General features: G+C 44.7%; 5 protein-coding genes and 1 long non-coding RNA gene across 10 annotated transcripts; 3 read left to right on the top strand and 3 right to left on the bottom strand.

Annotated features, from left to right (window-relative positions):
- Positions 1-17,416: 17,416 nt before the first annotated feature.
- Positions 17,417-26,518, bottom strand: LOC120664771. Its single transcript, XM_039944107.1, has 4 exons — positions 25,457-26,518; positions 24,972-25,027; positions 24,839-24,870; positions 17,417-17,748 (listed from the first exon to the last, which is right to left on the bottom strand). The coding sequence occupies exons 1-4, from the start codon at positions 26,516-26,518 to the stop codon at positions 17,579-17,581; spliced, it is 1,320 nt and encodes a 439-aa protein (XP_039800041.1). The 3' UTR covers positions 17,417-17,578.
- Positions 26,519-30,181: 3,663 nt separating this feature from the next.
- On the top strand, positions 30,182-32,834 carry LOC120666578 (pentatricopeptide repeat-containing protein At3g29230-like). The gene has a single exon (XM_039946453.1). It carries the CDS (start codon positions 30,299-30,301, stop codon positions 32,159-32,161), a length of 1,863 nt encoding a protein of 620 aa, XP_039802387.1. The 5' UTR covers positions 30,182-30,298; the 3' UTR covers positions 32,162-32,834.
- A 6,114-nt stretch (positions 32,835-38,948) lies between these two features.
- Positions 38,949-47,486, bottom strand: LOC120666577. Its single transcript, XR_005671789.1, has 3 exons — positions 46,842-47,486; positions 46,587-46,659; positions 38,949-39,253 (listed from the first exon to the last, which is right to left on the bottom strand). It is a non-coding gene; the product is annotated as an uncharacterized LOC120666577 (long non-coding RNA).
- LOC120666576 lies at positions 39,620-45,265 on the top strand. Of its 4 annotated transcripts, XM_039946451.1 has the most exons (7): positions 39,620-40,233; positions 40,691-40,836; positions 41,258-41,375; positions 42,231-42,529; positions 42,665-42,823; positions 42,962-43,373; positions 43,457-45,265. In XM_039946451.1, the coding sequence occupies exons 4-7, from the start codon at positions 42,305-42,307 to the stop codon at positions 44,890-44,892; spliced, it is 2,232 nt and encodes a 743-aa protein (XP_039802385.1). In that variant the 5' UTR covers positions 39,620-40,233; positions 40,691-40,836; positions 41,258-41,375; positions 42,231-42,304; the 3' UTR covers positions 44,893-45,265. The 4 variants fall into 4 exon arrangements, with proteins under 4 accessions (XP_039802385.1, XP_039802383.1, XP_039802382.1 ...); XM_039946449.1 differs by having other exon boundaries at positions 42,303-42,529; positions 42,665-43,373; XM_039946448.1 differs by having other exon boundaries at positions 42,665-43,373.
- A 1,978-nt stretch (positions 47,487-49,464) lies between the features above and the next one.
- LOC120666574 (protein IMPAIRED IN BABA-INDUCED STERILITY 1-like) lies at positions 49,465-53,106 on the top strand. The gene is made up of 5 exons (XM_039946444.1): positions 49,465-50,848; positions 51,029-51,784; positions 51,855-52,379; positions 52,504-52,636; positions 52,723-53,106. The coding sequence occupies exons 1-5, from the start codon at positions 50,183-50,185 to the stop codon at positions 52,743-52,745; spliced, it is 2,103 nt and encodes a 700-aa protein (XP_039802378.1). The 5' UTR covers positions 49,465-50,182; the 3' UTR covers positions 52,746-53,106.
- A 452-nt stretch (positions 53,107-53,558) lies between these two features.
- LOC120666575 lies at positions 53,559-58,171 on the bottom strand. 2 transcript variants are annotated; one of them, XM_039946445.1, is made up of 11 exons: positions 57,984-58,167; positions 56,819-56,909; positions 56,140-56,477; positions 55,968-56,051; positions 55,364-55,852; positions 55,137-55,269; positions 54,896-55,058; positions 54,690-54,818; positions 54,386-54,580; positions 54,183-54,305; positions 53,559-54,027 (listed from the first exon to the last, which is right to left on the bottom strand). In XM_039946445.1, the coding sequence occupies exons 3-11, from the start codon at positions 56,396-56,398 to the stop codon at positions 53,914-53,916; spliced, it is 1,689 nt and encodes a 562-aa protein (XP_039802379.1). In that variant the 5' UTR covers positions 56,399-56,477; positions 56,819-56,909; positions 57,984-58,167; the 3' UTR covers positions 53,559-53,913. The 2 variants fall into 2 exon arrangements, with proteins under 2 accessions (XP_039802379.1, XP_039802381.1); XM_039946447.1 differs by having other exon boundaries at positions 53,639-54,027; positions 54,210-54,305; positions 57,984-58,171.
- Between the last annotated feature and the right edge of the window lie 11,925 nt (positions 58,172-70,096).

Below are 70,096 nucleotides of genomic sequence, written 5' to 3'. Positions count from 1 at the left end.
TTTAATGCTTCATGCATATGTCGAAAGATTCGATGTGACGGGTAATCATGAACTAATTAGGTTTAAAAAATTAATCTCATATTAATCAGTAAGACTGCGTAATTAGTTATTTTTTGCAACTACATTTAATGCATCATGCATGTAGGGAAAATTTTGGGAACTAAACGGGGCCTATCTTTACCGTCCGATAAACATGGAATGGGCAGTAAAATTGACGCGGGTTCACAGGAGCTGCTAGGAAGAGGAGCTCGCTGCAGGGTCTGGTGATTTGAAAGTTCAGTGGAGTGAAGCTCGAGGCGGGCTGTTCACTTTACGACTCCACACCACCACTTCAAGCATGGTGTGAACGTGGAGAAAAATTGGTGCGCAGTTATTACCTCGGTGTGACTATTAGACGCGGTAAGCGGCGCTACAGTTTCAACCGTGGAGAACAATCTTTACCGTCCGATATACATCGAATGGGCAATAAAATTTTTGCTGACGTGGACACGCTGAGCGTCCACGGAGCCGCGGGGGTCTCATATATAGAAATTACATCACCCTGCCGGGCTCGCATCGCATGACAATAGCCTGAGTGCAACCACTACTACAGAACAGTACTTTATTCCAGGCTATTTGTCCCGGCAGTCTTTGGGTCCGAGACAATAGATGTCTTTTGTCCCGAGTCCAATGGCTAGCCGGGCCAGCGGGGGGAGGGGGGCAGGGGCCTTTTGTCCCGGTTGGAGGCACCAACCAGGATAAAAGACCTTTTATCCCGGTTGGTGTCTCCAACCGGGACAAAACTTCTTGGCCCCCTTATCCCCTTCCCTCTCCCCCCGCTCGAGCCATTCAGCTCACTTGTTTTTACTGTTCTTGGCTCGGGAGAGAGGAGTTCTTGCTCATTTCTTCACCACATTTGTGAAGATCTTTGATTCCCCGTCCATCCATCGGCGCTAAAGGTTTGGGGCTTGTTTTTCTCTTCTTCCTTGGCTTGTATAACTCATTTCATGCTTTAGAAATAGAGAAAATGTGTAGCTAGCTCATTTCTTGGACATTTAGATTGCATATGTAGGTGTGATTTTCTTTTAGATTTAGATGAGTATGTGGATAGTAGAAATTTTTAGAATGAGTGTAGACATTTCATGTGATGTACTCGTATATATGACCATATTGTGGATAGTTGATTTTTGTATTCATGAATGAATTAATGAAATGAGTATATATATATTAGAATTTTTTTATTATGAATGGATTATTTTGACACTCTAGTGATGTATTTATTTAGGCTCATATTGAAACCATCTAGAAGCTAAAAAAATCTTTATTTCGAAAAAAGTATACGTTGTTAATCTCCATCCAACGGTGATGGCACTACCTTTCGGGGATACACGATGCACTACAAGGACGTCGCGAATCGGTTGGTCACATCACCAGCACTTCCAATTGATAAGAAGACAGCATTTGACGCAGTTAGCATGGCCGTTGTTGTACTGAGAGCATATCAACGAGCACGCTGTCTGTGCCAAGTGCTGTGCCTATTAATCGTAAATGTTGGTGCTGCGACTGGCCGATTGGTGACATCCTTGTACCGCACCGTGTCCCCCCGAAAGGCAGTGTCATCACCGCAGGGTTGAGGTTACTGACATATACATTTTCAGAAATAAAGGTTTTTTTTTCTTCTAGAGGGTTTCTGGATATTGAAAAGAGTACTCCTGGAACTGAAGGGTGTCAAAGTAATTAGAAGTTATAGAGATTTCTTTCAATTAATTAGAGATTTCTTTCAATTAATGATACATTTCGTATTTTTATATGATTTCATTGTTATTTGCAAGAGTTATTAATCTGATCATTGTATTATAATAGTAAATAATATTTGCATTGTAATGGTAAGAATTTATAATTTTGTGGAAAATAAAGATATTTTTCAGTAAAATATGGCTTCAGCAGCTGGAGGGAGTGGCACCGGTGGGGGTGATCGTTGCCCTTCTGGAGAGAAGGGCACAAGTCGAGTAGGTCGTCGGTCCAAAAAACCTAGTGCTTTTCATAGGGCAGCGCTCCGTTATTTAGAAAAAAAATATAGAGAATGCATGGCAAGGGGCGAGGAACCTCCGTTTGATCTTGAGGATTTATTGCGGCGTTATAGTTCGTCACCACCAAACTCGGAGGTTTCAGCTCCGCAATCTTCTTCTGCGCCAGTAAGAAATCCGTTAGAGCATTCTGCGTTCCAACGCAAGGACGGTTGAAAACCTATGTGTTGTTGTCCGAATTTTTAAGTTTCATGTATAGTACTCATTTGTTAAGTTGTGTAATGGATTAAGTACTCCTTTTAATTAATCAAGATGTATGATGGATATTTCAGATCTTTTAATTATTCATGTTATGTTACATTTAGTTTAATTTAGGTTTGATATATTTTATTTATTCGATACGTGTAAAGAATTCAAATCGATTTATTTAAAATGCAGATGGACTGGCAATGGATGTACAATGCTGACCGACGTTCGAAAGAATTCATTGATGGCCTGCATTATTTTTTGTCTGTGGCTGAGGCAAACAAGCAGAATGGTTTTATGTGCTGCCCGTGTGTGCATTGCAACAATAATAAGGATTACTCATCTTCAAGAATCCTACACAACCACATTTTCGCAAATGGTTTTATGGAGAAGTATGTTTGTTGGACGAAGCGCGGAGAACAGAGGGTTACCATGGAAGACAATGAAGAAGAAGATTTTGATGACCATTTTCCCGGGAATGCTGGAATCGGTGCATTCGATAACGATATTCCCATGGAAGAGCCCGAAGTAGATGTAGCAGAAAATGATCCCAGCGACGATCTGGGGAAGGCATTGCACAATGTGCAGGCAGACTGTGAGAGTGAAACGGAGAGGTTGAAGTTCCAGAAGTTGTTAGAGGACCACCATAAGTTGTTGTACCCAGATTGTCAAAATGGATTGAAGAAACTTGGCACCACCTTGGAGTTGCTGCAATCGAAGGCGACAAATGGTGTATCCGACAAGGGATTTGGTGAATTACTCAAACTTGTTAAAAAAATGCTTCCTAAGGACAACGAATTGCCTACCACAACGTATGAAGCCAAACAACTTATTTGCCCTTTAGAATTGGAAGTGCAAAAGATACATGCATGCCCCAATAACTGCATCCTCTACCGAGGCGAGTACGCGAATTTGGATGCATGTCCCGTATGCAGTGCATTGCGTTACAAGATTAGAAGAGATGATCCTGGAGATGTCGAGGGGGAGCCTCCCCGGAAGAGAGTTCCTACGAAGGTCATGTGGTATTCTCCTATAATACCACGTTTGAAGCGTCTGTTTAGAAATAAAGATAATGCTAAGTTGATGCGATGGCACTAAGAGGAACGCAAGAAAGACTCGATGTTGAGACACCCCGCTGATGGGTCGCAGTGGAGAATAATAGATAGAACGTACCCTGAATTTGATTTGGATGCGAGAAACATAAGGTTCGGTTTGAGTACGGATGGCATGAATCCTTTTGGTGAGATGAGCAGTGGTCATAGCACTTGGCCTGTGACTCTTTGTATGTACAATCTTCCACCATGACTCTGCATGAAACGAAAGTTCATCATGATGCCAGTGCTTATCCCGGGTTCAAAGCAGCCCGAAAATGACATTGATATGTACCTAAGACCATTTGTCGAAGAACTCTTATTGCTCTGGGGCGATGAAGGTGTACGGATGTGGGATGAATACAAACAGGAAAACTTCAACCTACAAGCATTGCTGTTCGTAACGATCAATGACTGGCCTGCTCTTAGTAACTTGTCAGGACATTCGAACAAGAGATACAAAGCATGCACACACTGTTTAGATGATACCGATAATATATGGTTGACTCACTGTAAGAAGGTTGTATACATGGGTCATCGTCGGTTTCTTCCCATCAGGCATGCGGTACGAAAGAAGGGCAAGCATTTCAAAGGCCAAGCGGACCACCGAACAAAACCGATGCACCATAGTGGTAAAGACGTCTTCAACATGGTAAAAGATCTAGAAGTTATTTTTGGAAAGGGATCTGGTAGCCAACCTGTTCCGAACGAAAACGGAATGGCGCCCATGTGGAAGAAGAAATCTATATTTTGGGAGCTACTATATTGGGAAGTCTTAGATGTTCGTCATGCAATTGATGTGATGCACCTCACGAAGAATTTTTGCGTCAACCTGATAGCATTCTTGGGAGTGTACGGGAAGACAAAAGATACAGTAGAAGCACGTCAAGAATTGCAACGTATGGAAGAACGAGATGCCTTACATCCACAACAGTGAGATAATGGACGAAAATACTTAAGTCCTGCCAGCTATACTCTTAGTAAGGAAGAGAAAGAAACCATGTTTGACTGCTTGAGCAGTATAAAGGTTCCATCTGGATACTCATCCAATATAAAAGGAATCTTAAATTTGGCAGAGAAGAAATTTACAAATCTCAAGTTCCATGACTGCCATGTGCTTATGACCGAACTTCTTCCGGTTGTGCTGCGGGGTATTCTGCCTGATAACGTCCGGTTAACCATCGTGAAGCTATGTGCCTTCCTCAACGCAGTTTCTCAGAAGATAATTGACCCGGAGAATTTGATAAAGCTGCAAAACGATGTGGTGCAATGTCTTGTTGGCTTTGAGCTGATATTTCCACCATCTTTCTTCAACATCATGACACATTTTCTAGTGCACCTTGTGAAAGAGATTGATATCCTCGGACCAGTATTTCTACACAACATGTTCCCATTCGAAAGGTTCATGGGGGTACTCAAGAAATAAGTTCGTAATTGAGCTCGTCCAGAAGGAAGCATCGCCAGTGCCTACGGAACTGAGGAGGTCATTGACTTTTGTGTTGACTTTATTGATGACCTTAAACCGATTGGAGTCCCTGAATCGCGATATGAGGGGAGACTAACTGGAAAGGGTACATTAGGAAAGAAATCTTATGTCTGCACAGATGATTTCTCATTCAAAAAAGCGCATTATACGGTTATTCAACAATCATCCTTGGTTGACTCATATATCGAGGAACACAAGAAAATTCTGCTCTCCAATTTCCCGGAAAAGTCTGAGGCATGGATTACACGTGAGCACATGAACACTTTCTGCAGCTGGTTGCGGAAGCATCTAATGCATAACATGGATATAAGTGAACAATTGTTCTTATTGGCTAGGGGACCATCTTGGAATATCTTAACATACCAAGGGTACGAGATAAATGGAAACACATTTTATACGAAACCCCAAGATAAAAAGAGTACCAACAAAAACAGCGGTGTTCATATGAATGCCACGGACAATAATGTAAAAAAGGACACATATTACGACTACATTGAAGAGATATGAGAGCTGGATTACGGTCCCAATTTCAAGGTGCCTCTATTTCGTTGCCAATGGGTTAAGCTATCTAGAGGAGGGATAACAAAAGATGAGTATGGGATGACAATAGTTGATCTCAACAATCTTGGGTATAGAGACGAACCATTTGTCCTAGCCTAGGATGTCGCTCAGGTTTTCTACATTAAGGACATGTCCAGCAAGCCAAAAAAAGGGATAAACAAGCAAAAAGATGAGCCTAAGCGACACATAGTTCTATCAGGAAAGAGAAACATCGTTGGAGTGGAGGACAAGACAGACTTGTCAGAAGAATATAATAATTTTGTTGTCATTCCACCTTTCGAAGTAAATGTTGATCCATGCATCCTGCTAGCCAATGATGATGCTACATAATTGCGCCGTGATCATAATCAAGGGACATTTGTGAAGAGAAAGTCTGTTACTGCTAATCCTTCATGTACTTGAATCATTTTATATTATTATATAAAAACGTAATCGCAATTCGAATACTTTTATTATATATGTACTGTACAATTATACTTTATGTGTTATATATATCGTTTTTTATATTTTTCACTTAATTACTAGACTCAATTATAATTTTCATTCAATAATGGATTACTGAACTAATTTTATTTATTTCATGAAATTACATTCACATTAACACACAATACTCTCTCACTAACACACACTATCTCTCAAACTCACACACTACTCATTAATATCATGAAATTACTTAATTTTATGTAAAATTCACTTTTTAAACGTTAATATCGTGATAGAATCCATTTTCTATCGAAAAGCAACAGTTTGAAAAAATTTGTTCACCTAATATATTTTTGCATGGTCAAAATAACAAATATGATTTCAAAAAAAAATTAGATATTTAGTTGGCCCAATCACTTGAATGAAAATTAATTATTTTTGTTGTGTGTATCAAGTTTATATAGAGATAAGCAATTTTGTTCCATAATTTTTGGAATCAAAATTTATTAACTGAATTAACAAATGAAAATCTATTTTAAAAGAGAAGTAAAAAGAAGCAAAAACAAACATAAGATTTGGCAGGAATGAGGGAAAACGGGCCCCTTTTGTCCCGGGTGGTAGATCCACCCGGGACTAAAGGTGGGCCGCGGGCTGGGAATTTTCCCGGCCCGCCCAAAAATACATTTTGTCCCGGGTGGAGCCACGACCCGGGACAAAAGGCCCTTTTGTCCCGGGTGGTGGATTCACCCGGGACAAAAGGGGGGGCCTTTTGTCCCGGATGAAGCCACCACCCAGGACAAAAGGGCCTTTTGTCCCGGGTCCTGGTTCTACCCGGGACAAAAGCCCCCCACCCCTATATCTCCCTTCTTCCTCCCCCTTCCCCAACACTTGGTGGTTTTCTTGATCTGCGTCGCGCCGCCGTCGTCCCCTGCTCCCACCACGCCTCCTGCTCGCCGCCTCCGCCGTCCCCGAGCGCCGCAGACCTCCGCCGCCCGAGCTCCGCCGCCCCATCGCGCCGTCGGTGCCGAGCTCCGCCATCCCCGAGCGCCGTCTACGTCCCCCATCGTCCCCCACGAGCGCCGCGCGCCCGAGCTCGATCCGCCGCCCGAGTGCCGTCGGGCCGCCTCCACGCCGCCGTTCCGCCCCTTTGGAGTCGCCAGTGAGGTTCGCCGCCGTCTCCTCCACCCTGTGCGTGCCTCCCCTGGCCCGCTCCGGCCCCGCCTCCGTCGCGCCAGCCGTCGTATGCCTCGATGCCGCCGCCCCCGCCCCTGCGCGCCGCCGGCTACGCCTCGACGTCGCCGCGCCGCCGCCTCGCCGCTACTCCACCCGCCGGCACACCTCGACGCCGACGCAGCGCTGTCGTCCTTGTCCCCGATGTGGTATGGGCCGGCCGCCGGCCATTTCTTTTTTTTTCTTTTACTATAGAATTATATATATATATATTATTTGTTTCTATTAGTAAATATTAACTACAATTTAATTATAGAGATATTTTTGTTGAATTTAATTAAGGTATATGGTTTCCATTATTTGATATTATCTAGAATTTAGTTATTAGATATAGTGAGAATTATGGAGAATTTAGAGAGAAATAGAAAAGGAAATGCTTTTAATTATTTAAATAGAGTGTATAATGTATTAGAGAATTAGAGAGTGTATAATGTATTTATTATTTAATTATGTCATTCAAAGACTTTAATTATCTTGTATTCATTATTTACATATGTCATTCATAGACTTTAATTTATCATGCATTTATTATTTAATTATGTCATTCAAAGACTTTAATTACATGTATTCTTTATTCTTAATTGTAAGGTGTCATTTATATTACTTCTTTATATTCACCGACGCTCTCTCCTTCTCACCGACGCTCGCTCACTCACTCACTCACATACACACACTCACTCACTCGGTCGCTCACTCACTCGTTCAATACTCAAACCGTTACCGAACGTAGTCCCCTTCTCGTTACCGCTTGGAAATGGTTAGAGTATTTGCCATCTAAACGTCCATGTAAACGTAGTCCGATCCAAACGTAGTCCCCTTCTCGACCTCGTCCATGTAAACGAATTTTGATCCAATCCTCGCAAATATGTGCATTTTTTAGAGGATTTTTTAAGGGTTTTATTTGTATTCATATTTTAGTGACGATGGACCCGCGACACACAGACGCGGAAGACGAACAGTTCTTGTTGAATATGATTGGCGAAGGTCAAGGAGATGTCCCTGAACAAGCTGATGATGGCAGCAATACCGACATATATTTGAATATGTCCGGTGATGGAATTGAGCCACCATCTATTTAGGATGACGATGTTGGTGAACAATGTGCTAATGTACATATCACAACTATACTTATTTGTAGTGAAAATCATATTTTCATCTGAATCTATATGAATACTATGAATGTTTTTTATAGCCGTCTGGATCATCGTCGCAGCAGAAAAAGACGAAGCGAGGCCCGACAAAAAAACTGGAAGGGCGGTTCATTATAACGGAAGTGGGTCCAGATGGCGATGATTCTTCATTGGTGAGGGCGATGATGACGATATCTTCTTCCTCATCACTTGACTCTTCGCTTGATGAGACATCGGTCACCCACTCTTGTTTTTCTACCAAGAAGCTTCTCTTGGTGTTGCCCTTTTTCTTCTGGAAGAGCTTGGTCTTCTTGTCATGGCTCTTCTTCTTTCCAAATTTCTTGTTTTTGTTCTTCTTCTCATCTTCATCATCATCGCTTGAATCATGGCGATGCTTGCTCTTGTTGTCCTTCTTTCTTTTGTCCGGCTTGGGGCAATTTGGAGCATTGTGACCTTTTTCTCCACAATTGTAGCAATTTTTGTTCTTGACATCTCCCCATGGCCGGAACAATCTTCTTTTAGGGTCAAAGTTGAAACCCTTCTTGTTGATCTTGTCATTCAAGCGTGTGAACTTTCTCATCTTGAGAGCAAGTTCTCCATCATCTTTTTCATCGAATGAGCTCTCATGATGATCTTCTTCTTCATTACTTGAGCTTGATTCTTGCTTGACCATCTTGAGCTTGCGGTGCTTGTTGGCCTTGGTTTTGAGAGCAATTGATTTGCTCGTAGTTGGCTCTTCGGACATACCAAGGATCCCCATTTCATGAGTGCGAATTTCGCCCACAAGCTCTCCCACTTCCATTGTATCAAGATTCTCCTTTTGAAGCATAGCATTGATGATGTTATACTGGGGCTTCGGAAGGAGTATGAGAATCTTGCGGTTGATGGAGCAACTGTCAATTTTAGAAATTTCAAGAGCATTAATGTCCTTGACAATGACATTCAAGCGAGAATACACATCATTGCAATTTTCATGAGCTAGCATCTTAAATGAATCATACTTAGCTCTAAACAAGTGATATTTTTGTTCACGAACTTTTGTAGAGCCTTCATGAATTTCAATTAGCTCTTTCCATATATCACTTGCTAAGTCCATGTCATTTACTCTAGCAAAGACCTCCTCACTAATGGCTTCGAAAATTGCATTTCTAGCCTTAGCATTCCATTTTAATTGCTCCGAGGTGGGAGTTCCGGTGAACCCGGTCTTTGTTGCCAACCACACTTCGGGGGCAATCGCATCAAGGTATGCGGCCATACGAACTTTCCAATAGGCAAAGTTCTTACCCCTCGAAGTGAGGCGACGAACCTCCCATCTTGGCCATAGCTCTAGGCGGTGAAGTCTAATGATCCAAATGAGCAACGAGGCTCTAATACCAATTGTAAGGATCGATGGACCAAGAGGGGGTGAATTGGACCTTTTTCAAATTTCTAAAACAAGGTAAAGCAACCTTAACCTATGCAATACTAGTAAGGCTCAATTCACCAACCGGCTAGCTAAGCAAACTACACAAGCTTAAAAAGATACAACTAGATATGAAACTAAGTAAGGTAGAGCTAAGCTATGATCTCTAAGGTCAAGCACATGATTAATTGCATGAAAGTAAGTGCTTGAAAGTAAAGAGTGGGCAAGAGACAACCGGATTTTTTCCCGTGGTGTCGATGTGTTGGCACACACCCCTAATCCACGTTGTGACACTCACTAAGAGTCTTGTCACCTCCCAAGTCACCGAGACGAGAGCACTCACTAAGAGTCTCCGTTCACCATCCCGGCGTGGTGGAGCTCAAGCCACGTACAACCTTCTTCGGGCTCCCACAATCCTTGGCAAGCTCCGGAAGAAACACCTTCAATCACCAAGATCGCCTAGGTGCTGCCAATCACCAAGAGTAACAAGCTAGGGCCTTCACTTGAGCAAGAACCGATCACCAAGAACGGATGCACACAAGCTTCTCTCTACTCAAGTCCTTAGTCTTGCTTCTTGATTGATTGAATGAACAAATATGTGGAAGATGAAGCTCAAGATGGCTCTCAACAATGTATGAGTGTATGAATGTTGCCTGGTGTTAAGAGAGTGCAAAATGACCCATTGGAGGGGTATATATAGGCAGCTCACACGAATAGAGCCGTTGGAGAAAAGCTGCCAGAAAACTGCGTAGCGCCGGTTAATCCGATGTACCTCCAATAGTCAGCGTCGGTTTAACCAATGAATGTAAACTGCCCATTCTGAAAACTAGCCGTTACAACTTGGGCAGATTAACCGATGTATCATCGGTTTAACCGGTGAGTGTAGTTGTCCACTGATCAACTGAAAAACCAAGTCTCTAGACAACTGCACCGACGTTAACTCAAACAACATCGGTTTAACCGGTGTATAGAACCTGTCCAGACTCTGCTGACTGTGTTTAACCGACGTATAGAAAAATGGAAGCGTCGGTTAAATCGGTGTATAGACTTTTTTCTGATTTTGACTTTTTTGATTTGAATCTTGAGTGAAATCCAAATATTCTTGAGATATAAGTTGAAAACCACTTATTTGAACTTCTAGGAACCTGAGTGACCATAGTGTGAATCCATTTTCAAATGACCATGTCCATGTTCAAGTTACTTGGCCTTAACCCCTCTTAATAGTGCGATCACTACAAAACTATAAAACCTATACTAACCTAAGTGTCCTTCTCAACCTTACGACACTTAGGACTAGAAAGATCCTTAGTCTTGTTATATATTTGAGTTGAATACCGAGATCGCCTTTTTGGATAACGAAATTGAGGGGCCTCTTTTGACATATGACCAAATGAGCGATAATGATCTATTAAGCTGCACAAACTCATTAGTCACAATAATGGTTGTCATTAATCACCGAAACATACCTTGAGGGCCTAGATGCTTACAGATGTTCCACAGCTCGGAGCCCAAAAGAAACAATCAATAGAGCCTCTCGTAGTGGGACAGATGACGCAACAACAAGACTTTGTTACATTTTTGAAAGAATCAAACCTGACGGCGGCTCAGATTGCAGGGGGAGAAGATATTCCAAAGGCCGATGTGGTCGTCAAATGGACATATGAGCAGGGCAAAACTCTTGTACCCCCCGAAGTAGTGTCTGTGCTTCCAACGCAAATGTATAAGCTGCACCAGCACTACATGCGTGCGATGGCCGATTGCATCTTCATGCGAGCGCAAAGATTAAAGATGACGGTTTCTTACGGGGGAAACCATTATATGGATAAACCGGGAAGAAATTTACCAACTATTCCATCAGGAGGACCTCGACATCTCTATGGTCGGCTTGTGTGTTCTGTAAGTATTTTACTCTCCTTACGTATTGTTTTGGATGATCTCAACATACTGATCCCTTGATTTATTCGGTATCATGTAGAATGGTGATACAAACTTGCAGGAGAATGAGATACTCTCACATCGGCTTCATCGACCCGATTACTTGTAATTGGAGGATTCTACACGACACTTCCGATGAGCTATACCAAAATTTGTTCAAGTACATAAGCGTTCATCACAACAAGCAAATGATATTGTTTCCTTACAACTTTGCGTGAGTGATTCCTTCCGTCTAACTCTTTCTATTCTGTAATCGAATTATTTAAACCTTAACTACCAAGAACTGTCTCCGTATAATCTTGCAGTGAACACTGGGTCCTAATTGTCATCATTCCCGAGAAGAGCCTACTCGTGGTTATGGACTCATTGAGGAGAAATCCGGAACAATACGAAAATCTTCTTAACATGACGAAAAAGTAATTCTACCACTACTCCGTCGATGACCGATAATTTGAATCACTTTGTTACTTGACTATAATTGTTCTAATCATGCACATGATTTAGAAACAATTCGCTAAAAATCATTCAGGCAAATTTGACAAGGAATTGAAGATCAAGACAGATTTTGCGGTACGCACTTGGATGATTCGTTGCACGATTCATTAGTTTTATTATATATTCATGTAAATACCTGATAATTTTTTTCTCTCTTAAAGTGTATGATGAAGAAACAAGGCACTAATTTATGCGCATACTATGTATGCGAGAACATCCATGGTCTGGTAGGTCCTCCAAGGGCCTGGACAGATTGGGAGGAGGAAGTAAGTAAAAAACTTGTTAATATTTGAACTCGTATTTTAATTAGTCGAAATTAATTATCCCCTTTTTCCATAGGTCGAGGAGATGCGCGATAAACTCATACCGGAGAAAAAGATTATGGCGATTCAAGAACAATTATCCAGATTTATTGTTGAGCAAGTCCTTGATCTAAAAGTCAAATTCTACTATGATGGACTATCTAATATTGACAATCGCAGCAAATATGATAATATACGCGTATATACGTAATTAAGAACGAATATACCTATGTAAATATATATGTGTGTGTATGTATTAAATTTCTATTTATGAGTATGTATGTATTATATATATAAGCACTCCAATAATATATATGTGTGTATATATATATAATATTGGTCCTAGACATTTTCATATGTAAAGGAATTCACATGTATAGATATGTGTATACATATATAAGTGGATTAATTTATATATGAAAACTATTTAGAACAAATATTATATAAGTAACTATATATATGTATATATTAGTGGAGATCATACACACTGAATTCCAATACATAAGTTTAATTGAAATGCAAAAGTATAATTGAAATAGAAAAAGAATTGAGAAAAGGAAAACAGGAGAAAAAAAAAACCTTTTGTCCCGGCCTGGCGTTTCCGGTTGGGAAACCGGGACAATAAGAATTTCCAACTGGAATAAATTAGCATTTATTTCTATAATAGTGAACACCACCACCAAGCGCCGACGACGCACAAACAAGTCGATCGATCGATCTCCTCTGCTAGTAGAAGCTCGGCGATTCTCAAATCAGACTCCGCGGCAGCAAAGTCGATTTGCTCCATGTCAGCATTTCCGCAACAAATAAGTTACAAAACCACCCTGTACGTTAGTATGTTACTTGGGTTTTGAATCCCTCTTCGTAAGCCATTTTCCAAAATGCATACCCCCTACTCAACTATGTTGCAAAAAAAAAACACCATAGACTGCGCATTCTTAATTGACTCGGTCTGTTTTCATCAACTAGTGGAGATGTACGTGCTACGTGCACATATTTAATTTTTCTTCCATCAAGCAACGATGTTATTTATTTTTCTCCAAAAAATAATACATATGTTTCTTTTCCTTCCATAAAAAATAATGTCAATTATTATCCTTCCAAAACAAATAATAACGCAAATTATGGGTGAGTGCATGTGCAAAGTAAAGTAAAGTGTGTGCCAAAGAAAAGTAGTACGCGGATACAAGAAAGTGGGTATAGAAAATTGCTGGTGTAAAAAATATTAGGATTTTGGTGGAAAACATTGACAAGACCAATCTCCCCTCCTTTTCGTCAAACTTTATGGGGCCTCTGTTAGGGGTACGGTAAGTCTAAGCTTGATGAAAAAGAGTTTCAATTATTTCAATTTTTTATAGATGGAAGAAGTCTACATAACCCCCTCAATTATTGGGCCTAGACTACTTAATCCCTCGAACTACAAAACTAGTTATTCTACCCCCCGAATTTTCCAAAACCGGCCAAATAACCCCCAAGGCGGTTTTGGAGGGTGGTTTTATCTTTTTATTTACTATTTATTTCATATGAATCTTTGAAAAATCATAACAAATCATAGAAAAATATAAAAATTGAAAATCAAATTTTGTTGGACTCTTTATGCGTAGATCTACATAGTGAACATATAATATGGTATGATTTAGTACAAATTTTTGTTGTAGATTTAGATCTATACTTTTTTGCAATTAATGGAAATAATTCATATCTGCAACTTTAATTGTCCAATTATAGTGAAATTTTTATGGTTGGCTAATTATTATATGCTTGAACTTTAGTAAAAATTTCATACTCATTGGATCATGTATAATTTAGTTATAGATTTATTTTAATTTAACCAGTATGAACATAAATAAATTTATAACAAAGGTATATATGATCTAATGAGTATGAAGTTTTTACTAGAGTTCAAGCATACAATAGTTAGCCCACCATAAAAATTTCACCATGATTGGACAATGGAAATTGCAGATATGAATTATTTCCATTAATTGCAAAAAAGTATAGATCCAAATCTAAAATAAAAAATTTGTACTAAATCATACCATATTATATGTTCAACATATAGATCTACTCAGATCTTAAATTTTGGATTTTTATATGAATTATTATGATTGTTTAAAGATCTAGCTGAAATAAATAGTAAAGAAAAAGACAAAACCACCCTCCAAAACCGCCTTGGGGATTATTTGGCCGGTTTTGGAAAGTTCAGGGGTAGAATAACCGGTTTTGTAGTTTGGGGGGTTATGTAGTCTATGTTCAATAGTTGAGGGGGTTATGTAGACTTCTTCCTTTATAGACTGATGATTGATTTGGAGCAGCAGATGTAGCCTCTACTATGAGAGCTAGCTTAAATATTGTCGCAATAAATTTCTTTTCTGTAAAAAAACATTACGACACAGTGAATAAGTTCAATCTAAGCACTTGAAGAAGCTTGACTTGGTTAGTTGGCTACCTTGGCCAGTTGGCCTATCATGACACTACATCAGCAAAAAAAAATTGGTGGAATCAACTGTTGTTTGTGTAATGGGGGTGATTTTTGCAACCCGAGTTGACAGGGGTGGGCATCTGCATCAAAAAGGTCTTATTTTTGAAAGAAGGGGGTGGGTGGAAAATCTCATACTCCAAATTCTATATGGACGGTTTTTGAATTTTATTTTCACAAAACAAATTCGTGTGCCTGGGTTACTGGTACTTGCCGGCAACGTGTGGTGTGGCCCGCATGCCAGTACGGTAGTACACAGCCCGCTGTGACGATGTCCTATCTAGAAGGGAAGGCCCTCGCTATGTGAGTTTGTTGCTTTGTTTTCTGTGTGACACATGCACATTAAAACTAGTGATGTACGCCGGCTTCGTGAAATCGATCTCTTCTTCTTGGAAGACCTTGTACGCAGGATTCTCCTTCAACCCTTGCTTCTGCGCGATTTGGTCCATCTTGACTCAAAGTTCCTCGATGGAACCCCTCAGTTCATCGACTCTGGAGTCCACCCTCGACTTCCATCCCACCAACTCCTTCATCGCCTCCTGTTCGCATCCAGCGATAACTTGAGGGCCTTGAGGGCTTCGCGATCTGCAGCACGATCCGCCACTCTATCGGTCTACATCTCCTTCACCAGATCCGCCACTGTATCGGTCTACATCTCCTTCACCAGATCCGCCAAATCCTTGACCGATTGCTCCACTCCGATCCGCAACACGCTTCTATTCCCTCGTCTGGTACTGAGGACACAGAAGATAATCAAGAATTGTTGTCAGGATCTCAGCTCTGATTACCAAATGTCATGATGCCAATTCTCTCTCACGAATTCACGAGGTCTACTTCAAGATCTGGTACAATCGAGCCGCAGCTCGCCGCCGCCGGACGCAGCCGGGTCCGATTCTGATGTCTAGTTTCTACACGCCATCCTCAGAGATCAAAAAAGTATATATACATAAACATTACACGAATCATGGGCCTCATCAACGCCTCACCCATAGTGGGCCTTCATACTTGGAACCGGGCTTCTTGAGACGAATTGGCCGGCCAAGTGCTTCTTGCTCCTTGCCTTTACCCTGGACGTCCTCAGCTCTTGATGCTGGCACTGATGACTTTGTTGTTTGCATGACACTAGTATACAAAAAATTACTACATTATCATGTTTCCCGAGTATAAGAATACTAGATGGTTTGGATTGGGGAATTGACAAAGCTAGTTCAAATACATGATTAACTTCCATGGAGTCTATTCGTAGTATTGGTCATACGAGCCCATACTTTTTATTTCTGTGAGTGTAGCTGATACTTTCTCCTACTTAGACGATTCTACATTTCTTATGTATAACCAAACAGTGTTTTTTTTTTAGAAAAAAGGAAAAGTTTCCGGCCTAACCAAACACTATAGATGGTTCTATTTTCTAACTTCCTCGCTCGCACTATTTTTCCTCAACAAAATTATGTGTCCTGCCAACATATATGTCTCAAGCAAGTACTGTTAGTTTCTGTGTCACTCTGGTCTTAAATTTAGGCAAGGTTTCCCCATAGTTAGAGATGTCCCTGATCATTGTACACAAAATAAACATACTTTATTTATAAATACCTCATTGTTTTGCCTTTTTTTTTAACTTTCCGTCCACTCTGTTTCTGTACTTACAGTATCATCAAATATCAGGATGTGTTTCTTGGGGCAATTCAAGAACAAGGTCGGCAGCTTGTCCTGCCTTTGGTAGCTTTTGGCAGACCTAATTATATTTTTCCCATCAAAACGTGAACCTAATTGGCCTGATGTTCTGTAAGTTAGGGGAAATTGATGTTATTTCGCATAGAAGCAACACGGCAATGGTAATGTGCTCAGATGACTAAGATGCTGAAATTCTATACAATGACCTCCGGCTGCTCAATCTTGGAGATTCTCCGGGAGCTGCAAGATACTGCAGCCAACAAACACCCTACGATATGAAGTAGCTGGTCACCATGTTTCGTTCTCGATAGGACTCCCACTTCATCTCTGGGCTAAAGAAGTAGCTGCAGGCCTGTAGCTACTACACCGTATTGCGCACCAAGAATTACATGTGACGAGACAAAAGCACACCTGCCTATCTTTCATCCTGCATGTGCAAAGGATTTGTAGTCCCATAGCACAAAGTTCTAAGAATGGATTGTAACTGTCTCATAGGGTGTAGCTTTTAGCAGTGTCTACATGCTTGTTATCTACTCAGAAGGCACCTTCATGTGTGGCCCAGGAAGGAGCAATAATAGTGCAGCAGGTGCCAAAGAATCCTTATACGTCCGACTGGTTGAGTGCATATTTTCCGAATCTTTTGGTGATCAAACTTCAATTCAAGACATAAGAAGCTTATCAAATTCGTTGCCTTCAGTACAATGTTTCATTCCACCAGTCCAGTGCAGAGCAGTTTTCAATAGGTATTGCCTTCTGACATTATCAATGCTTCAGCTACGAGACTAGCTGAAAGAAAACCAACGATCTTGACAACTGCTGAAATGAAGCCAATTACTGTGAAGGAACATTATAGGAGCCAAGGAGCACTTGTGCATAAACCCTCGGATCCCCATATGGAATTTCCACCTATCATTGATACTCGACGTGTAGCAGCCAGAATAAAGGATAGTTTTTAAAACACAAACCCAACTAAGAAAATGTGCAGAATAAGATCCACAAGTACAGTGCTTCGGTGCTGTATCTCGGATAGTTTTTAAAACTCCTGGTTAATGAGGCAGGTTAAACATGCACAAAATACACTACTCTACCCTTTCATTCATACTTGAATGAGGAAGGCTGATTCAGCTTTCTCCCGAGATAACACATCTCCTTTTAAAAGCATGGCAAAAAGCTTGCTGCCGCCACTTCTGATCCTCCTTCCACAATTTCTGCGCCTTCTCCCGCCGCTGCTGCTGCTCCTCCTGCTGCTGCCTGGTTACTGAATCCCAAACTCGCTTAGCTGAAAGCACAGAAGAAAATATCAGCTCCTGGGTACAAAAACGCTGGACCCAAGAAAGAAAAAATAAACACGATGCCACAATTACAGTATCATAGTACACACAAAAAAGGATGTATTAATTTTTATTTTGACAAAACACTGGATCCAGAACCATATGTAAACATCAGAAACCAGGTTTTGTTTTCTTTTTCTTCACATAACACCAGAAATATCATAAAAAACACATAAAACACCAGTTTTAAAGATCCACACCAACATTCAGACAGATTAGGTGGCCAGCTCAGTCAGCCATTCACTTTCCAATGAAACAAGCTACTTCATCTCTTTGACAGAGTGGCTGTGCTTGTGGTATTATGTTGCTGCACCAAATCTACACGAATGGCTATAGCTCCCCTTTTTACAATCTATCTTGACATCATCCAAAAAGATGAAAGACCAACACTAGCGACGCCATGGTGACTTGGAGAGCTTGGACCCTCTTAAAGACTATTGGTGGGGACGTGGGGTTTGGTCTGGATTACAGGTGGGTTCAACTGGTGCGGCTACCACCTCATCTGCACTTGTGAAATGGGAAGGCTTAAAACTTGGGTTTTGTGTTATGTGTCACCTAGCTACTTTTATGTTAGGCAAAAATCGAAAACATGAGTTTTGTGTACATGTGGCTCTAGACCTTGTGTCGAAATTTGTTCATCTTTATACAGCCTAGATGAAAAGACATCCCATACAATAATTGTAATTGAAGAATTCCATAGATCATATTGTAACAAATATGGCACCATTTATGCCATTTCGAGTGATTTTGGTGATCGTATGACAACGCAATCAATGAGACTAATATTTTTGTTAAGTAAACATTTCTAGATCCTAGGGATAAAGTAAACAGGCCATACAAAGCAAAACACGAAGAAACAACTCAAAGGAACGCTGAATTGGACGAGTTCTACTGAAATCAGTAGCACCGGTTTAACCGATGCCTAAGCATCGATGCATCCGATGGTTGTCGGAAGATCCGACGCCCTGGATCAATGCAAGTCTGAGCGCTCTCTGGAGATCAAGTGAAGAAAGAAGTGAAGCACCGGTTGAACCGACGAGGCCAAGTCAAGCATCATCCGTGTAATCAACATACTATTGTCCAGAGACGATGTCAAGCAAGCAGGAGCCAAGCCTTCAGCACCGGATGAACCGATGACACATCGGAGCAAGCGTCGGTGCAATGACGTCAGCAAGTGCAACGGCTATCTGCGGATCAAGTGTCACCGGAAGTTCCGACACCATAGCATCGGTTCATCCGATGGTCCCTAAAGTGACTGCTACTGTGTCAGAGTGTCCAACGGCTAGTTCTGTTGCTGTGAGAGACCGGAAGAACCGATGCCCATGCACCGGAAGTTCCGATGCATACGCAGAAAGCTGCTAACGGCTACAAACGGCTAGTTCGACTTGGAGGCCTATATATATGTGCTCCCCCAGCCATTTGAAGATTGCTGGAGTTGCTGGACATCCCACACACACCCAAAAACACCTCCAAGCCATACAAGAGCTTATTGATCATATCCTTAGGTTTTAGCACTAGCTTTGTAAAGTGTGAGTGCTAGATTAGCTTTTGAGTGAGTGAACAAGCAAGGTTGAGATCCTTGTGGCTAGTTCTAGAGTGAACCACACTTGTATCTTGGTGCGCCGGCCATCCTTAAGCTTTGGTGGCTCGCCGGCAAGTCAACGACCCTCCGGCTTGGTGTGGAGTGGCGTCGACAACATTGTGCGGGGGACGGAGACCCCTCCTTTCGTGGGCAATCTCTCTTAGTGAAGATCGGGATCAAGGTGACCGTAATTGTGTTCACGGAAGAGACTTGATTGCCGGGAAGCGATACTCTTCGTGAGTGCTTCAACAACGTGGACGTAGGGGCGCCTTTGTGGCAATCCGAACCACGGGATAAATCCTCGTGTCGAGAGTTCGCTTCCTCTCATCCCTCTCTTTAAGCTTATGCATTTCATATTGCAATTTGTGTGCCTTTACCTTCATAGAGTAGTTTCATGATAGGATTGACTATAGGTTGCTAAACTCTTTTGGGATGAGGATTTTACACTAAGGTGAATCATAGTTGCACATCTAGATAGCTTGATCTAGTTTAAGTTTTGTGCAAACTAGTTGGAGCCATAGGTTAAGGTTTTAAGAGTGCCTAATTCACCTCCTCCCTCTTAGGCTAGAGCACCCGATCACTTTCAATTGGTATCAGAGCCGGGACTCACTTCTCTCACAAAGAAAGCCAATTACATTGGCAAATTTGTGTTTACTGGCTCATTATATCGGTAGGCTTCACCGCCTAGTGAGTTAGCTCTTAGGGGGAAAGGATGGATCCTTTTAGACCCGCTCCACGGTTCGACGGCACGAGCTTCCAACGATGGAAGATTTTAATGCAAGCCCATCTCCAAGCAACGGGGTTGAATGTTTGGAGAGTTGTGAGTGAAGGTGTAAAAAATAATGGTCAACAAGAGAAGCAATATGATGTCATCGCTAAATGCATAATCTTGTCTTCTCTTAGTGATAATGTGTTCAATCGTATTTATTCTTGTGAAAATGCTAAAGAGTTATGGAAGACTATCATTGAGAACCATGTGGGCACGGAGGATGTTGCCAATGAAAAATATCATGTTCTCATTGAAAAGCTTAATAGCTTTAGGCAACTTGATGATGAAAATGCTGAATCTATGTACTCACGATTGAATACTTTTGTGAATGAGATTAATTCCTTAGGTGTGAAGCAAATTGAAGATGTGGAACTCATTCGCAAGATCCTTCACTCACTCCGAAGGTCGGACTATGATTTGGTAACCACAATTCAATGTGAGAAAGAGTTCAACACGTTGACACCAAATCAAGTCCTCAACAAGGTGATCGCCCATAAGCTACGCAATGACATCAAGACAAAGGCGTCATTCTCTTCACCAACGCATAGCACACTTGCATGCAAACAACTCAAGAAGTTGAAGAAGATGGCCAACAAAGGTAGCTCAAGTGATGAGGAAGAAGAGGATGAAAGAAGCTCCTCAAATGATGAAAAAGAGCCAATGAACCCCAACCTCTACAAGCAAGTGAAGAAGATGAACAAATGCTTGAAGGAAATTAATTCAATGGGGTATATGGTCTTCCTCAAAGATGGGCCTCACCATCAACTCATAAAGGTTGAGAAGAAGTTCAAAAAGAACAAGCAAAAGAAGGAGAAGAAGCTCAAGCATGAATCATATGCCATATTTGGTGAATTGGTAAGTGGTGGTGAAGAATCAAGTACAAGTCCAAGTGATGAATCAAACAAGAAATTCACCATCCGCATGGGATCATCATCCAACACTTGTTTTATGGCAAAAGGTATGGATAGCGATGTAAGTGATGATGACTCCGACTCTCTTTCAATTGATGAACTTCTTGACTTAGTTCATGAGCACCAAAAAGTCATTAAGAAACAATCAAAGGAAATCAAAAACATGAATGCTCTCAATGATCTAAATGCTTCTCTTGCTACAAATTATGAAAATTTATTGTACAAATTCAAATTGCTTAGCAAGGAGCATGAAGAGCTCAAATTAAAATTTGAGAGCATTAATGATACTAATGACTCTTTGGAAATGAAGCAAACTATCCCTTGTGTAATTCCAATTTCTAGGGTAGATGCTTCAACTTCTTGCATTGACTTAATTGATGAATCTTGCTCTAACCCTTGCAATAAAAAATGCTATGAGAGTGTTGCTATAGAATCATGTGATGATCTCATTGCCAAGGAAAATGATGAGCTCAAGCAAGAAGTGGAAAAGCTCATGAAGGACTTGTATAGATTGAAGGGCAAAAGAATAGAGAGCAATGTCCAACTTTCTCAAGATAACCGTGAAGACATGGTGAAGAAGCTTGAGAAGGGGTCCACCGTGACTTGGTCAAAGTGCCACAAAGAAGACCACAAGTCCAACAAGTGTCCTCAACCAAGGAAGAAGCTTCCGGATGAGAAGAACAAAAAGAAGCTCATAATTAAGAGTTCTCTCATCTACACCAAACCCAACCGGATGAACAAAAGCCATAGCACCTCCTATGTGATCAAAAGAAGACCAATGGCAAGGTGGTTGCTCATAAGGTTGGGAAAAAGGAAAGGAATTGGAACCACTCCATTTGGGTGCCCGAAGACATCATCACCAACTTGATGGGGCCTCAAATGGTGTGGGTTTCAGAGGAGACTTAAAGCCAAGAACAGCTGCGGGGGATTTGGAGACTTAGCTTACAAGTTGAAATGAAGGTTCAAGACAAAACAAGCTAAGCTCAATTCTTGGACATTTGTTGCCCAAGTCCCCCGTAAGGTAATGGTAGCTAGATCTCAATTCAAGCATCATGTAGATCCATTGCTCTTGCTATGTTGTTTGCATACATTGCATTGCCTAGTGTTATATATGGTAGGTTGCTTGTGTCATGATTCTAACCCATAAGCAACCTATATGGTTTGATAAGTGTGTAGAAAACTACACAAGGCTACCCTTCATGGTACATGGACTTCATGAGGTATGTATTTTATATGTATACCATGAACACAAGCTCTAGGGTAAACTTCCCAATTATGTCAAAATCAATGTGCATACATTTGCTCGGTGATTCAAACACTAAATGCACACAGTTAGGGGGAGCTCATCTTATGGTTTGTGATTTTGAGACTAACATGCTTGCAAGTTTTATCTTTTGTAGTCTCACAACGGAGTTAACACTCTAAGAGAATGTTATTCACAATTAATGTAAACAGACAACTCTATAAGAGTGATTAGATAAATTGTGATTTCATGCATATTGAGCCATGCTCTATTGAACTTAAATACTCATATCTAAGTTTATAGGCTATGTGCTCATACATTTGCTTAACCTTGGTGTACCAAGTGCTCATCTTTTAAAGACTTCAATTGTTGCATGTCACTTTCAAATTGGTACATGCAAGGTAAACAAAGAAACCCCAAAGGTATGCAAGGTTATAAATCCATTCAATTGGTATTATTGTCATTTTCTTATCTTTTTTAGAGCTACCTCCGTGCATGATATGATCTAAGCTTTCTAGTTATAACATCTAGTTGTGCACTTAATTTTCACAGTATCATTACGTGCACATATTTATGGAAAGTTTAGCTCATATCATGCTAGTTTCGTGATTTTGTGATCCACCAAAGTAAATTTTTAATTAGTATCTTCATTGATATCATACCATTGAATCATGAATCATGGAACTAACTCCCTAGGCTACTAATCTTCTCTTGAGCTATATTGTTTTGCAAGACTTTTTAGGTGCAAGACTTTTTAGGTGATTTGATTCCAAAGGGGGAGAGATGTGGATCAAAGTAAGGCATGTTCCCAACAAGGGGGAGAGATGTTCCCAAGAAGGAAAAGTATATCCCAAAAGGGGAGAAATGTCGAATGGATCAAGTCACCATATGAGAGAGGAGCAGCAAGATAGGGGGAGAAACAAAGGGGGAATCATGGTTTTAGGGGGAGGCCAAGCCGTCATTGGATGATGGTAAGCATCCAAACAACTGTAAGTGGTTCAATTTGTCAATTTATGTAAATTTTATGCTTGCTTTGATTGTGTTGTCATCAATCACCAAAAAGGGGGAGATTGTAACGAACATGGCACCATTTATGTCATTTCGAGTGATTTTGGTGATCGTATGACAACGCAGTCAATGGGACTACTGTTTTTGTTAAGTAAACATTTCTAGATCCCAGGGATGAAGTAAAAAGACCATACAAAGCAAAACATGAAGAAAGAACTCAAAGAAACGCTGAATTGGACGAGTTCTATTGAAATCAGTAGCACCGATTTAACAGATGCCTAAGCATCGATGCATCCGGTGGTTGTCGGAAGATCCGACGCCCTGGATCGTGCAAGTCTGAGCGCTCTCTGGAGATCAAGTGAAGAAAGAAGTGAAGCACCGGTTGAACCGACGAGGCCAAGTCAAGCATCGGTGTAATCAACATACTATTGTCCATAGACGATATCAAGCAAGCAGGAGCCAAGCCTTCAGCACCGGATGAACCGATGACCCATCGGAGCAAGCATCGGTGCAATGACGTCAGCAAGTGCAACAGCTATCTGCGGATCAAGTGTCACCGGAAGTTCCGACGCCATAGCATCGGTTCATCCGATGGTCCCTGAAGTGGCTGCTACTGTGTCAGAGTGTCCAACGGCTAGTTCTGTTGCTGTGAGAGACCGGAAGAACCGATGCCCATGCACCGAAAGTTCCGATGCATACGCAGAAAGCTGCTAACGACTACAAACAGCTAGTTCGACTTGTAGGCCTATATATATGTGCTCCCCCGGCAATTTGAACATTGCTGGAGTTGCTGGACATCCCACACACACCCAAGAACACCTCTAAACCATACAAGAACTTATTGATCATATCCTTAGGTTTTAGCACTAGCTTTGTAAAGTGTAAGTGCTAGATTAGCTCTTGAGTGAGTGAACAAGCAAGGTTGAGATCCTTGTGGCTGGTTCTAGAGTGAACCACACTTGTATCTTGGTGCGCCGGCCATCCTTAAACTTTGGTGGCTCGCCGGCAAGTCAACGACCCTCCGCTTGGTGTGGAGCGGCGTCGACAACATTGTGCGGGGGACGGAGACCCCTCCTTCGTGGGCAATCTCCCTTAGTGAAGATCGGGATCAAGGTGACCGTGATTGTGTTTACGGAAGAGACTTGATTGCTGGGAAGCGATACTCTTCGTGAGTGCTTCAACAACGTGGACGTAGGGGTGCCTTTGTGGCAATCCGAACTACGGGATAAATCCTCGTGTCGAGAGTTCGCTTCCTCTCATTTCTCTTTTTAAGCTTCCGTATTTCATATTGCAACTTGTGTGCCTTTACCTTCATAGAGTAGTTTCATGATAGGATTGGCTATAGGTTGCTAAACTCTTTTGGGATAAGGGTTTTACACTAAGGTGAACCGTAATTGCACATCTAGATAGCTTGATCTAGTTTAAGTTTTGTGCAAACTAGTTGGAGCCATAGGTTAAGGTTTTAAGAGTGCCTAATTCACCCCCTCCCTCTCTTAGCCTAGAGCACCCGATCACTTTCACATATAGTACGTCCTGATTCTACGCCTGGCAGGAATGATACCAGAGAAGCTGAATCAAAAAGAGATTGTATTAGCCCTCAAAAGAAAATCTACTCAATGGAAGCTGAAGTTTATATGCAAGTGAAGATTCAGCAAAGATCATAAGGTCACCTGCTCACAGCAGCAATCGCTTTCTCATGCCTCAAGCATGTCGATACAAAGTCAGAGTGTCAGACCCTTTAAGACAAGAAATTACAATGGTTATATGAGGAGAGCAAACTAATTAACACTTCAACCAAGATTTACAAGCATTATAAACTGGTTAAATAATCTGCAGATATACAATTGACAATACACAAGGTACCGTCTATTTAGCTACGTTAACAGATATTTATGAAGGCTTGTTTAAGCAGGGCATCAACAACTTAAATCCCTCCCCCCCCCCCCCCCCCCCCCCCACCTATCACCTTAGTGTGCCAAGCTATATAAACACCAGTACTTGTCCCGCTTTGAAACTTTCGAACTGTGCAATATGTGATTCGTGGTAACAAACAGCACACAAATTAAGCAAGCATATGGCATTAGAAGTATATTCAAAAAAGCTCAAATAAATTGACACCAAGATAGAAGAGACTATATACTAGACAACGATACATACGATTGCTTGAAGGATCATACTGCCATGCATGGACAAAGCGAGAGGAGCGCTTCAGCAGAAGTTCACGAGGAGGGGCACGCATCTCACACTCATTGAATTCCATTAGCTTCCTCAGCCGTAGGTCGACCGCGAAGATGCAGGAACGGAGGAAGAAGTAGACCCTGTCAGGGTTGGTGGGGTGGAGCAGTGCATGGGCAGGAATGCTCAACGGCAGCATGGTGTTCACATAGCTCTCGTCGATCCAGACCTCAGCCATGGGCATTCTGCGCTCGGGATTCCATTCGCCGGCATCGGTGAGCGCCCATGTGCTGACCACCGGCGTGCCGGCGTCGCCGTGGATCTGCACGTACCTCAGCCTTCCTCCGCTCACCTTCACGCAGCGGCGGGCGCCGCAGTTAATCTGGTCGTCAGCGGGAAGCTCGTCGAGGACCTGCGGGAGCGGGACGTGGAGCAGCTCCGGCTCCTCGACGAAGGGGTCGCACGCGAGGAGGCCGAAGGAGAGGTCGACCCACCAGAGCATCCCGCCGTGGGAGATGGCGCCCTCCGGGTACCAGTCCCGGGGCAACGGGGGTGAGCATGTGATCTCCCTCTCACGCCATGTGCAGCAGTTCCCCACCTTGTAGCTGAGCAGCGTGGCGGCGCCGCCGCCACCGCTTACAGACTGGAGCCCAGCGACCATACATCCGTCTCCCTTGACGATGAGGCCGATGCTGGTGCCGTAGCAGGCCATGCGGCGCGGAGGGTTGGGGAGGGAGGCAGCCTCACCGGTGCGCGCGTCGCAGATGTGGTAGGAGATCGTGGCGGAGGTGGATGTGACCGGATGCGTGCCGCAGAGGAGGAGCAGGCCGGAGCGGTCGGCGGCAGCGACGTAGGGGTACAGCCCGAGGCAGGCCAGGAGGGAGATGTGGGGTGACACGGTGAGGACGGAGACTCGCGGGAGCTCGTTGCGGGCGACGGAGATGTCGGTGCCCGGGGGCATGATGCGCTTCTCCTTCGTGTACCCCACCACGTCGGGGATTGCCGCCAGGATGGACCAGGGCTCCTGCGCCGCCGCCGGCATCGCTGGATCCGGAGGAATTCGATCGGTTAGGGTTAGCAGCGAGGCAAAATTTGCCTAGAGACACCGTTAAAAGGGTGATTTTGCTTAGGGCCACTAAAAAATTACTCCCTCTGTACTGAAATATAAGTCATTCTGGTATTTTACCAGATTCATTGAACATTATCTGAATCTAGACAAACTGTATGTCTAGATTCAACTGTATGTCTAGATTCATTGAACATTCTATGAATCTGGACACAGTAAAACACTCTCAAGATGACTTACATTTCAGGACAAAGGGAGTACATCCCTGCTGATCTGTAAAATCAGATGCATTGGCTGAAAGACACCGTAACTAATATTATAATTAATTTAATTGAGTAGTGATGGAAAGTGACACTTTTACCCTCCTACTTTATCCTCCACGGGGGGCTCGCTAATTTACGGTCGACCGTAAGGGAGCCCTCCCTACGGTCGATCTTCCGACTGGTGTTTTTTTTTTCTAGTAATTTTTTTGTCGTTTTGTGATAAAACTTTTTTCAAGAAAAATTTTTCAAAGAAAAAATCTAGAGAGGACTTGAAAAATTGTGATGAGAAAAAAATTGAAAGAGAAAATTTTAACAATTTTTTTTGAAGAAACAACTTTTGCATCCAAAATCAAGTAAAAAATTATTGATAAAAAATTGACGAACAAAAAGGTTTGTAAAACTTTAGAGAAAAAGTTTTAGAAAAAAAAAGAAAAAACAAAAAAAATCACCTCGGCACTACCGCCGCCGGCCGAGCACTCCTGGCGGCGGGGAGCCCACTGCGGTGGCCCGCGCACCGCCGGCGGGGGTTGCGCTCGCCCGACGGCGGAGCTTGCCCGGGGAGGCCGCGGGCCGCCCTGCTCCCAGCTGGTGAGGTCGCCCTGGGGTTGCGGCGAACGTCACCTCTCCCGGTCGGGCTGGAGCTCGCCCCGGAGGTGCACGCGCTGTCGCTCCCCGTGGCCCATGCGCCGCCTCTCAGCAGGGAGCTGAAACTCGGCGAATCCACAGCGGTGCTGGAGCATGGGAGAGGAGGAAGCCTCAACGGGAAGGGGGCGGAGCATGGATTTGGAGGAGGACGCGGTGCTGGAGCATGGGAGAGGAGGAAGCCTCAATGGGAAGGGGATGGAGCATGGATTTGGAGGAGGACGCGGTGATAGATTTGGATCGAGAGCTCCCGTCGCTGCGAATGGGGGAACGGAGGAAAGAGAAGAGGGAAGGGCACCAGGAATGGATCTGATGGGGGCGGAGGAAGGAGAAAGGTGTGGGGAAAGCCAGAAAGGGGTGCGAGAGGCTGTGGGATCTAGTGGTGGGTCATATCGACCGTGACTTTACTTGGCTACGGGCGATGGGAAATTCATTATTGGGCCTTCCCAAAAAGAAAAACTTGGGGCAGTTTGGGAGGCCTTCATTTAAAATGGCTTCATCAAAGCCAGTGAGGGGAAAGAAACTGATTTCACTTACTTATAGTTCATTTCTGCCTAATCTTACAAAACGGTTTCACACATTGTCTTGATTTATGCAAAACAGGTGAAGCTAGAGCTGAAATAAAACCCCCCAAACAGGCCAATGGAGCAGTTTATTAATTCTTTATGATCGTATAAGCAATAATAATAGGCTGAACCCCTGCCGATAATGAAATTTTTTGAAAAGACCAATTGATAGTCTGCAATTGCTGAAACTAGACAAGAAAGATAGACACTTCACATGGTCAAATGAACAAGATTCACTAAGCAATGACAAAGATTGTTTCATTTGCTATACCGAATGGAAAGACAACTCCTGGGTGACAGGGCGTGCTTAGGAGTTAGGATGTAATTTTTTCCTGGGTGACAGGGCGTGCTTAGGAGTTAGGATGTAATTTTTTTTCCGCTAGGCCCTGTTTAGTTTTCAAAAAAAATTGTGCAATACCCGTCACATCGAATCTTTGGACACATGCATGGAGCATTAAATGCAGTTAAAAAAATAACTAATTGCACAATTTAACTGATTAGCACGAGCTGAATCTTCCGAGCCTAATTAGTCCATAATTGGACATTATTTGTCAAGTAACAACGAAATGTGCTACAGTATCAAAACCTAAACTTTTTCACCAACTAAACACACCCTTAATAATAAAAAAGTGCTACGTCACTGTCAAAAAAAGAAGAATCATACATTATAATAAACACCGCTCCTTTTTATTTTGAAAGATTATAAACATCGCTCCACACGGCGCTAGGGCTATACATCGATGACGCGATAATCCCTTCGTCCATCACCTGAAGGCAATATAATCTCAGGTGGGCAAATTACCACGTGAGACCACGTGAGGAACTTGCATGGAAAGATGTGTGAGATATACAAAAATATTTTTACCATAGCTGTCTGTTTCAATCTGTGTCGGACTATATGTCTAACTAGACAATGTTGTCATATATGCATTTTTATTTCATTTCTTCTTTCCAATTCTATTAGCTTCTCTTGTTTTACGCTTTTTCCTTGTTTTCATCTTTTTATCTTCTTCTCTCTTTGACGGGTTTCCCCCTTTGTGCTCGTTTTTTCTTCCTTATCTTTTTCTTTTTTCTATGTTTTCCTTTCCTAGCAGGTTACTTGGTACTTTGACTCTCCCATTTTATACAGATTTGTTCTAGGTATTTTTTTCTTTTTCTAAATTTTAATTGAAAACTATATATTTTATCACTGTAATATTTAGTACATTTTTCATTACTCAGTATATTTCTTTTCACATGAAATTCATTTCTTTGTATTGTTGATTCATAATTGGTGTGTGAGATGATTAATTTCCTTTATATGCTATCTTAGTTTAGGATATGTATATATGCTTATAAAAACATTTTTTTACGCATGAAATTATTCTTAAAATGTATGTTGTTAAGTATATATATAATTGTCTTGCATATGTATTTATATTCATGTACAATTATTTATCAGCGTGTAACTAATTTGTTTGCAATGCCAAATTATTTATTCGCTTTGTAGATTAAATTATTTCGTGATATTGACCCATTTATTCGTGAAATTTATTTTTCATTACTTATCATTCAATCAAATGTTCAAGATATTTAATATTATGTTTGTTGTAATGTTGTACATTATTATTTGTTTGTTGTGATTGATTTTTTGTTCGTAAAAATTAATATTTATTTGTGTTGTTAAATTATTTGTTCCCAGGTCAAAATTAGTTGTTTAGTATTAAAGAAAAATATCTTTAAAGAGTATCACGCAAACATATGTAAGTATAGTCTTATTTTGAAGATCATGTCATAAGAAAGTGTAATCCAAATTTAATTAGATGCTCAGTTTGATAGTTATAATTTTTTTAATTTCGGACATTCATGCATATGGATGACGTAATGGTTGTCTCCGTGCATGCACACTCTATTGTGAGCTGATGGCCCATGTAATGCCTTTATTCTGGCCGTGGGCTGGAACGCACTAAGGCCCAGTATAAATGACGGCCCATGGAACCGAGCCTGGCCCGCGGAAGAAGTAGCATGTGCATCTGGCGAGCCGGGCCCTATATTTTGTCGTGCAAGCCAGGCTGCCCCGGGCCCGTCGCTTCACACGGCCCGGCCCGTTTCATCACCATGAACAAGGTTTTGGTCCGCCCCACATGTCAGCGAGCCAGACCACATCCACTGCCCGCGAGCGGAGCAGCTGCTCCCTTCCCTCCCCCCCCTGGTCCCCCCTCGCCGGCCGCGAAGCACCCGTCCTCTCCGGCGGGCGGCGGCCGCCCACAACGGCGGCGCCACCTACGCCGCCGCATCGAGCTTAGATGTCCGCGGCCGCCGCGTCCCCCGCGCTGCGCCCGGCGCCGCGGTGGGGCGGCGCGCCGTCGCACCGCCGGCTCGTGGAGGAGCACCTGGCCTCGCTCCCGCACGGCCTCCCTTGCCTCCGCCACGTGCAGGAGCTCCACGCGCAGCTCCTCAAGCAGGGGATCCACCGGGACCCGCGCGCCGCGTCCAAGCTCATCGCCTCCTACGCGCTCCTCCGCCGCGTCCCCGCCTGCCGCCGCGTCTTCTCCGCCGCCGCGGCGGCGGCGGGGGCGCTCCCGCGCGGCCCGTACGCCGCCAGCACCACCTTGCTCGCCAACACGCTCCTCCGCGCCTACGCGCTCAACGCCCTCCCGCACGCCGCGCTCACAGCGTTCGCGGCCATGCCGTCGCGGCAGCGGGACACATTCACCTACTCCTTCCTCATCAAGGCGCTCGCCACCGCGGGCATCGCGCCCGTCCGTGCGGTGCACTCGCACGTCGTCAAGCTCGGGTCCGTCGAGGACACCTTCGTCGGGAACGCGCTGATCGACGCCTACTCCAAGAACGGCGTGGCCTCCGACGGCCGGAAGGTGTTCGACGAGATGCCGGCGCAGGACGTCGTGTCCTGGAACACGGTCATGGTGGCGATGGTGCGGCAAGGGGAGGTAGCCGGCGCGAGGAGGGTGTTTGACGAGATGCCTGAGAAGGACACGGTGAGCTGGAACACCATTCTGGACGCGTACGCCAAGGCCGGGGAGGCGGAGGCGGCCTTCGAGCTGTTCCAGCACATGCCAGAGAGGAATGTGGTGTCGTGGTCCACGGTTGTGTCAGCCTATTGCAAGAAGGGCGACATGGAGATGGCACGGGTGATCTTCGATAAGATGCCGACCAAGAACTTGGTGACGTGGACTATAATGGTGTCAGCGTGTGCACAGAAGGGGCTCGTTGAGGAGGCAGGTAGGCTGTTTACTCAGATGAAGGAGGCTGCCGTGGAGCTTGATGTAGCTGCCGTTGTGAGTATCCTGGCTGCATGTGCGGAGTCTGGCTCCCTTGCCCTTGGGAAGAGGATTCACCGATACGTGCGGCAGAGGAAGCTGGGGAGATCAACCCTTGTATGCAATTCCCTGATGGACATGTTCTGCAAGTGTGGATGCGTCAACCGAGCTGATTACATATTTGACACTGAGATAGTAGAAAAGGATTCGGTGTCATGGAACACTATAATTGGAGGGTTTGCAATGCATGGGGATGGTGAAAAGGCACTGTACCTCTTTGCTCAAATGAAGCAGCAAGGGTTTCGCCCTGATGCTGTGACCCTGATCAATGTTCTCAGTGCTTGCACACACATGGGGCTTGTGGAAGAAGGACGGCGGTACTTTACCAACATGGAGACAGATTATGGCATCAGGCCTCAGATAGAGCATTATGGTTGTATGGTTGACCTTCTTGGCCGTGGAGGGCTGATTGAAGAGGCGGTTGACATGATCAAAAGCATGCCATGGGAGCCCAATGAGGTCATATGGGGATCCCTTCTCAGTGCGTGCAGACTGCACAAGAACGTGGAGTATGCAGAACTGGCAGTGAACGAACTGAGCAAGCTGCAACCATCGAATGCAGGGAACTACGCTGTCCTGTCAAACATCTACGCAGAGGCTGGGCAGTGGAGCGACATGGCAAAGGCGAGGGTGCAGATGAAAGGAACAGGGTCTCAGAAAACAGCAGGCTCAAGCTGGATAGAACTTGATGAGGCATTCCACGAGTTCACAGTTGGGGACAGAAAGCACCTGGAGTCCGACCAGATATCCGAGATGGTTGATAGGCTGAGTTCGCATGTTAAGCATGCTGGTTGTGTTCCAGAAGTCCATGAATTGCTTGTGCAATGAGTTTATCTTCCAAGGGCATGCCCGTGGTTATACTACAAATATGGAATGCTCCACACGTGGTTTGCGCTGCAGGCTGCGTAATCTGAAGAAAGGAAGGCATCAGCCTCAGTGAAACTATGGCACTGCCTGCAACCAAGAAATGAAACTACGGCACTGCCTGCAATAAAGAAGATGCTGCAGCATTGTACAGTAGTTCCATGATGGAATGGATGCCCAGAGATGACTCAACCATTTCATAGAGTCAGCATTTTTGCTATCAGCTTTGCTCTGTTAATCACTGTGATGACTGACAAAAGCTGATGCCGGTAAAGACTGTCAAAATACTGACAATAGAATGATTGGTTGGTCCGATTCTTGGCATTTCTCAGCATCTGCACTTGCGCCATCATTTGATCCATAGAAGATTTAGAATTAGACTCTTCTCAAAATGCATAGAGTAAAGGTGAGAAGATAGGAGGTTCGAGTTCAGCAAAGCAATTTTGCCGTTCCATTGTGACAGCGAAGTGCTTATGTTGGAATTTGGGTGTTCGCCTGTTGGTGGCTCCAAGCTTTTACATGTATCATCTTTGTAACGTGCATGATTGAAATGGTACAGATTATTTCACATGGAGTTTGAGTAGAAGCACCTGGAAATGTGCTTTGAGTGAAATCAAACACACTGCATTTCACTGTTCTCTTGGTGCTTATTGTGACAGAAAAGTGCTTATGTTGGAAGTTGGGTGTTTGCCTGTTGGTGGCTCCAAGCTTTTACATGTATCATCTTTGTAACGTGCATGATTGAAATGGTACAGATTAGTGCTGCTCCCTGCTCCTACTTAACCCAACTTGCCTTTCCTTCAGAAAAAAAAAAAACTTGCCCAGAAATTAGAAGAAAACATCAAAGGATCTTTTTTGAGTATATCACTTTGATTATGCAGATTGATTAGAGGACTAAGAGAGCAGATGTCCAGCAGCGGTGAACACTAAAAAGCGCGCTGAGAAGCAGTAGCTCACCAAATAGATTGCTCAATTGATTTTCATGTTTTTCGGAACCAATTTTTGCATCGCCATGACACGAGGAAAGACTGATTCAGTAGTCAGTGTTGCAATTGTGACCCCATTATGAGCTATTAAAGTTTATGTTTTGAATCTATAATATCTACAAAGTTAGTCCCCACTAAGAATCATTAATTCTATTTCTCTCAACATGCAAGCTATCTACATCATCATCCACTAGGATCTTCTATTTATGACTTCTACTGATTTTCTGTGCACAACCGTAAGTCACTACTGTAAACCCATCAATTCTAGCGCAAATAATTCCACCACAACAAACACACCTGAAAGGAGCTGAAGAAAACCGAAGGCCATCACTGCAATACGAAGAAACCCAAAGATCATCCGTGCAATCAAGTTTAAATAACTCTAGTCCACCTTCGGCATGCCCTGCCCTACTCGGCACGGATGTAGCTAAGGGCACCGTTGATTTCATCTTCGGTAACGCCGCTGCCATGCTGCAGGGCTGCAACCTCCATGCCTGCCGTCTGCTCCCCAACTAGAGCAGCATCTAGGAAAAAGGAGATGAAAGGTCTTTGATGGTGTTTACGCTCATCTATAAGGGGTTTGGTTTTCAATGGACAAATAATAATATAATAATAAGACTACAAGGATAAGGATTAAAGGGAGAAAAAGAAAAGGAAGGAGAAAAGGAAAAGGTAGAGAAAATAAACAGGAAAAAATAAAATGAGAGAGAAAAAGAAAAAAGTATAAAAAATAGAAAAATTGTCTCATACTTTACAAGTGTCATTTTGTCATTAATCTTTTATTTAGCTAAAATAATCTTATTTCTAGGTTTCAAGTCCCGCAGCAACGCGCGGGGAATCACCTAGTTTTGATTTACTTCTGCTATTGGTTGTTGGTTTGCTTAATTGCTTTTGAAATAAAATGTTGGGCCACGTGTCCAGGCTACATCACGTAACTGTTGGATTTAAGGCCAATAATCTTAGCAAGGTGCTAACACATTTTGCATGTGTGACAATTGCTTTCGTTATACTGCTTAGGCTAGTCTCAGTGCTAGTGTCATAAGAGTGTCATAGGTATTAAAGACTATGATACATCAGCATAATTGCTGATTTGGCAAAAGAGTTAAGATGAGAGAGATGACCCGAATCATCACCATGATCCTCTCATAGCGCGGTTGCCAAGCCATGACACGGAGATGACACTCCCCACTGGGTCGATCTTCGTTGAGTCATGACGCATTTGATTACACAACTATTGCATGATTTAATACTGTAAATTGTCTATGAAATTGTGCCTTATAATTGTGCACTCATTTGCCAATAACCTTTATTTCTGTGGCTCTTTTGAGTTCAGATTTTGCCTTTGGGTGATATATAACCTTTGCGGTTGGAGGCTTGAAGTCGTTTGATGGACAGGTATGTTTTGTCACCCCTGTTCTGTTCATCTTATTTATATATTGTATTTTGGTTAGTCAACGTGCCCTGCAATTTGCAACAAGGTTACAGAATATTAGTAAAAATATGAGTAAGAATGTGAGGTTGATGATTCTTGATGTGCATCTTTATGAGCCAAACTTAATTCTTTGCTGCACATACGATTGGTTTGGTCCTTGAAGGCCCTATTAGAACTCTAGGTTGCCATCAGGTGATCACTCTGCTTGAGCATTTATATCCCTAGTGATTTTTCTTGCTTTGTGCCATCAGCTTTGCTCTGTTAATCTGCCACTGTGAAGAAAGCTGGTGACAGTGAGGGCTGTCAAAATACTGTCAATAGTGATTGGTTGGTCAGATTGCTGGCATTTCCCAGCATCTGCACTTGAGCCATCATTTGATCCATAGAAGATTTAGAATAGGGTTTTCTCAAAATGCATAGAGTGAAAATGAGAAGACAGTAGGTTCAGAAAGCAATTTTTGCCTTTTCCATTGTGAGAAATTCCCCTCCCACCAGCCCGGGCTAAATAATGGATAAGTAAAACATTGACTAAAATTATACCTAATGCTCCTTCTTTGTGCCTAAATGTCAGAGTAGGTTTACATGGGATGAACAAGCTGGGCCGTGCTCCCAGCACGGGCCCTGGCTCCGCCCCTGGATGAGAGGGACGGAGGGTATAGATTTTTCCAAATGAAGTTTGAATAGATGAAATGGAAATGTGTTTTTGAATGAAATCAAAGCAGCTGCATTTCGCCGTTCTCTTGGTGTTTGTGATTTGTTGGTTCGGCGCCATGCGTATTTAGAAGCACTATTTTGGTTTCGGTGTTGTTTATGTTACTCGTGCAACACGATGTTCCTTTTGCATCATTACTTTTAGAAGGCATCTTTAAGCCTGGATATCAGGATATGTGCTGCCTAACCTGGATATCTTAAGTTATCTATTGGAATTCTGGGGACTCCAATAGTCAGTTCACCAGGTCCACATTGTCCCAACCTTCTGTTCACGAGAAATTCATTCTGAAAAAAACATGTAAGAGGTAGCTTAAAAAGAGTTCATAAATTGAAATACGCTTTTTCGTTCGCAAAATTCAGCATAAATCCAAATATGTTACTGCATATATTTATCACAGAAGGGTAATATGTAGTCTTAACACTTTCTCCACATTTCATGACTAATATACATATTTCATATTTGTACATGTGTTCTTCATTGTAAATACAAAGTACTACCATGCCAAATTGCCAATGGGGCGAAAGGTTGGGCAGCCGAGTTGGCTAGCCCAACCCGGTAGCGTCGCTCCCACGAGGTCGTGAGTTCGAATTCCAGCTGAGACGAATTTCCGCTTGTGGGTAAAAAAATCCTCTCGCTATGCTCGCCGCAAGGCTTGGCCCTCTCTGGCATGAGCCAGGGTTCGGGGATTTTTCCGCAGCCGTAGTCGCTTCCTCTTAATGAAAAACGGTGGGGTCCGTTCACCCCGGCCGCGTTTTTTTTTTTCAAATTGCCAATGGGCAAAACGACATTGTTTTATGTCTTGTCTCTCCAATGCAGAGGAGCCAAAAATTCATGCGAGCAAACAGCACAGGTCGGACAGCCATGCGGCACCTGGGCGCAGAGGATCTTTTGGGGGGATCTGTGGAGGGCTTGGTCGGCGTAAAGAAATGGCGGAAATGCCCCTGGCAGATCTCAGAGACCGTCCTTTTCGTGCTCCCCTCCTCCATCTTCTGTGAAAGCGAAGGCACGGATCAGAGATTCAGAGATGCCAATGCAACCATAAACAAGTAGCCATCCATCACGTGACACCGGGAAAACCGGTTGTGCTTACGGTAAGCCGCGGTGTGAAGCTGCTTTCTAGATCACGCTGATGCTCATGCACCTATCCGGGCCCGGCTCGGCATTCTTTTAAAATAATTCAAAGACTAAAGGGCTTTTTCATGATTTGGTTTTGGATAATTAGCATGTTATTATGGCCAGTGTGTAACTGTATTCTAGGGGAACACACCAGAATTGGATGTCATCAACACTTCTAAAAAAAAGGACACTTCTTTGAAAACTAGTATGATCTTGGCTAATCAGCAAGTGGAAAAATCTGATGCTACCCGTTTGACCATGTTTGAAACGTGTAATTAATGTTGCATCACGGATCAAGAGGTTTGCCAAGATCTGAGTTTTCTGAAAAATCTCTTCCTTAGTTTTCTAATTTATTAGGCAAATATGTCCTTAGGGCAACTCCAACGTATAGTGCAGAAAGATGAGCTATCCTCCGACACGTCAGGTGGTGCTAGCTCGTCACATTTTACTCTAACATTTAGCAAAGTCTAGCACCACTCTGGATCTACATTAAAAAATAAAATACTCCCCTACTCAGCTTTCCCCACGCAATGTGCTGCTCATCGATGGGAATGAATGATTTTTTTAAAGTTAGCACCGGTGCTCAGTTAAGCTACCGATGCCAAAGATTTTTAGGCTCGCACCACTGCTCCACCGTTTGGCCAAGGTGCTAAGGCTTTCTCTCACCTGCTAGCACCTCCTTGGCAACCACATTGGAGCTTCTCTTAGGAGTGGTTTAGTTTCAGAGGCTAAATTTTAGACTATATCACATTCAAGAGAATCTTGATATTTATTACTATTAAATAAAATCTGATTACAAAACTAACTGCAGAACCCTTGGGCTAAATTGCGAGACGAATCTAATGATGTATATTAATCCGTAATTAGCGGATGGTTACTGTAGCATCACTGTAGCAAATCATGAATTAATTAGACTCATTAAATTCGTCTCACAAATTAGCACCCATCTGTCAAAAAAGTTTTATAAATAAATTTTATTTGATATTACTAAATGGTAAGATTCTTTTTGATGTGACAGGAGCTAAAAAAACTGATGGAAACAAACAGAGTCTTATATTGCTACGAACAAAGTTGATAGTTGCCTATGCATTAATTTGTAGGGATCTATGTGATCAAGCGTGGATGAATGGCCGGTTCGACTTGTATATGGAATGGACTAAGGTCCACCTATTAATGACACAAGACGCATCAAACCAAAAATTTAGGTGAAAATATATAGATTAGTACTAATTTGGATGTTAAATTGTTACATCAATGCAGTCACCTACATGGACGCCACGTCATCTAAAACCTAAAACCGCCATCAATTAAAAAATGATAGTATCTTTTATATGTTTTCAATAATTGAATTTGTCAAAGAAACAAAAAAAACAGATTTGGAGGTAAGGTTGGTCATTAGGGTCCAGGAGGTTTCATGGACTCATTTTAACTACTTCCATTTCTTTTCTATATTGCGAGTAATAAATATTTTTTGTTCAAACGCTGCAAATTTTCAAGTGTCCAGTAGTCAAACTTTGCCCAAGAATTGGAACAAGAATCTTCTGCCCGAATCCCAATGGAAGGCCTCTGTGTACTGTGGGGCTGTGACCGGAGCGGAGACTCGCTGGCGCACCTTTCCTCCCAAGTCCCAACCCTACTGGCCGTTGCTCTGACCACTCTGCGGCCATGTTTTGGGCAGCCTGGCTACCGCCCAGAGTCAGAGTTAGTATCACCTTCATGCAAGCCTTGAACCAATTGCTACTAGTATTAGCAACATCAGGAACATGGCAAATTGCTACTAGTATTAGCAACATCAGGGTGCAGTACTGGTTGGTTAGATGCATCAGTGATGCTGCTCCTGTAGCATCAGAGAACTTTGTATCTTGGATGAGTTAGCTAAAAAAATAAAAAACTCTTATCCAATAGAAATTCTATCTACTTCGTCTTCTATTCTCGTTTTCTATCCAGAGGGTGTCGCTAGCTATCTTTGCCTAGCGTTGAGCGCTAGTCATTTCTTTTTGAATTTTGGAGGAGCGGTTGGATTTCGTTTTTTTTTCGCTAGCTATTTCGTTTTACATAATAATTATATTAGGATTTTAGCTATCCATAGATACAAAAGCTCCTAGAGATGCTCTCAACAACAACATCACAAATCCAGAGAATCTTTCTTTTTTCTGTAAAAAAACAGTTTCAGAGCTAATTTTGGGATGTCACATGGGTCATATACCATTTCTAGTGGAGTACACGAGTGAAGAACAAAAGTATGATGGTTCCTTGTCTCTTTGATAAACTAACTCAGCAGTCCCCAAATTCTAATTGGAGAAAAAGAAATAAGGCTTTCTTAAAAAAAGAAATAAGGAAAACCACGTAGTTACTTGGTAGTAGAAGAAAACGAACGAAATGAGGCAAGTGAACCGTCAAAATAAACCCATTTCAATGCAGAAAAAGATATCGGCTGAACATGAGTTGGTACCAATGTACCCTGCAATTTTAAATTCAAGGCCCCGTTTAGTTTCCAAATTTTTTCCTACAATATCCATCACATCGAATTTTTAGATACATATATAAAGTATTAAATGTAGTTAAACGAAATAACTAATTATACAGTCTGACTGATTCTCACGAGATGAATCTAACAATATTAATTAAATCATGATTGGACATTAATTATCAAATAACAACGAAATATGCTACAGTATCCAAACTTAAACTTTTTCACCAACTAAGCACACCCAAGTATTGCAAATAATCTGATAAATGTTTGTCCTTGGCTTCGCTGGAACGCGACTGAAGAATTGACCGGTACCGTGGACGCTAGTACACTTGGGATCCTGGGAATCCAGCACCAGGAAATGGCATAATAATGCCTCATTAAACCATCCATTACGCAGCCGAAGAAATGAAATTAATTGAAGAAACGGTCATGCCAGCAACCTGCCTTTGACTGCTGTTTCAGTTTTCTTTCCATGAATTATAATGGCCCGTACTTATACTCTAATCCAAGATTAGGAACAATACTTGATATGTCAATGTCTATAAAAACAAGATGATGCGTCGCTTTCAGCTGCACTAACAACATTCTCGAAAATATCAGGTGATTAGTTGTGGATTTGTCCCCTGTCAGCAGGGACAAGATTTGTGCTTGTGTGCATGTAGCAGTGGTGCTACATTTATGATCTTCCTGCCTTTCCTTTCTTTATACTCCAATCCAGAGGCAGCAGGAGAGAGAAAGCTAGTACTCTAGAGAGAGAGAGAAGCGCCGGAGAATCTCCCAGTCTGATTGTCCAAAAGACTGAACTCACACAGGAAAAAAAGGAAGAGAGGAATGGGAAAGGCACAGAGAAGCCCCTAATTTATGGCTTTTCCACCCAAAACCCAATGCAAAGTGATGAGGAAGAAAATCAATGTCTTCTCCTATCCACCACCAAACCTTGGTAGAGTGAGAACAATACAAGAAGACCAGAAGTTGACAAACTTTTCCTGTTCTTCGAGAAGCTCATTTTTTTCTCCTCTTCTTCACCACTAGAGGGGTGAGAGAGGAGAAGATCCCTCCTCTCATCTCCATCTGCCTGCCAAGCTAATCTCCCCTCTCCCTGGCCTGCATCTGGTTTTCCCGTCCATGGCCTAGTGACCAAGGATTGTATTGTATCTCTGTCCATGCGGATGGCGATAAACTAGTACTTGTTTATAGGTGTTGCTGTTTGTTTGGTTGGCCTTGTCTCCTTGTTTGAGGAAGTGGGGGGAAAAGGAATCTTTCGTTGGATCATGGCGGTTCCCAGGCGGCCGGCGGGCTTCGTCTCCCCGTGACAGGGTAAGCCGAGGAATCATCTCCTGTTCTTGGCTGCTTCCCTCTGTTTTGGTCTGGTCGCCATTGTTTCGGCGGAGGAGGTCGGGTCGGAGGCCTTGTTCTTGGATGTTCTCTTCTCCCTCCCGCTTTCTTGGCCATGCGTTGTTTTGCCATGATTTCATCCACGCGGAAAGAATTTCTCTCCTTTTCATTTCCTATTTTGTTTGACTTTTGATCGGACAATGGCAGAAAGCAGGCGGCTTTTCGTGGTTTTGGTTTGATTATTCTTGCAGTTTGCTTTTGATTTTGCGATTTCAGTAATTGTTTCGGGAAGCTCTAATTTTTTGAGCAATTTAATGTTTGAGATCCTTCTGTCTCCACGATTTCCTGCGGTTTGTGATCTTGCCTTCAATTTTCTTGTCGCTTGCATTTATTTCCCTTTCTCCCCATGCCCTGACGTGCTGCAAATGACAAATTACAGGTCTCTTCTTGGTGACGCAACCTGGAATTTTCCTCGGCTCATTCATGATAGAGATGAACTGAATAAGCTGGCATTCATAGCTCAGTTTCTTGGGAGTTATACATACAGAGTCTCTCACCCACCGTCGTTTTGCATCCGATAACTTGGTGAGTAGTGGGAGATATCCTTGGTTTTCTGAACCAATGCTTGTTTACCTTCTGCTTTCCTTCATAGAAGATACTTGTTTTACTTGTTGATCAGAATTACTATGTTTCTGTGATGTGGTTCGAGGGCTTCACCGCAATTTCGTTCACTTTGGGGTAGTTATTTAATCCTGGATTTTCTTCAACGGATAAGACCGGTGGCACATAGATTCTTTTCCTCAACAAATCTCATTCTCAGTTCTCGATTTCTTGTTTAACTCTAACTGCAATTTGATCTCCACTTGAGTTCTGTCATTAAAAACTGTGATGGATGGCGCATGGCCTCTTGTTTGCAGAAAACAAAATGGGGGGGGGGGGGGGGGGGTTCCTACTAATCGATTCTCGGTTATATGAATGCTTATGAGGTGTTAATGTCAATTTTCAGGTCACTTCGAGGTGCATTTCTTGTGCTGCAAGAGGAATAGCTGGATAATATAGCTGAACTACGGAGACTTGTTCTGCAGATTCTTCTATTCAGCACTATTTCATATATTGATCACTTTGTAAGTTAGATATCTTACACTTGTCTCCAAACCATGATGCTTGTTTCTATTCTTGGCTTCTTGTATGAGTATCTTTATGTATTCCAGTTATGCAATTTGTTCTAGCAAAAATAATGATGCTAAGTTTGCTAACGAACTCAAGCATCTGTCCACTTAGATACAATCATACAATTTAACTTTTGTGTGGTAGTTCCCCGCTTTTACCTGACATATCTGGGTTAAGCAAACTAATGATTTGATACTCATTGTTTCATAATTGGGGTTGCTCTTTTATGCCAGCTATTTAGTAAGGAGCTATAAAGGATCATAATCGATTATTTGCAGAGGACACCCATGGTCTTAACATTGCAAATTCAGTGTACACTATAGAGTACAGGTGTACCTGTTGATATTCCAATCAAAGCTGTTTTGTTTTGTTGGTTATTTAGGTCCCCACCCGTTGAAGTGCATATGGTGTTTGTGATTATGCCTGAAATTATTGTCATGGGTAGATAAAGCCTACTGTTGCTTTGTTTACTTGTTCCTGACATTGATAAAAGATGGCATGTTAGTGGATCTGATCTTTCTAGACCAATGCCATTTGGGCTAGAAAACATTTAGAGAAACACTGCTACATGGGTAATTCTTTTTTATCTGCTGACAGTCCGGATTTGACCGATATCGACATTCTCGCCGGAGTAACAAGTTTAATCTGTTACCATGGAGAATTTTTTTAAGATGTAGAGTATAGCTTATTTTTTATTAGCTGATGATTTATAATGATTAGTGAACAAAAGAACTTTAGTAACGTTCTGCATTTTGGGTTAAACTTTAGCAACTTTCTGAGGAAATGGATACTGAGACAGTGCATTTCAGGTTCGATATGCAGTATGTTAAACGTGGATGATATCTGGATAATCTAGAATTCCTCTGTCAACACTTTGTCAGGAATGGGAACAAAAGTTGAGGGAAAGATTTATATTCCAGGATGCTTTGACATGGCAGATTCTAGTGTAAACTCTAACTTCAATGCACTGCCATACTTCAAGGAGAATAAACCAAGTGTGCATCTTAGTGACAAGTTCACAATAACATCTTCAGATGGATCTGTACATTATGACAAGGAAATGCTAAAGCGGACAATGCTTGTACATGAAGCTACATTTCGGAAACAGGTATGTTTTGATGAAACCATGTTATTGTTGACATGTAAGAACAAGGCATTCCTTGTAGCGTTGGTATTGTTTTCCTTTTCTGGTATGTAGTTTCAAAAAATGTCTCAATTCCTTTGCCATTTGATCTTTATATAGGTGTATGAACTTCACCGTCTTTACAAAATTCAGAAGGAATTAATGGCACAGTTCCAAAGAGAAGAGTTCAATAGTTGTGCTAGATATGCAGATGCATTGCAGCCAAGGTCCTCTCCATCGCAGATACTACTTGGGGATGTTAAACGAGTGTGCCAAACTGTGAGTCCTATTTCTGAACACGATCATAAGCAATCATCCATACATTTGATTAAAGAAAGTAGTTCACAGTATAGCGTGAGTGGAGCTCCTTTGAGGAATAAGAATGTTAGATCTCAAAATAAAATGTTGGACCTTCAGCTTCCAGCAGATGTGTATGCTGACGATGATGACGATGTGGAGATCCTGGAAGTGAGGCCTTCAAAAAGTTTGGCATTGGTTAATGGTTCTATTCTGGGTGGAAATCTCAATCTCAACATTGAAAATAGTGAGGGTTCTTGGATCACTGATATGCAGGCACATCACAGCTCAGCTGCGCATATACTGAATAAACCAGTTGAAGAATCATCTAGTATGAAAGTAACAGATTTTTTTGGTGTGGGAACATCTGCTTCTCAGAACCAGCATTATGTATCACAGGGAGTGAATCTGAACACCCTAAGCTTGGAAGGAAAATTAAAAGAAAAATGTGCTGGTAAAATATCTTTATCTAGGTTCTTTGGTGCAAATGATGATACAAGGCATTGCAATTCATTTCGACAGAGGAAGGATTGTAAGATTTGTACACCCTTTTTTACGGCAAGTTTTATCGCATCGTGTTTAAATTACTATCTAACTACTATTCTTTTTTTTCAGATTCCAATGCTAGCATGGCATGGTACAAACAAAATTGTACTGGTTCTTCAATGGGGCATTACCCGTCTAGTGCTAGCACCTTCAATCACTTGGTATTTGCACCGCCTAGGTTCAATCACGCACTGAATCCTCCATATCAAAGCAACAACGCAAGCTACTTGACTAAGAGTCATAATGGTACTGCTGAAACATCCATTGCTAAGCATGCTCCCTCCAGTGGTATCTCGATGGATTCTACTCCAAATACGCCATATCATCATTCATTGAAGATTCATGAAGAGGCACAACATCAAAAGCTCCCTCCACTCCACCATAACCTGAAGGATATAGATCTGAATGACACGCCAGTAGATACTGCTGCCACTTGGGAACAGGGAAGTGAGAAATCAGTGGCCGATATCTCTTGTCTCAGCAAGAAACTGGTAAGCCTGATGAAGTCAGAAGTCCCATCAGGCTATGCGAATGGCAATCCTCAGATATTGCCCAGTCCCACATTATATTCAGAAAGTAAACCTTCCACAAGAGTCCCCGCCTTTCCCATCAGTGTTGGCGCTGAAAAAGATTCTCGGTGTTCACCCACTCTTCAGTATGACCTAAACATTGGACCATCGATTAAGTGTGAACCTGACATGGAAATGCAACCCCAGAGGAAGGAAGCTGACATTGATGCTAGGAATCTCATTGACCTGAATGAACCATTGCCGATTATGGATGATGCAGAGATGGATGCTTGTGAATCAAGTGAACTTGCTCCTTATGAACCTGATGATCCTTCAAGGGATTCTCTTGCTATATCTGCAGTAGAGAATCTAGTAGCAATTTGTAATGCTGTCGTTCAGCCAACTTCTCCTCAACCTGACATTTTGCATTGGTTCGCTGACCTAGCTACATCCAAAGAGAACACAATGTTTGACAAGGACATCGATGATGACTTTGAGGCTTTGACGCTGAAGCTGCAAGAAACCAAAAGCAACGAGTACCATTCAACACCAAGAGCCACCCAGGAGGATATCTACGACAATGGGCATTGTTCTGCAGCTTCAATGCTGATCCCAAAACCTCAGAGAGGGAAAGGGCGAGGACGCCGTCAGAGGAAAGACTTTCAGAGGGACATCCTGCCATGCCTCGCCTCATTGCCAAAGCATGAGGTGTCTGAGGATCTTTGTGCACTCGGGAGGCCAAAGCTAGTGACACCAACGAAGCGAAGAGGCCGGAATGGGCAGCAGCCGAGGGGAAGACGCCGGGCAAGAAGTGTGGCTGTGTCCATGGAGGTGGAGGAAGCTGCTGAGGTAAGGCCACCGCCGGTGTCACCACCACTTGCCCCTGCTGACTTAGGTGCCGATGCACTGGGCATAACCAGGTGGGGGAGGACCACCAGACGCTGTCGAAGGCCAAGATGTCCACCAGCTAACAATGCGTCATTGCATGTAACTTGAAGAGTTTTAGCCTTTTAGGTGTTTTAACTGGTGAGACTGGTCAAAGTTCAGAAACCGTGCTTTCTTTCCTGACGAGTTGCAGAGAAATTGAGGAACTAGTAGGTGAAAAAGTAGTCAAGTCATAATTGTACATGCTTCTCAGCACTAATTTGGGCTCCAGAACCTGCATTGGATCAAAATATCTTGCATATCTCTTTGAAATGAACTCTTAGTCCTGAAAGAAATGCACCTGGAGAATTAGCCTTTCTACCAGTTTGTTGGCATTCCAGTTTTCATTAATTTTACCTGATTGTTGATAAAGCTGACATGCTAATCACATGTTGGATAGGCATCAGGATTAATTAGTTGTATTACTTTTGATGTCAAGAGATTATTCTTAGCACTTTCATACCAAACGTTGACGTCAGTTTGTTTGAGGTCATTAGAACCTTGTTGGTTTTTACTATGAAGTAGGGGAGTTTTTTTGAAAATGGACCAGGCCATGAAGTTTGTCCAACTACATCATAGTAATCTTTTAGGCATGTTTCATTTCTTATTCCTCTTTTGATTAGTCAAATTATTTATTATTGTGACCCTTTCTACTGCAAGTATCATTTGATCTATTTTGATCACAGTTTCCACATTTGATAACCTGGCAAGCAGACGACTTGGTTGGGCCATTACCTCAAAAGTAAGCCCGGCCGATTCTTGGGCTTGGTTGATCCATCATGTTTCAGTTTTCAGTTTCTCACTCGATCGGGAAAAGGGAAATTAATCTCAGTTCTGCACTTATTTCTCAAGCTTTTCAACGCCTGCGAAGAATTTGGTTCAAACATACAAAATCTAACGCTAAAAGTTTCCATTACTTTTCCCTAAACACGTTACCAATGATGCCATTGTTTCTATATTTAAGTAATGGTACAAGTTTTAAGAAGTTAACTACACTATTCTGCTAGCTAAATTGGCCAAGTTGATATAGAATGTTCATCAGAGTTTCTCGAGAAGTTTGTTAGAGAGATGAAGACGGTTCCAACTTCCAACTACCAATGCCCGAGTGATGGTATAAGGGTGTGTTTAGTTGGTGAAAAAGTTTGGGTTTGGCTACTGTAGCACATTTCGTTGTTATTTGACAATTAATATCCAATCATAGATTAATTAGCATCATTAGATTCATCTGGTAGGAATCAATTAGACTATATAATTAGTTATTTTTTCAACTGCATTTAATGCTCTATGCATGTGTCCGAAAATTCGATGTGACGGGTACTGCGCAAACTTTTTTTGGAACTAAACGCCCCCTAAAGCCTGCAAATGCCACAACCGCCTGCACTGAATACGGCACGGCAGGAGGGGCATTGCGTTTGCTGCCATCCTTGTGCTACACCGCACTGCACTGATTGCAGCATCCATGTACACACGCGGTTTGTAACTAACAAAGGATTTTAAGCAAGATCTTAGTGCACTGTTGGGCCCACGCAAGAGGCATAAAAGAGTGCTAGGACATGTTGCATCAGCATGTCTCTTCCCTATCAAGCGTTATAAGTACTCTTTTCTTCTTTGATTGATCAGCAGTGGCGGACCCAGCTTTTTGTCAAGACTAGGGCCGAAATTCAACGGCTAAAACTATCTCATGCGAATCACATATAAAGTAACAGCTACAGTAAGAGTCCTAGATCGAGAAAAAAAAACTTTGAATTAAAAGTTTGATACAATACCTAGTCAGGTAGCCAAGATTTGGCGCGTTCCATTCGGTCGCATCTTCCATTTCCTCATCGCTATCGGCACCTCCTGCACATGGACAAGATGAAAGTATAAATAAAAATGTAACGAAAGAACTAGAACTCCATAGTTCTTTTTTAATGTAAAAATGTAATATACCAGAAATAGTGCTTAGTCTAGGTAACCATTGCGTTCGGCAGGCTGGAGCTGGAGGCTAGAGCTGGAGTAGTGTGAGAGAAAAATACTGTTACCTGACTGGTGGCTGGAGGCTGGAGCTGGAAGAATGTGAGAGGGAAAAACTGTAGCGCTGGAGGGCTAGAGAGCAGCCGAACACAGTGAACTTCTTCAAATGAGACTTCATCCACTTCATCTGCATTCTGTTGTGTCGCAGGGGGGGGGGGGACACGTGCAAAATAAAATTGCAAAGTCTTGCTCCTCTTCATTGTGCAAACTATAACACCAATTGGCAATTACTCATGTCAGTGCCAATAATCTTCGTATGCATTTGGGAATTGCGATTTCGGAGAGAAGTTTCCTCAATTTGGTCAGTGCTGTCGAGTTGTGCCTGCTGGTCCTGGGTGCTGGTGCTGCCTATGCCGCTATGGCTGGCTGCTGTCGACCTGCCGGCCGCCTGACTCAGGCAGCGGTGCAGCCCGCCGCCCGGCAGCGGCAGGCGCGCAGCGCAGCGGCGGCCGGCGCCGACAGCGGCTGCTGCGGTGCTGCCCGCAGGCCACACAACAGAGCGCGAGACGGCGAGAGCACGCGGGGCCGCGGGGGATGACGCCGACGGCTGACGGGGGAGGCACGACGCCGTTGGGGGCGACGGCGACGCGTGCGTGCGCTGCGAGATTCAGGCGAGGGCGCGAGCGCGAGGCAGCGTTGCGACTCTGATTGCGGCGGCGTGCGTGTTCCCTGGCCGCGAGTGCCCCTGGCCTCCTTCTTTTGTTGGGCTAATGGGCCAAAGATTGAGGGGGGGTTTACAATTTTTTTGGCCCACGACTAGGGCCACGGCCCTAGTGGCCTGGGTCGCAGGCCCGCCCCTCTTGATCAGTGAAAAGACTGCTTGAGAAAGGTAGCAGCATGCAACCATAGTCTTCTTGTTACAGGTCTGACCAACTGTTTCTGCATAAGTTTCTCAAACGGTCATTTTGTTTTGTTTATTTCTGAAATTTATCACTCAGGTTTGCATTTGCTTTGAATTTGTTGTGGGGCCCATAAGAAGCACAGGGGCATAAGCATGTAACGGAGCAAAATATCAATGTCGCACTCTCTGAATTTTCACTCTAAGATGCATGGACAATTCTGAAGTTTTGACATGGCAAAGGATGGTTCAGAACTTTACTACAAGAGTTACATACTAAAACTGCAGCATCTCGATAGGGATCTCAATTTGCCGCAAGCAAAAGAGGAGCAACATGATGGATCATATCTTGCGTCAAAGGTTGCATGCAAGATGCGTGAGCACCAAAGCATGGCACAAAGCAGAAAAGATCATCCTATGATCCTATCTCCCCATGCAGTTGCCCATGGATCAACATTGCAGAAAGAGCACTGCTACAGGAACTCCTTTACACAGAGTGACAGACACTTGGACCCCACCAGGCGCAACTTATCCAGGCCCATTTATCAGTCTCTGTTCATTAGCCCCACCACTCAAAAAACCATTGTTCTTAGAGTAAGAACAGCAGGCACATAACACAAACCACAAAAGAGGAGACCTCCTCAAAAGGAATGCCCAACCACCAGCTGCAATGAGTGGACTTTTGCCTTGCTGAGTTTCCCCTCTCTTTTTTCTTCTACTTTTTTCCCTCTCTTTTTATCTGTGAGAAATTTTGCTTGGATCAGTCACAGTCTAGTCCTATGCAGAGTACGCCCCAATGTATGTGTGACAAATGGAGCCATTTACTTTGTACCTCTTTGGGAAGCATGGAGCCGGGACAAGATGGTAAACGGCAGTCAAGGCCGAATAAATTCCTATTCTACAGAAAGAATGAATATGAACTGCATGGCTAGCTAACCAACCATGCAATATGCAAGCACTGTCCTTGCAATACATTCATCACAATTCACACCTAGGTGAGCGTGCACACCGCCTCGTGTTGTACCGTGAGCTTCCCATAAATTTCAGATCTCGTTTGGAATACAGAAACATTGTTCTTGTTCAGGAAATTTTAGAGAAAATTTCCCCAGATCTTCAGATTCAGACATTGTTATACCGCAACTAAAAATCAGTAGTACTTGTGAAATTCAGATGCAGACATTCATGATTCAAAGAAATAAATACACGGTACGCAGCGAAACGAAACATAATTCCAGCAGCAAATTGAGATCTAACATTAACTTCGCTTGGAGCAATGGTCCCTATCACAAAAATTCTCACCAAATGCCCACAACCACAATAGTCAAACATTCCCTCCCATACACCCATCCCTCTCAATCTCATGAAAGTGGATCGGTGGAGATGGGGCATCAACTATCACCATAGTTGCACCGCCGGCATATATCCCTTTCTCCAGACATGAGAAAAGGGAAAGTGAAAAAAAACACCAGTCAAAGTGTGAGATCATCATCTTTTATCTTGTTTATAGTTGTTTTGCTAACCACTTGATGTCATGCTCCTCCCAAACAAAACCACCTTTGTTCATGTGCTAATCTTTCCATCAACCACATCATCACAAAACAGCACTAAACCTATGAGTATCTGAATAAAAATATTGACAGCCAAATAAAAGGACAGAGAGAGAGAACCAGGTGGCTAGGGATTTTAAATACAAACGGCTAGTACTACATGCCCATACTGCCCTAGTGCCTTAAATTTTTATCAGGTATCACATGAACATTTCCCCGCCCAAAACCAGGACACCACGTTGCATTGCCTGTTAGTTCTTGCACACACACATCAATTCCTTTGCCCGTGTACCCTCCCCCAAAACAAATGTATTCTTTGACCATTGCAACCACACACCTGTATCTTTTCCCCAATGGTTTTTCTTTGAAAAAAAAACTTTTTACTCTCAAACCCCCCAACCAATTCCACAACAAAACCATCTGAAAATCCATGCAAAACACTAGCAAAAGCTTCTGCCTTTTTTTTTCTTTAATCAGGTGCACCTGTTCTTCCTTGCCCTCTGACATAGAGAAGCTGTTGCACTTAACCAAAGACCTCTCTAATCCTCTACCATGCTCATGATCACTTCTCATATTTAGGCTTTAAGTGCCATGAGAAAAAACCAGTCAGCAGAATTGAGGATTGCACTTGCTCCCCAGCTCAAGCCCAGCACAGGAATTAAAGCAAAAGGGGAGGACAGGTTGAGCACCAATTAAAGGCAGCTGCGGCAAATCGGCCATGGCCTGCCATCTCCTTCCTTGCTATCTTTAGCCGCTGCTCGCATTGCTTGTGGGAGGCAGGGGAGGAGGGTGATCGCCCTGGGGGAGCCAGAACAGAGGAGAGAGGAGGAGAGCGCCCCCTCCCTGTGTTCTTGCTCCTCCGCCGTGTCCTGCCTCCAGGGTCGGTCGGTCGCCGCCTTGCCTTCGTGGAGCCGTAGGGAGGGAGCGCGAGTGCTCTGCCCGCCGCGCCAGCGGGGCGGCGGCCATGGGGTGCGCGGCGTCGAGGCCCGGGGCGGTGTCCTCGCCGTCGTACGACGTGTCGTCGGCGGCGTCCTACCACATGTCCCGCTGCGCGTCGGCGTCGGCGGAGCTGGGGTCGGCGTCGGCGGTGTCGCTGTGGAGCCGGCCGGTGCGGCTGGAGGCGTTCGACGGCGCCGGCGACGAGGACGACGAGCGGCGGCGGCGGTCCGGGAGGGAGGCTGCCAACGCGGCGGTGGCGACGACGCGGCTGGGCAACATCAGGCGGTGCGTGGAGGGCGAGCAGGCGGCCGCCGGGTGGCCGTCGTGGCTGAGCGCGGTGGCCGCCGAGGCCGTGCAAGGGTGGGTGCCGCTCCGCGCCGAGAGCTTCGAGAAGCTGGAGAAGGTCGGGCAGGGGACCTACAGCAGCGTGTTCCGGGCGCGGGAGCTCGCCACCGGCCGCCTGGTGGCGCTCAAGAAGGTGCGGTTCGACAGCGTGGAGCCCGAGAGCGTGCGGTTCATGGCGCGGGAGATCCTCATCCTCCGCCGCCTCCGCGGCCACCCCAACGTCGTCGGCCTCGACGGCATCATCACCTCCCGCTCCTCCTCCGCCATCTACCTCGTCTTCGAGTACCTCGAGCACGACCTCGCCGGCCTCACCTCCTCCCCCGACGTCTCCTTCTCCGAGCCCCAGGTACAAACTAGCTTGTCTACGATGCGAAGACAAACCTAATTTATATCACGAATAAATGGATATGGTGACCATGACCAAATGATCATCATCATCATCATCTTAGTTTAGGATCTCGATCATCCGTGCCGTTTGGCAATGGCGATCGATCGTGACAAACTTGTGGTGGTGCGATGCGTGCAGATCAAGTGCTACATGCGGCAGCTGCTGGAGGGGCTGGCGCACTGCCACGCGCGGGGGGTGATGCACCGGGACATCAAGTGCGCCAACCTGCTGGTGAACAACGGCGGCGAGCTCAAGGTGGCGGACTTCGGCCTGGCCAACCTCTTCGCGCCGTCGGCGGCGGCGGCGCCGCTGACCACTCGCGTCGTCACGCTCTGGTACCGCCCGCCGGAGCTGCTCCTGGGCGCCACGGCGTACGAGCCTTCCGTCGACCTCTGGAGCGCCGGCTGCGTCTTCGCCGAGATGCACGCGCGCCGCCCCGTCCTGCAGGGCCGCACCGAGGTCGAGCAGATCCACAGGATCTTCAAGCTCTGCGGCTCGCCGCCCGACGACTTCTGGCGCCGCTCCGGGCTCGCGCACGCCGCCGTGTTCCGGCCGCAGCACCCGCACCCGAGCCGCCTCAGGGAAGCCTTCGCCGGCTGCATGCCCGACCACGCGTTCCGCCTCCTCGCCACGCTCCTCTCCCTCGACCCCGCCGGCCGCGGCACCGCCGCCGCCGCCCTCGACGCCGAGTACTTCACGACGGCGCCGTACGCGTGCGACCCGGCGAGCCTGCCCAAGTACGCGCCCAACAAGGAGATGGAAGCCAAGCTCCGGGAAGATTCTAGGCTGAGGAGCAACGCCCGGGGCCACGCCGGCGAGGCGGCGAGGCGGCCGTCGAGGGGGCACAAGAGCATGCAGCTGCAGGACACGAACCAGAGCCACGTGCACGCCGAGGTGCGCCGCCGCGCGACATCGCCCGCCCTGCGCGTTCCTCTTCTGTTCAGAGCTGACCTGACGTGTGCAGGAATCGCTGCCTGTTGTGGCCGCCGACGGCGGCGCTGCGGCGAGGAACGACGGCGAGTCGCGGCTGTTCGTCGACCTGGAGCCCGTGCCGGCGATCAGCAAGCGGCACGGGCACGGCGACGCCGACGGCGGCGGCGGCGACGCGGCGCCGTGCGCCAGGACCGTGTCCAGCAGCTTCAAGGAGGCGCCCCGGGTCGCGGACCGCCTCCCGCTCTCCGGCCCCGTGCAGCTCGCCGCGTCCACCGGCTTCGCCTGGGCCAAGAAGCCCCGGCCCGACGCCACGGCGGCGGCCGCGGTGACGAAGAGGAGCGGCTCCAAGGGAGCAGGCGCCAACAACAATGCCGGAGGAGACGCCGCGAGAACGGCGGCGGCGGCGGCCACCACCACCGCAGCACCGTACGAGGTGGAGAAGCAGGAGATAATCAAGCAGTGGGCACAGGTTGCTGACGCCTTCAGCACCTCCGAAGCTTACAACAACAGCAGGTTCAGGCAGACGCTGGACGCCAAGCAGCTCAAGAACGGGAAGGTCTCACTCTCTCTAAGCACAAGCATTTCATTTTCAGTGTTGTGTTCTGAATTTTGACAGTCTCTTTTGCTGAATTTTGTTTCTTTGATGATGCGTGATTCTGGAATGGTGATTGCTTTTTCAGAAGTACAAGGGGAAGGTGGACAGGGTGGACTTCTCAGGGCCGCTGCTGTCGCAGCCACGGCGCATCGACGAGCTCCTTGAGAACCACGAGCAGCACATCCGGCGAGCTGGCCGGCGGTCATGGTTCAAGAGAGGTGCCTTTCTGATTCATAAACTAGAATGAAATTCTCTGAAACCGCCATGACCAACTGCCATGGCATTGGATCCTTGTTGTTTACAGGCAGCAAGAAGGAGCATCACTGATGACAATATAGGCACGGCATGATCAGAATCAGACGGCTATCAGATTTGTTTGTACTTACCACAGAACAAACATGAAGATGCTGCAGGCAAATCAAAGGGATGAAAGGGGTTGGACCATGAGTTCCTCCTGATGAGCAGGTGTTTTTTAAGGCTGGACAGACAGACGGCCTCCTGCCATCAGGGTTAGAGCTGCTGTAGTACTTTCAGGTTTCATGCAACCAAATATGCTCTACCTGAACTAGACAACGCTGTCGTTATTGTTGTTGTACAAGATCTTTTTGTGCTCACTTGTGTTGATAATATCCATGGGAAGCTTCAACATGTGGTTTCCGATTTTTTTTGCCATCCGATTGCTGCATCAGTTTCTTGCATTTGTCCATCATAAGGTCAGTTTATTCCCTTTTGTGTTTAACTTCTCCAATTTCAAAACCTTGTTGCTTTGCTGCTATTCACCATGTGCAGAAGTTACATGGTTTTTTTTTAGAAAGCAAAAATTACAAGTTGGAGAGGTATCATGTGCAAACACACAATCAGGTGTATAATAATGAAAAACAGAAACAAAAAAGAACTTCAAATCTAGAACCAAATTGATATGGAAATTTTCATAATATATTTTAGAGTCAATTGACTATATTTTACTTGTGTGCAAGTAATGCCTGCCAGGTTGATATAACAGTAGCACTTCTTAATTCTGTTGAAAACACTATAATTATAGGGGGGGGGGGGTATCTTGGTTTTCTGTTTTTCAAAAAAGACTCCCACAAAGTTTAAGTAAAGAAACTAAAATTTTCTTTTGTGAAACAAAAATCTTTCTTTTTAAAAGAACAGCTTTCCATTACATAGTAAAGGACAACATGCCATCACAAGTTCACAACGAAGGTGGGTACCCCAGATTTCAGCAATGCCTCAAATCATAAGACCGAGAACAGATAAATTGAATAAACAGATTGATGTCTTGGTGGCATTCTCTCCAGGTTCGCAAATCAACTTCAGAATTTGACTCACAACACCAGAATGCCAAAGAACATGACTATACACGTGGTCTTCTACAAAGCCATTCATCTCGCAGAGCCTAACCACCATGCCTCCTCCCTTCCAAGAACTTGCAAGCGCATGCTAATGTTCTTGTCCGAAACATCAGGTTGAGTTAACTTGGTGCCAGTTCAATTCAGTCGTCATCACATGGCAGGAGTGTCGGTATTTGGCCGTTATCGACAAAATCAACTTTGTTTAGCCTTACACTGCACAACACATGTTCAGGAAGCTCCTCCTGCTTCTGCGCCTGTGCAAAGTGGTCAGTGTGTTCAGCTCATTAAGAAAGTAGTCTGAATCTTTAACTCAACAGGATGACAATTTTTCATAACAAATGCCATTTTCTTTTTGTGCCATCAGGATGCATATAACAAATAAAGAAAGCAGAAAGGACCATGAACCTACCTGTATGGTTAGGCCGAGATCAACTACCCCATGTTTCAATCGTTCTCGGAATGCTTCGAGCCCTTTCCTTGAGATGAAGCTAAACTGGTGTACATCAAGGTCAATTTCCAAGTAATTTGATCCCTGCAACGACCCCACATGTCATGAAAGAGTCTATGTGAAAGAAATTGAGAAGTAGAACCATATCGAGCAAAGCAACTTACCACATAAAAGCTGTGTTGAGGCCTTGAGAGGACTGGCTTTTCGTTGTAAGCCTGCACAAGCTTCCTCTCCGCAGAACTAAGATTCATGTCATCTGGGTTAACCAGCCCTGCCAATATTTTCAACCTTTCTCTGAAAGGGACTGTTGAGTCCATTGGGAAACCCTTGACCTTTTCTATCTCATCGTTTACAAGTCTCTGGAAACAAACAAACCAAGAGACAGAAATTCAGTATGGTTCAGGTTTCGGTTAGTAGGCATCAGCTATTTGTGAAAAGGAGATGGCATCCAACAAAAAATAAGTTTACCTTGATGCTGTCATGAAACTGAGGAGAAATTTCTTTCTCAAAGTTGTCGTTCAGTTTGAAATACAGCACTATATTAATCCCTTCCCCGTCACTATCACCAAGGAACATAGCAGCAGGATATGTAGGCATCTGCATGGCACACGTATTTGTAGTCATTGGAAAAACTAGCATGTTAAATGTTAAGGCAGAAAGTTTGGTGATTATACCTGAATATTTACAATAAGTAGTGAAGGAATTTTTTCATTTGGCTTTACAGATGGAAGCTCAATATGCTGAGCAATGTGGTGTATTTTCCTCGGGGACATGAATATGTCGACACCAAATGGAGTGTATGGAGAACAACCTGGAGCCGGAGACTTCCTTTTGTCCCTGCAAGTACCTCCAAATTAATATAAAATCAAATCCAAGTTCGTGAGACATTACAAACATTTTCTGAGCAATTCTTACTTGAAAAAACTTTCCCCTCGCAGTTTGAAGGTCGAAGGCTCAAGCACAGACCAACAACCTTCCAAAATTTTCTCACCGGCTTGTGGAACCAATAATCCAGCACGTGGACGGATCAAGTACCTCCTAGAGGAACCTGCAATTAGAAATTTAATATAAATCGTGCTGTTAGTCCTCGCTTACCTCAGTTCACTGAAAGCAAAAGATGAACACATCTGAGCAAAACCTACATATTTCAGTAGTTTGTTCTCCATCGAAAGATTGCCTCTTGAAAGAAAGCCTGACAACTGCTGATTTCTTCTTTTGGCTCCGCGGACTTGCTACCGCCAATGGTTGGACCTTGTTAGCATGACGAGGCGTGCACACTGGTGTCAAATTTTTGAAGATGCTTTCATGAGGCTTCTCTCCATCTTTGAAAGGCTTCAAGGTATTACATGCATCCTCGCCTCTTCTAAGTTTCGTAAGAATTTTTATACCCTCATTTCGTGTCTTTCCTTCATCAGCCTTTCCACTAGTGACATCACATGCTTCCGGGCTTGCAACCTTAGGCCTTTCTGCTTCTATTTTGTTTGCATCTCTTTTCAGGTACTGTCCAACAGCTTGAGCAACACTTGAACCGTCAAAAATCCTTTCAAACTTTTGTATGGCATCAGCAATGGATGAAGCATCTTCGCACTGCATCAATTGTGTACCTGTTGAATTTGGCACAGCAGGGAGGTCTGCAAAAAAGATCAAGCCTGAATGTAAATTGACTTTTCAACAAAAATATCTGAATACCAAGCGTCAAATCTGTAGTTTTAGCAACAATCAAAATGACTGAAAAGCAATACAAACCTCCATTGACACTGCTGAAGTCTTCATCAGAGTCAGACCCCAAGATACTAACAGAGTCGAACCATGCTTCTTCTTGGCACACAACTGGACCAACAGGAAAAATACTGAAGATTTAGCCTAGCTCATGTGGGACTTCTCCTTACTAAAACATATGCCAGGAACAAAATATTACCATTTCCATTCTCTGCGTCCAGCTCACTATGATGCCATTGCAATTGTGTTAGGTGGAATGTGACGTTCGAGCCGTCAGATCTCCGCCGAGTGGCTGCAGAAGTCCCTAAGTGGACTACTTCTCCAGAAGAAACAAAGTTCTCCACATCAGTAGCACGTACTATAGGCGTAGTGCTTAAAATCTTGCCACGGTAATGCCTATATATACAACACAATCTTTGCGATCTCCACTTTTTGCTTGAAGATACGCAGGCACCCATAGTGGTTAAAAGCTGAATTTATTCAGCACAATAGGATTTCTTCTTCACAGCATTTGACCAGAACTTAGATTTCAGGAAGCTGCAAAACAGAAATGCCAAAGAGAGATTAGCTACACCTATCTGGAATGCTTTCACAAATGAACTAAATAAACCAAAAAGAGATGGATTTATGCGTTTGTAATCTAATAATAATGACAACTACTACTAGGCTATTACTGAAGTATGAATAATATTGAAGATGTTCAGAGCACTGGATCCGAAAGTTGATGAAAGCCACTAACAAAATACTACATGCAGTGACATGAAAGAAGACGCACAATCGAAAAAGCATGTAGCATTGGAAGAAGAAAAAAAATGCACAGATCTCTTAGTGCGAAGATAGAAGCCAGAAATCATATGAAGGCTTGGAGCTCAAACTACCTGATGCCAAATGGGGGCAAATAAGCCCAGGAGAGATGATATTATTGGTGGCCTACTAATCACCGACGCGTAGTCCACTCCCTATTACAGCCTGCACCGAAATCCATTTTATGACCATTAGAAATCAAGCATATATGCTCATAACATAAACAGTTGTTTTGCGGAGCAAACAGCTACGAAAAAGAATCTAAAAAATAAAATTAAAAAATATAAGAATCAAAGTACTTTGAAAGTCTTCAGAAACAACTAGCACTCCAGATTAAAAAAAACAATATATAAACACAAAGGTTCTGCAAAGTTTTAATTGCTCCTTGAACTCTTCAGCCCAACAAGTTGACTTAACGGCACTAACAGAAATTTTTTAAGTTTCATGAGGCAAAGAACACAGAAACCCATAATAATGGAGACTGAAATAGCAAAGACCTGGATCTTAGTCTTCATCCTAGCCAAGAACATCTCAGAAAGAGTTTTTTTTCCTAAAAGAAATAAAGAATCATTTCAAAACGAAGAGAAAATGAATAGGCACAACAAGAATCCGAAAGACTTGGACTCACGTCCCCACTAATTCCACGGATGACAGCAGGAAGCGAATCCTAACTACGGAACAAATTGCCGAAAACCATGGCATTTCTCCCGCGGGCAAATACTACCTCGATTGATCGATCGAAAGGGGCTTCTTCAGCAGCAGAAGCCCGCAAAGAATCGCATCGCAATCCCAGCCTGATCCCAAAGGATGAAGCTCTGCCTTGAACGCCCAAACAACTAGCTGTTCGGCATTGCAGGAGCTCAGGAGAACACACAAATTTATATGCCGAGAAATTCCAACTATAAACAGGTGAAGCCCCAGGACCCAGGTGTCTGTACCAAGAAGCCAAGCATGCCGTTGCCGGCTTCGTCCAGAACAAATCGAAAATAAAGAGAGGGAGGGAGAAAAAAAAATCTCAAACCGAGCCAAACCGACACGCCAAGACCAACAAAGCCGTTTCCTTTCCTGCAAAAACCGGCAAAGATCCACCCAGAACTCCCCAAAACTAAAAAAAAACTCCCCATCCCTGGCCACAAACTCGCCGGTCGCCGACGCCGGCGAACAGCTATCAAGCACAAATCTTTTCCCCCCTGACAACAAGGTAACCGACGCGCAAACCGGGAAGAGACGAGGCATTACGCGGAGGAAGCAGGCGGGCAGCCTGGCCAGCGGCGGCCGCCGGCGAGGTGGCCGTCCTGGGGTGGAGCTGTGCACGAGCAGGAGGCTGAGAGGAAGTCGCCGAGGTGGTGGTGGTTCACTGGTTCATATGCCTGCGCGTGTGCGCCTGCGTATAGTTGTTATACTCCACGTGGGAGAGGGGAGATTTTTTTTTTTTTTGAGCATAGGGAGAGGGGAGATTGAGAAGGTTCCCCGTTCCCAGGAGGAAGGTGGAGGGAGAGGGACAGGGGAAAATGGAGATGGCTACAAGGCTGCAGCCTTTCTCTCTCTACTCTCCACCTCTCTCTCTCCCCCCTCCTGCCTCTGTTGCTTTTTTATAAGTTTTAACTGTAAAATTTTTTGGACTAGCAGTTGATTTTTAACTTTTGTTCCCTTCCCTTTTTCACCTGCAAAAAGGCTGTAGACCTGTCTGACACTGGTTTGCAAGGTTTTCATCTCGTGCAGGCGAGACATAAATTGATTAGTTGCGAATTTGGCCAAAGTTTGGTGAACGGGGGAGCTGGGAACAGGCGTCCACAATCAATATAAACTGCTGCGCAAACTCACTGAAATTGCAGGCGACTTTTATAGCTAGGAATTGAATCCAGACAACAGATGCATGTGTGTGGCTTGGTATGGAAATGGGCATTGGTTGAGGTGGAGCCAGGGTTCACCTTTTCGTTTTTCTACCGAATCCCGCCAACTGCCAGAAACGAAATTTCGGCCGGAATTTCGCCGAATTTTGCTAATTCCGAACGGAAAGAGAATTCAAATTCAAAAAACAAAATTTCGGTGAATTCCTACCGAAATTTCGGTGATTTCGACCGAAATTTCGGTGATTTCGACCGGAAAATGATGTCCGTTGTGATTTTTGTACTGTTTCGGTGGTCAAATGAAAAACTTTTGAATACCAACTTTGTTCAGTTTTTCGAGATCTACAACTTTTGTTTCAGGAACTTTTCATTTGAGCAATGGTTTGAAAGTTATTTAATTATTTCAAAAACTACCAATTAAAAGTCTTGTCATTTCATGTGACAACTTCCATTTTCTCTCTTAGGTCTCAACTTTTTATTATTCTTGTTATTGCGGATATGCCTATTAAATTTCAGGGACATTGGTTGATCCAATTGAAAGTTGTTTTAAATCCAGGACAAACATGATTTGAATTGGTTATCAATTCATGTGACAGTGTTTGAATTTTTTTTTGATTCAATTTGTATAGAGAATTCCTAAAATGTAATTTGTATAGAGCGAGGAGGGGTCTGGAGAAATGCCAAGCTGCGTCGGATACTAAAAAGCTATAAATTCTACCTCATTAGACTACAAATAACCTTGTTTTTCAACTAAAATGCAATTTTAGCCTAGCAAATGATCTTAAATTTGAGTGTGTTCTAGTCCTATTTGCTCAGAAGAACACACAGTTTTTTATCATATTTTTTTTCGAATTTTTTATAAATATTTTTGAATTTTTAAATTTGAAAACGAAAAATGGCGAAAAATACCGGAATTTCTCTTCCCGGTAACTAGCGAAAACGAAAAAAAACACCGAAATTTCGGCGAAATTCGACCGAAAAGTTGAACCGTGGGTGGAGCCAGGCTTTTTCAGTGCCATCTTGCATCATGCTGCATATCTAGAGGTACATGAACATATACCATCCTGCTGTGCTGAGCCGAGATATCAATATCCAACTAGGATCCGCTTAGGCTTGCTCCAACGGTTCTCTGGAAACTGCCCCCCACCCTATGTAGGGGGAGTTTTGGGGGGGAAATTCCCTCCAATGGTTCCCCCTATATATGGGGGGAGTTGAAACTCCCTTTATATATAGGGTGAGTTTCAACTCCTCCTATATTCTAATCACACCGTTTCTTCACGATATTAATCTCGTTTGAGTTCCGTAACATGATGATAATGCGTATTATGACAGTACAAATATTGTATGATTTTTTTTAAAATTCACAAACGATAAATAAATAGTAGTTAATGAGTGATAGTATATAGAGGGAATAGATATGGGTGGAATAGTTGGAGAGTAGGAGTTATAGGGGGAGGAATTTTTTGGAGGGAGGTAGTAAAATATAGTAAATAGTACGTTTGGGGGAGTTGGAGAGGGGGAATGGTTGGAGATAGTCTTAGATCAGGCGGAGGCGCGGAGCTAATAGAAATAAAGCTGCTAAAACAAACTCTGATTGATCTAAATCGTCCAGTTTTCAACTATCCGACCACCCAATTTATAAAAACTACTCCATCGATTTTAAATTATTAGTCATTTCGCCTTTTTAGCTGCATAAATATTACTATAAAACTAGACATAATACATTGTCGTAGTGTGCAAACCCACAGCTGGGTGGCATAGTGCACTCGCCTAATCCTAAGTGTAAGATGTGCTTGGGGGCAGTCAAGGAATGCTCGATCTAGAGGCGTAAGAACACGGAAGCTCACAAGGATTTAGAGTGGTTCGGGCCGCCGGAGCGTAATACCCTACGTCCACTATGTGATGTATTGCCTGAGCTTATGTGCAAGCTGGGGGAGGAGCTATGCCCGTCTCTGCATGTGTGAAAACTTGTGGAACCTCGTGTCTGTGTCCGTGTGAACCTGTATTCTAGCGGGCGTGCTCTCCCTTTTATATGTCCAAGGGGAGCACGTACACTGAGCGGGGCCCCGACAGGTGGGCCCGGTGATGTATTATAAATTACACTTTGGCCTTCAATGCCTTAGATCTGGAGATCTTGTCGTCGGCTTTCGTGCGTAGCTTCTGACCAGGGATGGTCTTGAGCTGTTCTGTCGAAGTAGAGTCTAGACTCTGGAGCCGCGCGTCGAGGTCATGATGAAGCGCCGAACTACTGACTCAGTCCGCTATAGCAGCGTGCACTGTTGCTCCAGTTAGTAGCTGATCATCATGACTCGTTGCCCATGCGCGCGGCGCTGAGTCTTTAATGCTTGCCTTGGTAACTGACGAGCTGCCTCGGTAACTGGCGATCCACAATGGACTGACAAAAGCTGCCCTGTGCCCAGCGGCAGCAGAGCACGCCTCAACCGTTCACACTTAATGCGGGTGGGTGAAGAAGCTTCCAGCAGAAGGCTTGCGCCCGCACCTGCGTCTGCGTGACACGTGGCGGCTCCGGACCCCTCCCGAGCAGCTAGCTGAGCTGAGAGCTCACGGGGGTCCGGATAGCCACGTGGAGTCCCGGACCCACCGGGTCCATGGCCACAGGTGCTGAGCATTTCCACCTCTAGGACACGTGGTGACACCGGACCCGTCCCCGAGCGGGAAGCGGGTTCGGGACCGTTGGTCCGGTGAGATAGAGTCGGACCCTAGGGGTCCGGCTGCTCAGTTCCTTAGGGCATAGTTACGGATAACTACGCGAGTCTTGGCACAGTAGGAGTGGGTACCCCAGCTGTAGGGTACCGACAGAGGCCCCCGGGCCCGCCTCGGGAGAGGCAATGAACCCGCAGGTGGGGCCACTACTGTGAGCAACTTGGCTGCTTCTGGCGTCCAGCGGTGCGCGCCGCAAGGGTCTTGTCCTGCGTCGTCCATCCTTTGGGTCACCTGCTGCATCTTCACGTTTTGGACCTGCACATGACTCAGGATAGATGCTTAGTAGCGTGCCCACGGGTCCCAAATCTTGTTGGATGTGATCCTTTGAGATAGACAGCTAGGCTCAGTGAACGGAGCTCAAGGGGCCGGCCTTTAGGTTAAGAGAAAGTCCGGACCTCCAGGTTCCCAGTCCTAGGTACTACGGCACTCATTCACAGGAGGTGGTACGTGCAGGCTTAGGGTACGGAACCAGGCTAAGCGGCTACACGGCTCCAGACCTCCCCGGAGAATGAGTGCGCTTCCCTGAACCTGCAGGTTCCTAGGTGTCCGAACCCCTCTCTTCCATGAGAGGTCTCGAGTTAAGTCACTAGCTAGCCAACTCAATTCGGACCACAATCACCGCACAAGAGTAAGAAGCTACGTGGGGGTTAGCGCAAACAGAATGTGTAGATTGAAATTGGAATGTAACATCCTTAGAGGCGAACTGAGAATAAACTTTTCCTTTATAACTAGATGTACATGAGATGTGTGATGTAAGCCAGAACACGGGTTTATGAGGCCGGAGCTGCCCGGACCTCCAGGCCCCCAGTCTTAGGTACTACGGTACTCGCCCTAGGGAGGTAGAGCATGCAGGCTTAGGGTACGGAACCACACTAAGTGGCTACACAGCTCCGGACCTCCCCGGAGGGTGAGTACGCTTCCCTGAACCTGGTTCGCAGAGGTCCGGACTCCTCCACGGGGGAGGCTCACCGGACTAGACCACATGGAAGTACTACCTAGTTACAAAGGAAAAGATTTTATTCCCTGCTGGGCCTCTAAGGGAAGGACTTACAGAGTTGTAGAGTCGGGGGTGCGACCGGAGTCGGCTTAACATCGGAGAGAGCCACCAGAGTCGGCTTAGTGCGATCGGAGTGAGCTTTCCGCCGGAGCGGGCTTGGTGCGACCGTAGTCGGCTTTCCGCCGGAGCGGACTTGGTGCGATCGGAGTCGGCTTTCTGCCAGTGCGGGCTTCCTCACATGAGTGAGGTATGTTGCGAGCTGGGATTTGTTGAAGCTGTGCTTCCCCCAGACCTGCTTGACGACGAGCTGGGAGAGCATGACCCGCTGTCGCCATCCTGCTAACGCAAGCTCTTGTCGTGCGAGTTCTGGCCCCCGGGCACTCGCCACTTGAAACATGGTGATGCCGAGCCGATGATCAAGCGAAAGCCAAGCTCCCCCTACCTGGCGCGCCAAATGTCGTGCTGTGCAAACCCACAGCCGGGTGGCGTAGTGCACCCGCCTAATCCTAAGTGTAGGATGTGCTTGGGGGCAGTCAAGGAATGCTCGATCTAGAGGCGTAAGAACACGGAAGCACACAAGGATTTAGAGTAGTTCGGGCCGCCGGAGCGTAATACCCTACGTCCACTGTGTGATGTATTGCCTGAGCTTGTGTGCAAGCTAGGGGAGGAACTATGCCCGTCTCTGCATGTGTGAAAACTTGTGGAACCTCGTGTCTGTGTCCGTGTGAACCTGTGTTCTAGCGGGCGTGCTCTCCCTTTTATATGTCCAAGGGGAGCACGTACACTGAGCGGGGCCCCGACAGGTGGGCCCGGCGATGTATTATAAACTACACTTTGGCCTTCAATGCCACAGATCTAGAGATCTTGTCGTCGGCTTTCATGCGTAGCTTCTGACCAGGGATGGTCTTGAGCTGTCCTGTCGAAGTAGAGTCTAGCCTCTGAAGCCGCGCGTCGAGGTCATGATGAAGCGCCGAACCACTGACTCAGTCCGCTGTAGCAGCGTGCACTGTTGCTCCAGTTAGTAGCTGGTCATCATGACTCGTTGCCCATGCGTGCGGCGCTGAGTCTTTAATGCTTGCCTTGGTAACTGGCGATCCACAGTGTGGACTGACAAAAGTTGCCCCGTGCCCAGCGGCAGCAGAGCACGCCTCAACCGTTCACACTTAATGCGGGTGGGTGAAGAAGCTTCCAGCGGAAGGCTTGCGCCGCGCCCGCGTCTGCGTGACACGTGGCGGCTCCGGACCCCTCCCGAGCAGCTAGCTGAGCTAAGAGCTCACGGGGGTCCGAATAGGCACGTGGAGGTCCCGGACCCACATGCGGGAGTCCGGGTCCGTGGCCACAGGTGCTTAGCATTTCCACCACTGGGACACGTGGTGACACCGGACCCGTCCCCGAGCGGGAAGCGGGTCCGGGACCGTTGGTCCGGTGAGATGGAGTCGGACCTGTAGCAGCACTGTCCAAATTAAATCGGCTTAAATGCACTAACCATCATCTTAATACTTAATCTAGTTACTGTGCACTTAAAACGGTGTAACCTGACAGGCTGTCGGGTAAAATCCCGATTAAACTATTGTACTCCAGGATCACAATTGCACTTAGACCTGTACGAAGACGAGCACAGGTGATACCAGCATACAGAAATCTTTAAATTAATTTACAACACAGGTTTTACATAAAAGGTTCGAATACAAACGACAGAGTTCCAAAACACAGCGGAAGGTTAAAACTGAGTTCGAAATACAATACGATAACCAAGACGACGATACAAGGTGGGCTCCACATCCTGCCCACCGATGTGACGCCAACCTGCCTGATCTTCACGGGGAAGACGGGGCCCACTCGACGGTCCACCCAGGAGGAAGCGGTTGTCCAATCCAGGACGCGCATACCTCCTCGAAGTCAGCGGGAACACAACCTGCTTAAAAGGGTTACAACAACAACCCTGAGTATACTAATACTCAGCAAGGCTTACCCGACTTTGGGTATACTTAGCCCATTACCAAGACAAGCAAAGCTTTTTGGCTCTGGAGTTCTTTTGCTGAAAGGCTGCTAGAAGTGAATCCTTACTTTCAATATTTTAGCTCCATTTAGTATACCAAGTATTAACTAAATTCGCCTAATCATCTAGAGCACACATGGTGGAACAGATTATCTTTCAGTAACTACCAAACCAGCCTTTTCCATTCTGTTTTCATTCCACTTTCTTACTACGATGTGACAAAGTGACCAAGGTTCTCTTAACCGAGAGAGACGGCGAATCGATCCGATTTAACCTTGCAAGGTGGACCTAACTCACACGACACGCGTAAACCCCGTCGGGCCACACACGTCAACTGTTCCCATCATCACCCCGACGTCTGAATCACGCCTGCCAAAACCCGGGTGAAGGGTCCCTCACGGCGAACTCCCTGAGAACCCGGATGCGACATACTATCCAACACCCGCCATCATTCCACTCCCAGAGTAGCAGGTCGCGATTCAAAGTATCGTTGCAAATCCGGTAATTAGCTTACCGGTTTCGACTACCTCCTACTTCCGGCATGTGGTTAGTACTGTTCAAACTCAGTCAACACTGCCAACAACGGAACGGTCCTCAATCGACACAGGCGGAGATTTCTTTTCATCCAATCCATACCATTAATCCAACTCATTTCCGCCCGGTCTCCAATTCTCTTTACTTTACAATTCATTTCAAAGCCAAAGCTAAGGGATCAAGATCCTAAACTCGCGAGTGACAGTAATCACTCGACTTCTACCGAAATCCTATTTAGCAGAGCATTTCTATCGACACCTGCATACTAGTATAGGCCCACGGTACCTAGGGAAAACATGCGTACTATGGTTCCATTCAACTCCTAGAACATAAATGCACAAATACTTAAATAAATATTGAATAATTTAAATTATGGTTATGCTCCGGGGATTGCCTTGCAGGTCAGCGGGGTTAACAACTGCTTCGCAAGTGGGCTCAACGGCGTCCTCCTGCTGCTCTTTTGCTTGTGGCTCCTGGACCGGCTCAGCAACTAGCTCGTGGACAGCTTCGCTCGCGGCGTCTACACGAATAAAAATATGCCATGCAATAGTTAGGACACAGAGCGATGTATGAGTGCATATGATGCGATGCATTTCAAAACAATGAAACGCTATGTGGTTCAGAAGTTCAACTCAATTAGCCTGAAGCGTTTCCTTCAAAACAGCAACCATTAAACTTGCTTAGAGTAGCATGAAGTGAAGCAAAAACTAGCTTTGCTGAAGTTACACATGCATGAAATAACAACTAACAACAAATACATAAAGAAAAGAGTAGCTAGGAGCAAAATATAAGTAAAAACCTAACTTGCATACAAGCTCTAGCAACAAGAATTTACCAGCTTAACGTGATAACGATAAAGCATGCCACAGAATTTTTCCAACATTAAATTGCTGCTAACAAAGCATTAAATAACCCTAGCAAGGTAAAAGGAACATAAATAGATCTACCCAAAAGTGCACAACACTAGCACCTGAAATTTTTATAGAGGATTACACATGCAAGGATTAAGCCACTGCGAATTTTCCATAATTTTTAGAGCCCTAGAACAACCGGTAAAAAAATAAACTATGTTTAACGCAAACCGAAATTTCAGCAGGGCAAAAGTTATAAATCACAGGAACAAGTATTTTTCCTCTGAAGATCATGATTTTAGAAACCTAACAAAATTTGTTTGGTATTTTTTGCATTTTTCTGTAAATTTCTATGCAATTATGAATGTTTCATCCGGAATAAAGAAATAAAACTTAAAAACATAAAAGGAGAAAAGGGGGGGCTGACAGCCGGGCCCCACTCGCCAGGGAGCCCAGCCCGCCCCCTCCTCGGCTTCGCCTGCAAGGGCGGTGCGCTCAGGCCGCGCAGCGGCGCAACGGCTGCCGGCCCGCGGCTCGCCGGTGGCGGGTCATGCCCGGCCGCAGCAAGGGCTGCCCGGCGGCGCCGAGGCAGGGCGGTCGGGGGTCGGGGGCGCGCACGGGGCGGGGCGCAGGGGCGCGCACAGTAGGGCGGCGGCGGCTGGCGGCGGCAAGTGTGGCGCGGTGGTGGCGCGGCCGTGCCGGCCAGGGCAAGTCCAGGCGGCGGCGCTGCGGTGCGGACAAAGCACCAGCGCGACCAGGCGGTGTCGGCGCGCGCGGTGGCATGGCCCAGTGCCGCGCGGGCTTTGCCCGCGGCATGCGGCGGCGCGGAACAGGGCGGCCGACGGTGGCGCGGCATGTTCCCGGCGGCGGCGGCGCGGAAATCAACCGGGGAAGAGGTCGGGGAGCACGAGAGCGGCATGGGGAAGCTCACCGAGGGCTTGGTTTGTGCGAAGGAGGGCCGGAGGTGGGAGCTCGACGGAGGGGGTGAAGCTCCGCGGGAACGGCAATGGCGAACGGCGGTCTGCGGGTCGATTTCGGCCGAGGTGGAGCTCAAATGGGCTCGCGGAGGGTCGTACGAGGTAAAGAACGAGGTTACTCGGCTTGGGGTGTAGCGAATCGAGACGGGGTGGCGAGGTTTGGCCGGTGCGACGAACGACGGCGGCTCGAGCTCGTCTCGGCTCCGCGTGAGCTCGAGGAAGGAGAAGATGATGGAAAGGGGAAACACGGAGACGGCACCGTGACCGGATAAGGACGCGCAGCGCGGCGTGCGAGGATCGTCGACAGCCGACGCGTGGAGGAGGCGCCGACGAGCACAGTCGCCGGTATGGCCGGCGAGCGTCACTGTAAAGGTACTGGAGAGCACAGTGATCGAATTTAAGGATTTTGACTCGATTTTTGGTTAACTGAAACTCCAAATTTCATGTAACAACTTGAAATTTGGCCAAAATAATAGTTGTAGAGGATTAAAAGATCTACAACTTTCGTTTCGGGCGAAAGTTGATTTGGAACTCGGATCGGTGAGAAAAATGAGATCGAAAACAGCTAAGACAAAGATTAAAACGCGGACTCGGTTATCGCTAATGACGCGCTCAAGACAGGATTAGCGATTAAACATGTGGTTAGCGAGTACGATTAACACAGGGGTGTTACAGCCTTCCCCCCTTAAAGGAATCTCGTCCCGAGATTCTCACACGATAGAAAGTATAAGGCGAGAAGGTTCGAAGATGAAGTACCTGGATGAGCATTTAAAAAGTCTGGATATTTGGATCTCAGAAATTCCTCCTTCTCCCAAGTAGCTTCATCTTCGGAGTGATTACTCCATTGAACTTTGTAGAATCGGTTGGTGGTGCGGGTTGGTGGTGCGACGAGTAATTCGATCCTTTCGGTCAATAATCTTGATAGGATGCTCAGGATAGGTGAGATCAGACTCTAATTGAATCGAGTCACTTTCAACAACTTCAGTTGGAACCCTAAGGCACATTCTAAGTTGTGACACATGGAAGATGTTATGAACTGCAGAAAGATTCGCTGGAAGATTCAACCGATAATCCACTGGACCGCATCGTTCCACAATTGGATATGGACCGATGTAGCGGGGAGCTAGCTTTCCTTTTATTCCAAACCTTTGCACGCCTTTCCAAGGTGAGACTTTCAGATAGACGTGGTCACCGACCTTAAAGACGAGTGGATCTCTTCTTTTATCCGCATAACTCTTCTGTCGAGACTGTGCAATCTTCAAGTTGGCTTGGATAAGACGAACTTGTTCTTCGGCCTCTTTAACCATGTCGGGCCCAAAAATAGTTCTTTCCCCGGTTTCAGACCAATTGAGAGGTGTACAGCATCGACGACCGTATAATGCTTCAAATGGTGCCATTTTGATGCTTTCTTGATAACTATTGTTATAGGAAAATTCAGCTAATGGCAAATATTGATCCCATTTCTGTGGATAGGTTAAGATGCAGGTACGGAGCATATCTTCCAAAATTTGATTTATTCTTTCGGTTTGGCCGTCTGTCTGAGGGTGATATGCAGAGCTACGAATAAGATGGGTTCCCAAGCAAGCATGTAATTGCTCCCAAAAACGAGCAATGAATTGAGTTCCACTATCAGAAATGATGGTCTTTGGCACACCATGCAAACAAAGTATGCGATTAATGTACAATTCCGCATACTGCTTGGTTAAGTACGTCGTCTTAACTGGGAGGAAATGTGCCGACTTGGTCAGCCTGTCGACCACAACCCAAATAGAGTCGTAACCCTTTTGAGTTCGAGGTAAGCCGACGATGAAATCCATACTTATATCTTCCCATTTCTATTCTGGAATACTCAAGGGTTGAAGAGTTCCAGCTGGTCTGAGATGACTGGCTTTAACCCTCCGACAGATATCACACTCTGACACATATTTGGCTATTTCCCTTTTCATCCGAGTCCACCAAAATCGTTGCTTTAGGTCTTGATACATCTTGTTGCTACCCGGATGAATTGATAGTCGTGAAGTATGGGCTTCATCAAGGATCTGTTTTCTGAGCTCAAAATTCTTAGGCACCACTAATCGGTTTTTGAACCACAACACATTCTCAGTATCCTGGTGGAAGCAATTCACTTTAGGGTCTCCCTCTGATAGTCTTCTCTGAATTTCCTTCACCCCTTTATCTTGCTTTTGTGCCACTATGATAAGATCGCGAAGAGTAGGAGTAAGCTCTAGATGAGCCAATGTGCCATGTGGTACAATACTTAAATTCAGCTTTTCCATTTCAAAGCAAAGAGATTCGCTTAATGGTATAGCTGAGATGCAATGACAGTGAGCTTTGCGACTTAGCGCATCGGCAACCACATTTGCCTTGCCTGGATGATAATGCACTTCGAGCTCATAATCTTTAATCAGCTCAAGCCATCTTCTTTGACACATATTCAAATTAGCTTGAGTGAAAAGATATTTGAGACTCTTGTGATCAGTATAAATGTTGCACAAAGAACCTAAAAGATAGTGTCGCCAGATCTTCAGAGCATGAACCACAGCTGCTAATTCAAGGTCATGCGTGGGATAGTTTTCTTCATGACGCTTGAGTGATCGAGATGCATATGCAATCACTCGATTCTCTTGCATCAAGACACAACCGAGTCCTGTGCCCGAGGCATCACAGTAGAAATCAAAAGGTTTTGTAGTGTCGGGCTGGGCCAAGATTGGAGCTGAAGTGAGAAGTGTTTTCAATTTCTGGAAAGTTTCCTCACATTGGGCACTCCAATAGAATTTGACACCCTTCTTAAGAAGTTCAGTCATCGGCTTCGCAATTCTGGAGAATTCTGGGATGAACCGTCGATAATACCCAGCTAAGCCCAAGAAACTGCGAATTTCAGGGACTGAAGTTGGGGCTTCCCAATCGAGTACATCCTGCACTTTACTGGGATCCACATAGATGCCCTCAGCAGATATGACATGACCGAGGAATGGCACTTCCTTCAGCCAGAAGTCACACTTGTTGAATTTGGCATAAAGCTGATGCTCTCTCAGACGCTGAAGTACTGTGTGAAGATGATGAGCATGTTCTTCCTCATTCTTGGAGTAGATCAAGATATCATCAATGAAGACCACGACGAACTTGTCTAACTCCAGCATGAATACCGAATTCATGAGGTACATGAAATAAGCGGGAGCATTGGTTAATCCGAAGGACATCACCAAATACTCGTATAAACCATAACGAGTAGAGAAAGCTGTTTTTGGTATATCCACCGGTCTGATTTTGATTTGATGATAACCAGATCGTAGATCTATTTTTGAGAATACCTTAGCTCCAGCTAGTTGATCAAAAAGAATATCAATACGAGGAAGTGGGTATTTGTTTTTGATCGTGACTGCATTCAGAGGCCTGTAATCCACACATAGCCTCAGCCCA

Source organism: Panicum virgatum, chromosome 3N, assembly GCF_016808335.1.
Source record: "Panicum virgatum strain AP13 chromosome 3N, P.virgatum_v5, whole genome shotgun sequence".
Taxonomy (NCBI): Eukaryota; Viridiplantae; Streptophyta; class Magnoliopsida; order Poales; family Poaceae; genus Panicum; species Panicum virgatum.
Note: the sequence above shows the minus strand (reverse complement) of the source record. Positions and strands in the feature narration are given on the sequence as shown.

Coding starts and splice junctions, on each gene's coding strand:
- LOC120664771 (XM_039944107.1), bottom strand. CDS start 26,518: ATGCCGGCGGCGGCGCAGGAGCCCTGGTCCATCCTGGCGGCAATCCCC. Junction 25,028..25,456: donor ATGATCCTTCAAGCAATCGT/ATGTATCGTTGT, acceptor AGGGTCTGACAC/TCTGACTTTGTATCGACATG. Junction 24,871..24,971: donor GCGATTGCTGCTGTGAGCAG/GTGACCTTATGA, acceptor TTTTTGATTCAG/CTTCTCTGGTATCATTCCTG.
- LOC120666578 (XM_039946453.1), top strand. CDS start 30,299: ATGTCCGCGGCCGCCGCGTCCCCCGCGCTGCGCCCGGCGCCGCGGTGG.
- LOC120666576 (XM_039946449.1), top strand. CDS start 42,305: ATGGGAACAAAAGTTGAGGGAAAGATTTATATTCCAGGATGCTTTGAC. Junction 42,530..42,664: donor AAGCTACATTTCGGAAACAG/GTATGTTTTGAT, acceptor ATCTTTATATAG/GTGTATGAACTTCACCGTCT. Junction 43,374..43,456: donor ATTTCGACAGAGGAAGGATT/GTAAGATTTGTA, acceptor CTTTTTTTTCAG/ATTCCAATGCTAGCATGGCA.
- LOC120666574 (XM_039946444.1), top strand. CDS start 50,183: ATGGGGTGCGCGGCGTCGAGGCCCGGGGCGGTGTCCTCGCCGTCGTAC. Junction 51,785..51,854: donor AGAGCCACGTGCACGCCGAG/GTGCGCCGCCGC, acceptor TGACGTGTGCAG/GAATCGCTGCCTGTTGTGGC. Junction 52,637..52,722: donor GCGGTCATGGTTCAAGAGAG/GTGCCTTTCTGA, acceptor TGTTGTTTACAG/GCAGCAAGAAGGAGCATCAC.
- LOC120666575 (XM_039946445.1), bottom strand. CDS start 56,398: ATGGGTGCCTGCGTATCTTCAAGCAAAAAGTGGAGATCGCAAAGATTG. Junction 55,270..55,363: donor AGAACAAACTACTGAAATAT/GTAGGTTTTGCT, acceptor TTCTAATTGCAG/GTTCCTCTAGGAGGTACTTG. Junction 54,306..54,385: donor CTCAACACAGCTTTTATGTG/GTAAGTTGCTTT, acceptor GGGTCGTTGCAG/GGATCAAATTACTTGGAAAT.